The sequence below is a fragment of the Solanum stenotomum genome, chromosome 10, assembly GCF_019186545.1.
Source record: "Solanum stenotomum isolate F172 chromosome 10, ASM1918654v1, whole genome shotgun sequence".
NCBI lineage: Eukaryota > Viridiplantae > Streptophyta > Magnoliopsida > Solanales > Solanaceae > Solanum > Solanum stenotomum.
The window spans coordinates 43991276-44063011 of record NC_064291.1 but is presented as its reverse complement, the minus strand read 5'-3'; the positions used below and the strand labels follow the sequence as shown (position 1 = coordinate 44063011).

Sequence of the window (71736 nt, the reverse complement as noted above, 5' to 3'; positions counted from 1 at the left end):
GTGAATGACTCGAACCAACTTGGAGGTGGAGGATGTTTATCATCTGAGCAATCTTCGATCTCTTGTTTTTATATACTTCTATCACAAATTGAATCAATATTATTTTTTTTATAGGAACCACGTTCAAAGGAGGAATTGATAACCTTGATGTTGTTATTGAGACACTTAAAGAGTGTGGTTACTCTCAAGATAAGTTCTACATCCATTGTGATGCAGCATTATGTGGACTTATAATACCTTTCCTAAAAAATGTAAGAGCTTCACCATATATATTTCTATTGTCATCATTATTGGTTCATCAAGTACCACTTAGCAGTAATAATTGAGTTAATGTTACTATATCTAAAGTAGTTAAAGTCCTTTAATGATATAAAGTGTTGATTATAAATATTCATATTTATTATTGTCACGCAATTATAGTACTATTACTAAATAATTTGGCACAAAATCTTTTATTTATTATAGTATAATTTTATTTTACATTTCTTATATGCTTTAAAGATATTAAAAACAAAATGTTGATGATTATATATAGGCACCTAAAATTACCTTCAAGAAGCCAATTGGAAGTGTAAGCGTCTCCGGCCACAAATTCTTGGGATGTCCAATGCCTTGTGGCATACAAATAGCAAGAAAAAAGCACGTTGACATACTCTCAAGAAATATTGAGTATATTGCTTCAATAGATGCCACAATTTCTGGTAGTCGAGGTGGTCATGCACCAATTTTCTTATGGTATAGTTTGAGCAAAAAATGTCATACTACACTTCAAGACGATGCTAAAAGGTGCATAAGAAATGCTCATTATTTGAAAGATAGCCTTCGAAGTTCAGGAATAAGTGCGATGCTGAATGAACATAGTATCACTGTTGTTTTCGAGAGACCATTGGAACTAGAGTTTATTCATAAATGGCAACTCTCATGTGAAAGAGACATGACACATGTGGTTGTTATGCCTGGTGTTACTACTCAAATGCTTGACAATTTTGTAAGTGAATTTGCTAAGAAAAGGTTGATTTGGTACCAAGATGGAAATAAGGTTCAACCACCTTGTCTTGCAAATGACATAGGCATACATAATTGTGTTTGTCCTCATCACAAAAATTGATGACTTCCTTTTAATTTATTGCAAAATTTGTGGTTACGTTTTAATTTGTTGGTGCAATTTGGTATTTACACAAAAAAATGTAATTTAATTATGAGACAAGAATAAAGTTCAATAGCAGTTTCACAATAAATTTGTATCAAAAAGTGTTTTACTCGAATGTTAGGTACATTATTAGGTTTGGATGTCGAATCGATCTCAATCAAGTTTGTAACGGTACTAAATTGAGTCAAGTTTTGAATCAAGATCAACCAAGTTTACTATGGTACCCATCTCGACCAAACTCTATCATAAATATCAAAATTACAATGAAAGAATACTGTGCATGCCTCAAGAGGAGGCTAGTGAAGCCTTTGCTTTAGACATCTAAAAATTTAAGGTCTCAATTTTCAAATTTTATTGTTATTTAATAATTTAGTTTTCGATTAGATGATATTTTAGGTTGTAGAAAAAAAAAGTAAAAAATATTGCATATTGTTATAATAAAAATATATAAGAATAACTATCACATTTTCATATTAGTAAATAAAATTTTATACAACAAATCAAGCAAATTGTATCGCAAATACATGGTTAACATCTTATTAACTTGAATCAATAGCAATAATATTAACATGTGAAATTCAAATTGTGAATTTTTTTAAAGGATAATATTAGGGGTGTACATGACTGGGTTGGTTCGGGTTTTTCAAATATCAAACCAAATCATTTGTGTAAAAGTTTTAAATTTATAAATCAAACCAAACTAATAAAATTTGGATTTTTTCGGGTTTTCCAACCTTGGGTTGGTTTGGGTTTTTCAAATACCAAACCAAACCATTGTGTCGAATTTATAAATCAAACCAAACTAATAAACCTCGGATTTTTTCAGATTTTTGGATTTTTTCGGTAAAGTTTGCATACAAACATATAATTAACTTGTGCTCCAAATATTTCTTTAGTCCAACCAAAAAACAATTATCTAAGGTGTTTCTTAAGAAAATAACACAAAATATGAGATGAGTACTGATGACACTAAAATATTCAATAAAAATAAATAATGAAATCATCATATAAAATAAATATCGCAAAGTCATAATGAAAATGATCATAATTTAAAAGTATTAAATCATGCTAAAATAAGTTTAATAAGTATAACATCACTAAATATTTAAGGAAAATTAAAATTAGATTATGTATTTTAATTGTCTAAACCAATGTAAAACTAAAGAACAAATATTCAATATTATTGTCATTCTTAGTGTTGAATTGATTTTCTTTTTGCATTAGTATTTATTTGATTTTGATTTAATTTTTATTATAATTATCAACATCTATGAACTATAATCTTTATTGGACCATTCCGAATTCTAAGTTTTAAACTTGAAATAATATATTAAAAGATAAAAACTATGAAATAGTATAAGAAATATTTTAAAATTATATCAAAGTAAATATTTTTATGTATAAAATAAAATTTTAAAATTACATATATAATGTCGGGTTAATTTGGTCTCGAGTTGATTTTTTTTAGTTAAAACCAAACCAACCCAAATATAGTCGGGTTTTCTTTTCCAATAAAACCAAGTCAAACCAAACCACTAGATTTGACTCGATTTACAGTTTGGTTCGGTTTTCAGTTCGATTTTGTACACCCCTAGATAATATGTTATAAACAAGTACGAAAAACAAATTGATATAAGTTTTTTATTAGAATTTGACTTTAAGTCACTAATTTTACCGAGAATATAGTAAATAAGGGCAAAGCTAGAAAATACTTACATACTAAGTCAGACCTAATCAGTTTATTCTAAATCATACATTTGTGTTATGAAATTCACCAAGTTTATTCTAAATCATACATTTGTGTTATGAAATTCACCAAATAATTAACTCAGTGATTACAAAAATAGAAACAACTATAATGCAATGTAGATCACGTTACTAAATTGTTGAGGAATTGACAACTTGCATAGCAGTGCATTGAAGATAGTTACTGTTACATTGCCTTTTATATTGTTTGTTAATTAGTTACTTAACAGAATCAGTTAGTTAGCTAAACAGCGTGAACTCATAGTTTGTTTGCTTTGATTATTTGTGTATAAATATCCCAGTGTACAGATGTAAACAATCAATCGAAAATATCTGAGATAGCCATCTAGAATCTTCTCTGTAATTCTTCATATTTCTTCATCTCTTCAAACAGTTTTCTACAGATTTCATGATAGATCTCAATTTTTAACATGGTATCAGAGCATTAAGGAGTAAATCTAGGGATTTCCTTCGCGGATTGATTGGAGATCAAGAAATTTCTCTTTGTTGTTTGTATAATTGCTTGATTTTGCTCCAAATCCGCTGTCACGATGGATGTTGATGGAGTTGCCATTGATGCTCAAATTCGAACTCCTGTCCTTGATTCTCTTCGATCCAAGGATGCATTTGGAATTGACTATCATCACCCTCTGTTTTTGCACGCATCTGATGCTCCTAGTTCAATGTCTATTGGTATGCCTCTGCTTGGCATGGAGAATTACTCACTCTGGCGTGAAGCTATGCATCTGTCTCTACTCACTCGAAATAAATTTGGATTTGTGGATGGATCTATTACATATAATACTTTTGGTAAGGACTATGAGTTGCTTTGGGATCGTTGTAATGTCGTAGTCAAATCGTGGATCATGCACAATGTAAGCCGCGATCTAATCAATGGAGTACTGTTTCGATTGAGTTCTCATGAGATTTGGGAGGATTTACGAGAGAGGTTTGACAAGGTTATAATATCTCGTATGTTCTCATTGCATAGGTCAATTTTTACATTAGGACAAGAAACTCTCTCGGTTTCTGCATACTACTCCAAGCTGAATGACCTATGGGATGAGTATGACTCATTAATGCCCCCTCCGTGTTGTGATTGTGTTAAATGTAAGGATTATGTTGCACATCTCCAATACCAAAGGCTTTTACAGTTTCTTATGGGATTAACGATGGCTATGCTCATGCTAGGAGCCAGATTTTGATAAAATCTCATATTCCCAATGTCAACCAAGCTTATGCTATGGTGCTGCAGGATGAAACTCAGAAAATATTTGCTGGAAATGGCGGAATGGATCCTACTGCCTTGTTCACAGCTAGAGGTTCAGGTTTTAAGCCTAAGAAATCTGGTTTGGAATGTGAGTTTTGTCACGCGAAAGGACATAACAAAACTCAGTGTTTCAAACTGATGAAATGCAGTCATTGTCAACTAGCTGGCCACCTGAAAGAGAATTGTTACAGGTTGATAGGGTACCCTGCTGACTTCAAGTCCAAACGCAGAGACACTACTGCTACTAGCAACATGGTGCATGCAGATGGGAATCCAACACCTGATCTAACACCACCATTGAATCCCCATACTGCTCCTGTGACTGTTCCTGTGTTCACCCCTGAACAATATGCTCAGATTTTAGGGATGTTGAACAAGGAAATGGCTGGTCATCAGGCTAGTGCTCACATGGCAGGTACATCTCTTCTTGCTTCTAATGCTAATCCTAGTTGGATTGTTGACACAGGGGCCACTAATTATATGGTTGGAGATTCACATTTATTGATTGACCATACTAAAGTAGGCAACAAAGGGAAAGTACAGCTGCCTAATGGAGAATCTACTAAGATTACACATGTAGGAAACAATCATCTCGCAGGAGGTGATGTTCTCAAAGATGTGTTGTGTGTTCCCACTTTTAAATTCAACCTTCTCTCTGTGTCTAAGGCTACAAAACAGCTGAATTGTTGTGCTTCGTTTTATCCTAACTTCTGCACATTTCAGGACCTCTCCGATGAGAGGGTAAAAATGATTGATAGAGAACATGGAGGACTCTACTGGTTGAGGGAACACCATAGCAATGGTCATTCACTTACAGGTCACTCTCTAATGGCAAAAGAGGTACCAGATTCAAAACTTTGGCATAAGAGGATGGGGCATGTACCTCTACCAGTTTTGAAGAAAATTCCTACTCTTATCAATAATTGTAGTAATGTTTTAGGCCATTGTGATATCTGCCTTATGGCCAGGCAATCAAGACTTCCTTTTAAGCATAGTACTACTAGATCTACTATTTGTTTTGAATTGATTCATTTAGATGTTTGGGGACCTTACAAGGTCACTACATGCAATGGCATGAACTACTTCCTCACTTTAGTAGATGATTACTCTAGATGGACCTGGATTTTTTTACTAAGAGTGAAATCTGATGTTTCAAGTGTTCTTAAAACATTCATTCCTATGGTTCTAAATCACTTTGAACAGCATATCAAAGTTTTTCGATCTGACAATGGATCAGAATTTTTCAATACTGCTTGTAGTGATTTGTTCAAAAGTCATGGAATTTTGCACCAAAGTTCCTGTCCATACACTTCACAACAAAATGGAGTGGTGGAAAGGAGGCACAAGCACATCCTAGAAACAGCCAGGGCCATCAAGTTTCAGGGAAATTTACCATCCAAGTTTTGGGGTTGTTGTGTTGAGGCTGCTGCATACATCATCAATAGAGTACCATCTACTGTTCTTTAAGATAGATCACCCTTTGAATTATTGTATGGTAGAGAACCTTCCTTGCATCACTTGAGAGTTATTGGTTGCTTGTGTTATGTTTCAGTATTACCCAGGCAAGATAAGTTCAGTTCCAGGGCTGCTAAATGTGTTCTGGTTGGTTATGGTTTGTATCAAAAGGGTTATAAGGTGTCTGATCTTGATAAGAGGCAAGTTTTTGTCAGCAGAGATGTGGTTTTTCATGAGACTATTTTTCCCTTAATACAGTCCCTATGTCACAAATTATTGATCCCTTCTTAGACCTTGAATCCCCAACTTCAGTGATAGTCCATAAAACCAATCTTTCTGCACCTGTCACAACTCAACTGTCTACCATTCCCATTCCAAGCTCTCCTGATTTTCTTTCTACTTCAATATCTTCTGACTGCTCACTTGAGCATAACATACACGTTGCTGAAAATTCATCATCTGACCCTTTTCCTACAGCACCCACAAAATCCACTAGACAAACTAAACCCCCAATCTGGCTAAAAGATTTTGTTATGCCTCATAAGGGCACTCATTTTTCTAATCCTGCCTGCTTATATTCTATAGGTGATGTGGTGAACTATAACTCCTTGTCCAATTCATATCAAAGTTTTGTTGTTAAGTTTTCTGCTGACATAGAACCTAAATCATGTGCCCAAGCTGCCAAAGATCCACGATGGGTTGAAGCAATGGAATCCGAAATCAAGGCATTAGAGGATAATCATACATGGGATGTTGTAGCTTTGCCTCATGGGAAGAAGGCAATTGGTTGTAAGTGGGTTTATAAAATCAAGTATCAAGTTAATGGTGAGGTTGAAAGGTTTAAAGCAAGGTTAGTTGCAAAGGGATATAGCCAACAAGATGGAATTGATTATCAAGAGACTTTTTCTCCGTTAGTAAAAATGATCACTGTAAGGGCAGTAATATCATTGGCAGCCACTAAGCACTGGCACATTCATCAAATGGATGTGTATAATGCGTTCTTACAAGGTGATTTAGAGGAAGAAGTGTATATGACTATGCCTCCAGGTTTCTTTACTCATAATCAGTCCACTCATGCCTGCAAATTACTTAAGTCTCTATATGGTCTCAAGCAAGCCTCCAGGCAGTGAAACTTGAAGTTAACCACCGCTTTGCTCTTTTTTGACTTTTCACAGAGCCATTTCGATTACTTTTTATTCACTAAGAAGTATCAAAGAAAGATTATCATTTTTCTTGTCTATGTTGATGATTTGTTGATCACTGGGGATGATTTTGGATATGATTCAGGATACTAAGTCTTGCTTACAAGCTAATTTCAAGATCAAAGATCTTGGCGAACTTCGATTCTTTCTAGGGATTGAGTTTGCTAGGAGCAAGCCAGGAATAGTTATGCACAAGCGTAAGTATGCTTTTGACCTCATTGTTGATTTGGGGTTAGCTGGTGCCAAACCTACAGGTATTCCTCTTGAATTACACTTGAAGCTCACTTCTGTCGAACTAGACAACCTTACTGATTCTTCTGATGATCCCCCACTTACGGATGTGAGTGCTTATCAAAGGCTTATTGGTAGATTACTGTATCTAACTCATACCAGACCTGATATTTCTTTCGCCATTCAAACATTGAGTCAGTTCATGCACGCACCCAAGTTATTCCACATGGTTGCTGTCACTAGAGTGGTTCGTTATATCAAACATTCTCCAGGACTTGGTGTGCTCCTTTTTTCAGATAGTGATCTCACTTTGTCTGCATTTTGTGATGCTGATTGGGCGTCATGTCCCAACACTCGTCGCTCTGTCACTGGTTACTTGGTTAAATTTGGTTCATCTCCTATTTCTTGGAAGTCAAAAAAACAGTCCACAGTCTCACGTAGCTTAGCCGAGGCAGAATATCGCAGCTTGGCCTCCACTGTGGCTGAACTCGTTTGGTTAATTGGTATGTTTACTGAGATTAATGTGGATATTTCTCTTTCTGTGCCCCTACATTGTGATAGTAAGTTAGCCATTCAAATTGCCTCTAATCCGGTGTTCCATGAGCGCACCAAACACATCGACATTGACTGTCATTTTATCTGCGAGAAAGTGCAAGCTGGGTTGATTTCTCTTATTCATTTGGGTACTTCGGAGCAACAGGCTGATATACTCACCAAGGGTCTTACTCACTGCCAGCATTCCTATCTTTTATCCAAGCTAGGGATGAAAAACATTTTCATTGCCCCTAGCTTGAGGAGGGTGTTGAGGGATTGACAACTTGCATAGCAGTGCATTGAAGATAGTTACTGTTACATTGCCTTTTATATTGTTTGTTAATTAGTTACTTAACAGAATCAGTTAGTTAGCTAAACAGTGTGAACTCATAGTTTGTTTGCTTTGATTATTTGTGTATAAATATCCCAGTGTACAGATGTAAACAATCAATCGAAAATATCTGAGATAGCCATCTAGAATCTTCTCTGTAATTCTTCATATTTCTTCATCTCTTCAAACAGTTTTCTATAGATTTCATGGTAGATCTCAATTTTTAACATAAATAAAAGCACAAGCACAAATTCTAAAATAAGATATGATTTAGCATTATCATTCAAATAAGAATTTGGTGGCGCTTTATCCAATATATTCTTTCTTATCCCATGAAGGTTTTTAACTAAGTCTCCTTACTTTACTTTAAAGTTATTGTAAAATAATCGATAGTTCCAATCTGAGTATTATAGCCCCTTGAGTAAATAAGAATAGCTCAGATTTCTCATTGTTGCGGAGAGGCAAATCAAGTAGCGGGTTTTATGTCGAAACAAGCATCAAAGATGGCTTCCAAGTTCTTCTATCAGTCTTTCTATAACCTGCAAGTTAAAGAATTTTTCAATTGGACTCTCAAATTTTAGATAAAAATACGACATACCTAACTTCTATGTTAGTTTATTACTTCTATATTTTTGTATAGGCCAGAGGTTGAGAGAAATAAATTCAACATCTTTTTGCTCTCGTTATAACAAATTAAGCCATACAATCTGTTTTCGTATCGTAGAGGTAAGGTTTGACCATAGAACCTCTTTTTGCTCTCGTTATAACAAATTAATCTGTTTTTGTATACTGCCCTCAGGTTCTCTCACCTGTAGTTTTGCTGCCAAAAAAAAAAAAACAACATAGTCCTAAACAATGAGACTAACATGAATATAAATTATCTTATGCTCTGGATTCATCTATTTGTAAGTAAAACAATTCTCAATTAGAAAATGTATTTTTTTTACTTTGTTTGTACTATATTTGTCTCTCTCTCTCTATATATATATTTAGTCAAACATTAATTCTAATTAGTATTTTCTCGAAGTATGTGTAAATAAAAAACACCACAAGTATATTGAAATAGAGGGAGTATAATTTTTTTTTTCATTTTCGTTAAAAAATAGATATGCAGTTGAGACACATTCCTAACAAAACAACATAACCCTGATTTGTGTCACTAGATTTTTCCCTAGAAGTCAATCATGTAACATCACTATAATATTTCCAATAAACACAATACAAATTAAGATCGTAGAAACATGAGCTAATTAAGTACATACGAAATACAAGGCACGGTGTGCTTAAAAACCTACATCAATAACAATAACAATAACATAGACAATGTCATTCCATCTAAGAGGATAATAAGCATGCAAATCTTATCCCTATATTTTGTGATGGTAGAAAAACTATTTTCAATATACCCTCGACTCATCAATCAGATTTCCTACCAAATGCTTGAAGTTGATCACCATACAATTTACAAAGCCTATATTCAGGAATATAATGAGCTCCCATTTTCTCATAGAAATTAATAGTTTCTTCATTCCAATCAGCCACAAGCCAATCAACCATCCCCATTCCCATTTTCTCAGCTTGCATTGCAACAACAGAAAACAACAATTTCCCAAACTTCATCCCTCTATAACACTTCCTCACAAACATTTGGTCTAAAAATAATCCAGGTTTCTCAAAAAAACCATTATAGCTAGGATAAACAAGTACATGCCCCGCTACATAAACGTTACAATTATTACTATTATCATGACCATGACCATTAAATTTGGACCTATAGGTCTCGAGTTCGTGGTCCAGGATTTCTAAATTATCAAAATTGTAATTGTTCTTGATAATAGGGACAAAATTCGTAGTAGTAGTATGGTTTGTTTGAGGGAAAGGGTTGGGAGAAATTTCTAAGATGAGGGCTGTTGGAGAATGAAAAGGTGGATTTGGTGATTTGAATAAATTGTTGTAAAGTGATGTTTCTGTGGTAGTGAATATTTGTGATAGGCCATGGTATTCTGCCATTTGTGTTACAAGTTTGTGAAGATTAGGTATGTCTAGTTCTGTGGCTACACGGATTCTGGCTGAGATTTGGTGGTTGAATAATGTTGTGTGTTTTTCTTTGGGTTGAAATGAGTTGATGAGACTACTTGTTGAGTATTCCATGAAGAATGAATATGATTTTGGTGTTGAATTCTCAAAGATGAGCCAAAAAGTTGGTTTGTGATGATAATAGTGGCTAGTTAGAAAGGGTATTTATAGGAGTAAGAACTCTTTATCACTTTAAAAGAAAATTTCATTTGTCTTATCTTATGATATCATATTATTTTTTCCCCATTTTATTTTAAGTACAAGTCCAAAAAGGGTTATCCACTTTTTATTGGGAAAATTGTTTAAAAAATACTCTAATTTTGACCGAAATTGCTGTTACAATATCAAACTTTATGAATGACCTTTTACCCCTGCACTATTTAATAGTGTATTTTAAAGGTTTATATGTGCCCACGTGGACACATTACTATTTATAATAATGCTATATTTATGATGTCCACGTGGACACATATATACCTTTAAAATACACTATTAAATAGTGCAGAGGTAAAAAGTCCTTTCCAAAGTTCGGTGCAAGTACTCTTTTATTACTTACATAAGATAATTTCATTTGTCTTCTTATGATAATGTATTGTTCTTCCGTGACATACTTTACTTTTTAGTATGTATATTCGAGAAAAAATAATATTGTTTTTCTATTTTAGTGACGATCTACAATAACAATTCAGTGTAATCTCACAAGGAAAGTCTGAAAAAATTAATGTGTATGCAGACCTTTTACCCCTACCTTAAAGAGATACAAAAGTTATTTCCGATAACCTTTAATTAATTTGGTTCAAGTAAAAGTGTTACAAAACAGGAAAAAAAAAATGAAAGTAAAGAAGTCTAAGAAAAATATTAATGGAAGTATAATAGATCATATACTAAATATATATATATATATATATATATATATAACTATAAGAAAATAATACGATTCTCAAAGTAAAAAAAAATTAAATAGTGACACGATATTCAAATTACAAGAGTAATAGTACTACGACTACTAGTATAAAAAAATAACCAACAAATTTAGCTTTAAAATTTTCATTTTACTTTTAATGAGTATCATTTATAGCCATAGATCCAATACTTATTTAGACCACATGCTTTAAAAAATTTCATTACGTACTTAAGGAGGATCGTTTTGATTGCTCGTTAGCTAGGAAGTCATAAATTATTTATGTATTTAAATTAGCATAATTAATATTTCAGTTGCTATGTATAAAATTTAGCATATGCTTATTAATTTATCATCCCACGTATAATTAAAACATGTTTAAATTATGAGTTTATACAGAGTAACAAATAGAATAATTAAACCTTATCTAGTTAATTCCTACATTATTAATACTTACATAACTTTAATTAATCCCCAAACGATCCATAAAGCTTTTAAAAAAGCCACTGAAGTACATTTCATGATCCTTAGCTAAGCCACTGAAGCCATTTTTTTCATGTTCAATTGATCAAAAGAAATTTGCAAAACATTTTCTTTAAGAAAAAACAAGTTTCTTAATAATAATGAAACTGACTTCTTAGGTAGAAATAGAAAAAACAAGTTCTGTGAATTGCATTTTTCATTTATTGTATCTATCCCCACCCTCTAATGCACCTCATTTCACTTCACCTCATGTATACCGCGGCCGCCCCCATCCCCACCATCCCGTTTTCACTTTTTATAGTATTTTTCTAGATCGAAAGTGTTAACGATTAACTTTATAGTTTAATTTAACAGGTGTCTATCTCTTGGCTATTGTACTGTATACACCCATGCAGGGATTAGAAAGTGTTAGGTGAAAAATCTGTAATTGGCTAACAAAGTCAAACTAAAAATTGATTCAAATGAGCGTTAACCGACCTTTTCTTGACAATGCATTGAAATGGCTCAACTCTTTTCCTAACAAACGATTTAATTTCTTAAAACTTGCACAATAACAATAGGTGGCAAAAACAACACATTCTATAATAAGTAATTTATTTCAAGATCTTAAAAGTAGGTATAGAGTTGACTAACAATTCCTACTTTGTTGACCATTTTGCCACCCATAATGAGAAAGTTCAAAAAAAGGGTCCCCTTACACTCATGGATCATTGTTACCCATTGTTTCATAATATATTGTATTGTATTATACTCTATTGAACTGTACTGTAGGTTAGATACAATATTTGACTAGACTGTGTTATTTATTGTTGTTTAATAATATTTTAATTGTTTGGTTTGATTGTATCGTACTGTATTATAATTTATAAATTTACTAAAATATCCTTAATTATTCTAGGGTAGGAGGTTTGTCTAGAATTAAATAATATAAGGTAAAGGGTAAAATAGTATTTTGAAATATTATGTAAAGATATAATTGAAAAAAGAAATTAAGTAACAATGAGAACACACCAAATATGTTGTTCCATAAAATAAGGGTTTTCATTGTTACGTAACAACGAAATTTAACAATACAATACAATACATTTTAAGTAACAATCAAAACAAACATTGTAGGTATAGTAACGATACAATACAATACAATGGGTAACAATGATTCAAACAGAGTGTTAGACAATTATAAAAGTAAGTATTCTCTTTGGTTTATTTAGGGAATTTCTCTCATCAACTGTTTGATATACTATTTGTTAGAACATCACAATATTTGTCTTTTAGGGTTAAATATCTAAATGATGAATCGATTCTTCAATATCATTTTCCTTCTACCATGGAATGGAAGAAAAGTAATGAAACTTGAAATGGCTACTAAGTAACCTTTAATTAAGCCTTTAACCTTTGTATTCATATGTCAAGTCTTGTTTAGTTACATCCAAACTCGATTTTGTTTGAATCTTTGGGAAAGAAGAAGAACCAATTCACCATCTTCAAAATTTATAGATCCCACTAAATCATTATATTTGGTGGTCGCTCTTTGACCAGTGATTCACTATCCGGCAGATCGATTCGATACCACAAGACTTTACAATTAATACAGATAATACCACAATGAAAGTAAAACAACATCAAACTATTTGGATGATTATTAATTGATTGAATTCATAATTGTTGAGGCTTAACTGTTTGTCTCCAAATTAATTATTCAAATTACTTATACGTAAGACATGCTTTAGATAAGTCTTTCTTTTTTTTAGTCTCTCTTTCTTCCTTGGTAAATTTAGTCGGTCTATGTTTCTTTCTCTATGTGTTCTTAAGGTTTATTTGTATTTAATTTAGGATTTTTTTAGTAACAATAACCTATTATAGAGTTACTAAACTTTAATAATTTTAAAAATCAATTATATATGTTTAAAATGATCCCCCCCTTAAACGGATTATTTGTGTACTTTCGCTAGAAATTGAGGAAAAATTACTTATATACACCCTTTTTTTCCCCATAATTTCCATTATTCCCTACCATTTCTAAAAAATTTCAAATCCCTTATTTTTGAGTGTAACACAAAACTACCGGATAATAACTTCCACTCCCTCCCACTCCCCAAACCCATGTTTATCACTTTCTGATTCCACTCCATAAATCTCTCCCATCCTTTTCTTCTTCTCCAACTTTTGATTCCCACGATTTTTTGCTCCCCTTTTCACGCCACAAATTTTTTTCACAATTACCCCATTAATTCATTTTTGAATTTCAAATCTATTTTCTAATGATTTTTAGTTATTCAAGAGGTAGATCTCTTTCCACAACTTTAGTTTTCATTTTTTTTTTTTAGTTTTTCATCTTAAAAAATTGCTGTACATATGGATAAAAGTCTATATTTCAAAATTGGGCTTACTCAATTACTTGAAGAAGGAAGCATCTTCAACTTCTAAATCGACGGTGGAAAAAAGGCTCAAAAAGCGAAAAAAGTCGATCTATTGGTGGGCTTTGGTAAGAACTTCGGATCGAGATCCATGGGTGACGTCATTATTAACAGTGAAAAAAGGATACAAGAGAGAATATTGAGAAGAAGAAGGGGAAGAAGGATGTACATTCGTCTTTTAAAGTGAATGTAGAAAAAAGTGGATGTACATTCGTCTTCTAAAGTGAATGTTGAGAAGGAGAAGTCGAAACAGATCAGATTGTTGATTTTTTTTCCCGATTTTTTCTTGTTCATCTTTTTTTGATATATATGGGTTCAATTTTTTAATGTATCCAGTTGTTTTTGTTTCTTAAATTAATGTATAACGCTTTCATTTCAACATTATGATACATTACAATTTCATCATGTACAATGCATCATTTTCAAATTACTAAATTATCTTCCGACTATAATTTGGGATACATTAACTAGATTTTTATTGTATTAAGTTAATTTTGTTTCTTAATTAATGTATAATGTCTTTGTTTCAACAGTAAGATACATTACAATTTTATCATGCACAATATATTATCATGTTCAAATATTAGTTTTGATACATAACTTTAATTAGTTTTGATACTTGACACAAAACTTCTACCAAATGTATCATTTATCATGTATCTAGGTGTGACTATGTATCTTCTACCTTATTCAAATTTAGAAGGATGTGTATCCGTACACACTACCAAATCATATGCGTGATACATAAACCTTCCTATTTTCATAGCTAAATATGTGTGGTAAAAAAATTTGTATATGAATCCGTTGATACTGTCTTTTTCTATTATAGATAGACATCTAATAAAGTGATTAACAAATTGATACATAACAGTGTGTCATGACTACATAATAGCGATCTTGACACACAATAATGCATATGATACTTATTAACTTGTATATATATGATACATTAAAGTGCCACACAAGTATGTATCGAATTCATAAATAGTGATACAAAAATGTTATTATCAAAAGTTTGTTGCAACTATATATCTGATACAATAAATATGAAGCACATTAATACATATATTAAATCTGTCTAATTGATAGTAAAAAGAAACGTAAGCGTAGTTTATGAGATTTAATTAGATTTTCAGATTTATTTCCTGTTTTAGCGCAACAGATTGACACTTATTGTAGGGCAACATTAATGTATCCGGACAATCAATAATGTATCCGTACAACCAATTATGTATCCGGATGATTGATATTTTAGGGGATTTTTATAAAATAGAAAAAAATAGAGATATAATGCAATTTAAGTCTTAGAACTTTATGTAAGTTATACAGAAATTTAAGTGTTTGGGCTTGGTAAAGTCTTGTACTTGCTCAAAAAATTTCATCAAGTGTGTCTTCTAATTTTAAGTCATCATTTATATTTGTTCCTTTTTAAGTTTGCAATTATAACTTCTCGCTTCATGCAAGCAAGCAAGCTTCATTCAAGTTCACTAGAAATTCTAGATATGATGGTTAAAGGGGTAGAGAAACTACAAAAAAATTATTGTCAAACTTTAGAATACTTTGTATAAATTGACAAGAAAAATTATGATCAAACTTCACGATACTTTGTCTAAATTATCGAACAACTATAAAAGTTTTATGAACAAACTTTATACTATTTGGTCTAAAGTACTTATATAAAATGTTTCACTCAAATTTGGAAGAAGTTTAGAAGTACTTTAGATCTTAGTAAAAATGTAACGAGAAAAATCTTAGATTACTTAATTTAAAATTATCTGAAAATGATAGAATAAATGTTTCGTTTTTTGTGACGCTATAGCGAATGAGTTATATTTAATTATTTTTTTCCTTAAAGAGACAAAATATAAATAGTAATCTCGAAAGGGACATGTTGTGCACTTCACCTTGCACTAGAGTAACCCACCTATAGGAACTAAGCAAACCTAAAGAGGTGGAGCGTATGTAATTTGTTATTTTTTGGCCAAATTTCAAATATTTTGAAAATTCTGAATACGTTTTAAAATAATCCCTAAAGCGGTCTGGTAACATATACCTGCTCTGGCCTAACATATAGTTGAAAAATATTTATAATTTATGATCAAACGTCTAAGTTCACATTAACATTTTTTTCATATATGAATAAAACCATTCATACTAAAAAAAAGAGAGTAATTTACAATTTCCACCCTAAATGTATGCATACTTTTATCATTTACACTGTATTTTATTTTTTAAAAGAAATAATTTGATGTCTGATTTCCTTAATTTCCTGCAAAACGATTAAAATACCCTTTTCTCATTTATCTACAAGACTTTTTTTTTTTTTTAAAAAAAACTATAGAATGAAAGAAAAATGATTTAAATAAGAGAGCTGAAGGTAAAAAGAATTACCAGAGGTTCATCAATAATTATCATTTGGGTTTGAGAATGAAAAAATTCTCTAAATAGATTTTTTTTTTCTTTCATATTTGTTAAGTATGTGTTATTATTCAATTTTCTTATATTTAATATTTATAATAATATTATTTTGTGAAGTAAAAACATGAATATTTAAGAATTTGCAAGTTAAAATCAAAATGATTGTGCTAGAGTGTCGAGTTTTGAATTTGAGTTTCTTAGATAAATAGTCGAATTTGTTAGAGGATTTTATCCTTAATATGAAACTTCTCAGCCTAAATTGAATTTCAAAATAAATACCGAATACAATTTAAAAAAGAAGAAGATAAAGGTGAAAATTCAGACCACGACAGGCGTGTAAATGGAGGAGATATGAAAAACCGATAAGCTGCCTCTTACATTCTTGATTTTCCGGTGATGAAACAGCTTCAGCTTCAGTATCAGTATCAGCACCATCTGGGCCTTAAACACAATGTTTTCATGCCCATGGCGATGCCGCTATCTACACCTCCATTAATCCCTCTTCCAACCCTTCCCCTTAAACTCAAAACTTCACCTATTGTTCCAATCTCCTCAACTCGTCTTCTCTGTAAATTCAATGATTCCGGTAACACCTCTATCTTCCTTTTTTGTATCATTTATTAAGTTAATGATTAGTGGGAGAATCTCAAACCCCACTCAGTAAAAAATGGGTTTATTTATCTGTCGAATTATACTGATTGTTAGTCAACTTAAGACAGGAATTGCAATTATCTCTCGATTTTTGTGGACACTTGCTGTCTTTTGAAACCTAAAATAAAGAAAAAATTGCATCTTTTTTACTGGGTATGTTTGTTGTTGTTGTTGTTGTGTATCTTTTTCCTACATTCCCCTTAAGAGTTTTGAAAGAAGTGGCTAATGATTCCAGGTCCTGTAAAAAATACAAGGGGCTATTAGATATAAACAACAATGAGGGATTTTGGATTTGGCGAGGTGGGGGTGAAAATGAGGTGTGTTGGAAGGTGGAGAGGACACCATCAATGTGGAATGTCACTTGTGTAACTTGTTTTCCATCTATTAGGGAAGTCATTTTCGTAGAGAAAATGTTTTCCAAAATTTTTTACTAACCGAACATGAAAAAATAGCAAAACATTTTCTCCATGCCGAACACACCCATAGTCACAACTTCGAGCTTTAAGAGATTTTTGGGGCACAAAGAGAGTACTGGTGTCGGTTGAATGGATAAGTAAAGCTTGAATTCTTTGGGCGTCTTTTGTGCCTCCACATCTATGTATGAACCAATTAAGATATTTGGAGTGGAGAGAAGAGGTTTGTGGAGTTACAAAGGCAATTAAGATATTTTCCTCTACAGTTCAAACATGAATCTATTTCCTTCTGTGTCATATGTGGCATGAGTTTATCTAGGATTGGTTGCTCGTGCATTCTCCGTGTTCAATTGAGTTGCTATTTTTAATTTAACATGTCTGATGAATATGGCTAAGGTAACATATTAAGCTGTTAAATGACACCTTTATTAGATATGACCTCACAGCTGGAGATTCTGAAGCCTGAAAGGAAGAAGCCAGACAAGCGTGTCAATGGGATTTTCTGGATTCTACTTCTTAACCTGGGAATATATGTAGCAGATCATGTCTTCCAGGTTTGGAAATTGCTTTTCCCCCTTTATTGCAGCTTTCGTTGAATATATTTAATTCGATGGTGTTAAGAAAACTTGCACAACGAATATTTATGATTCGTTTTATTCAGTTTGCTATTGAACATGCACCCAACCCTGGTAAGTTGGACCAGGGCTGGTGAGTTCCATTGAACATGATGGGTGGCATGATGAGAGATCAGCAATTGAACATGTATAGTGGCACTCAGCCTTCTGAAGGGTGTTATCCACCTGGATTCTGTGAAGATAATGTTACTCTTGTCTGCTGGAATAAAAGGATCTAATAGAAAAAGTGATTATATCAGGTTCGGGCAGTAAGAGCATTATACTTATACCACAATCGGCCTGCTTGGTACCAGTTTGTGACTGCAACATTCTGTCATTTTAACTGGTGAGAATGTAGAGTTTTTAAATTGTTCTTACAAATACTAGAAATGGAAAAGTAAAATAACCATAGTCCAGCAGAATTATCAGTTGCTTTCTCTCTTGTTTTGTTTATTACTTCTGTCTAATTGTTTTGTTTTTCATCTGCATTTTACTAAACAGGAACCACCTCTCAAGCAACCTTTTCTTTTTGTATATTTTTGGTAAGACTTCTGTTTCTTGTTATACTTTAGGATAAATTGTCTACTTGATAGCAGATGATAATCATAGACGTTAACCTACTTTAAGCTTCCAGGAAAACTCGTTGAAGAGGAGGAAGGAAACTTTGGATTGTGGCTTTCTTATATATTAACTGGGGCTGGAGCTAACCTTGTCTCATGGTTAATTCTTCCAAGAAATGCTGTTTCTGTTGGTGCATCTGGTGCAGTGTTTGGACTCTTTGCTATTAGTGTACTTGTGAAGGTGATTTCTGCATCTCTTGTTTATTGCATTTGTTAATGTGCCTCCGTTTAATATCAATGTCTGTGTGTGTAGATTGACGTAGGTCGACAGTATACTGTTGCGCTTGATTGGTAAACCAGTCTAACCATCTTGGTTTTAACTGCAGATGTCTTGGGACTGGAGAAAGATTCTTGAAGTACTTGTATTGGGACAGTTTGTTATAGAAAGGGTATCCTCTCCGCTCTTTCCCGCTAATTGAAACCTAATCAATCATACGTGACATTGTTACATTCAAGTCAGTTAGATTCATGTCAAATTTCTGTCATGACATAGCTTAATTGTTGGACAAATCAGGCTACTAGGGTTACTACATATATTTACAAGGGTTATAGCACAAAACATTAAATTGTTTCCCAAATTTAATGGGTTATAGGCACATTTACACTTCAATGCAAAGTTCTAGGTCAATTGCTTTCACAAGGCTGTGACGATATGACTGTTTCTTTCTTATAGTTTAGTAACAATTATAAAAATGTTTATTGAAAAGGCTCTAACTATCTGTAATCAAGTATTTGAGAACCATGAGCTCTCAGGTTCAAATCCCAGCAGAGATAAAATTACTACGTGGATTGTTATCTAAAAAAGCTAGTTCTCTTCCATTTTAGTCATAATCGATCTTTAAGGCATCCAAAACTTGATAATTCACTCTCCTACATTAAATGTGTTAGTTTTCAAATGAAACTCCTCATCTGAATGATAGATTATGAACTACTGTAGATTTCTGTGATTTCCCAACTATCATATCATATCATATCATATTTGGTCAATGACATCTCTCGAAGTATAAATTCAGTATTTACTAGTTATCCCACCTCATTTCATAATCCTAGAAGATGAAGTTGCATTGTTAGTGCTAAAATTATTGCTTAAACTTGAATTTCTAATATCGGAGTAATAGAAATGAGGGAGGGGGAAGCTAGTGGAGATACCAAATTCAGTTTTAGTTACTTCTCTTCACTTGGTATAAGGTGGAACTTAGAGAAGAAAAATGCCAAAGCTCTCTGTGTTTGGCAAACTACCTACTCCTAGTAATGAAACATAAATTCAATGAATGCTTCTTATTCTTCCCTAGTTTCTATTCAACTCTTTTATCGTATGGAAGGAACTTGACCTCTGTTTGTGCTGGCACTGAATATAACCAGGTGATGGAAGCAGCCCAAGCTTCAACAGGATTAGCAGGAGGTATTCATGGAGGTTCTGCCTTACAAAGTGTTAATCACATTGCACATCTCTCTGGCGCCCTAATTGGCGTTGCTTTGATATGGATGCTGAGTGGAATTTCTAGTGAACCGGATGCACAGAACAATAAAAAGTGACTCCTGTTGAGATCAAGAGAAGTTTTCTTTTTTTACAAACATGTACTATTACATTGCTTATTGAGTAAAGCAAATCAGCTCAATGACAGAAAGGCATTTTAGTAGACTGAATTTTACAAGTACAGTTTTGTTAATATTTGTGTGGATAGGATGTATCAATTTAACACCAGATTTTACATGTTGAATAGATTTTGTTAACCATTCAGTATCATGTATTGGTAATTGTTTTGTTCAGTTAGCCAACACATTTGGATGAGCATAATGATATTTCTATCATGAATTGATTAGTTAATATGGCTTGCAAGCCTATCACAAACTTCGCCATTTAGAGCTATATATCTTTTATTAAAACAACATTGTACATATATGCAGGGGCGGAGCTACATTGTCCAGAGGGTGTCCAATTGGACACTCTTCGCCGGAAAATTATACCGTATATATAAGTAAAATACTAGTGGTAACGGTTAAAGTCAATAGATTGGACATCCTGAACATATCAAGATGCTATGGTCCAATGGTGTGAGGCTCTCCCGCCTTACTTTGAAGGCGAGGGTTTGAATCCCCACAAGTGCATTTTATAATCATTTTAAATAGAAACTCTCTTATTTTATTATTCATTAACTTATTTCTTTAATTGTCTATGCTAATTAAATTACATTCTTAATTAGAAATCTAGGTTTAGTAGCTAATTGAATTTTCAATGAATTTGACTTTTTATTACTTTTCATTAAAATTTGAAATAAAATTTAAATGTAATTATTTAATTTAAAGTTAATAAACAAATTCTAAACTTCTTCTATAAAGCTGCTAAAAGCAAACAAAAGAACACCTCATTTGATTCTGCTTTCATTATTTATGTCTCGTTATTGTTGTCATCACCATAGATTAGTGAAAGCTTGAATGCCTCCCCCGCCCCTCCTTTTTTTTTCCTTTGTACGTTCACTTTATATTGAATTAAATACAAACATTAAAGTTAAATATCATGCAGTTTGATTTTTAAAATTTTGAAACATTTATTCGTAAAAAAAAAGAAGTAATATTAATGATGTAGTTCATTTAATTTTTTCAATGCATCCATTCATCAAAAGAAAAAATTACTTATGTATTATTTGGACACCCTTCATAAAAATCCTAGCTACGCCACTACATATATGGTGATATATATCTTTGTTGTCTAACGAATAATGCATATTTATCCCTTTTCGTTAACATATTGAATTAAAACGGAAAAGGGTCAAAATTGCCCCCGAACTATATGAAATAGACCATTTATATCCTTCGTTACATTTTGGGATCAAAAATGCCCCTGCTGTTATCCTAAGAGACCACAAATACCCTCAAGAGTTAACACCCCAAATTTTTGTAGACGTGGCAAGCCACGTGGGACTAATTCTTCCACCTAAGCATTGCCAACTAGGATTCACTACAAAAGAACTAGACCTTTAACGGCAACAACAATCGCCACAAAAGCCCAAAAAATCGTCACTAAAAGTTTTAAACATTAAATTCTAATTTTGTGTTTTTTTCTTCATTGTTTTTAAAAAACCAAATATGATATCGATTAAGTAGGAGTTTGAAGACACTATATGTTTTATTTTTATGTCATATGTAAATGTATAAAATGTACAATGATGCATTATATATATATAATAGGAGATTTGAATCGAGAAGTAATTTTGATTATTTTTCGTAATAATATTGGATGTTTTTAATATGGATATTGCAAGTTATTTATTTTAGAAAATTAGGTCGCAATCGAAAATTAATTATCATATTTTTTTGTTGAAAAAATAGGTTTTACTAGCGAATGGTTGTTGGAGCCTTAGTCGCCACTAAAAATCAGTCATAACCTTTAGTGGCAATATTTTGGGATTTTGTGGCGACTTTGTCGCCACTAAAAGTCAAGTTCTTTTGTAGTGAATCTTAGTTGGCAATGCTTAGGTGGAGGGATTAGTCCCATGTGGCTTGCCACGTCACTAAAAAATTGGGGTGTCAACTCTTGAGGGTATTTGTGGTCTCCTGGGATAACTGCGGGGGTATTTTTGATCCCAAAATGTAATGGAGGGTATAAGTGGTCTATTTCGCATAGTTCAGGGGCAATTTTGACCCTTTTCCGAAATTAAAATAATAATAGTCTAAAACTGGTTTTTAATTTCAAAAACACCACACGACTTTAAAAGTTACCTCATCTTTTTCTTTTATTACTCTAAACCTAAAAATCCATCTTATAACTGAGCAGAAGAGAGATTATGTTTTTTTTTCTTTCATTGGGGTGAGGTAATTTTTTTAACACCACCCAACATTTTTGAAATTAAAAAATCAGTTTAAAAGCCTTTTAATTTAGAAAATATAGATTTGTCAACTAAAAGAATAAATATATCCAATTTGTTAAAAGCAAGTATATATATATATATATATATATATATTATTTTCTTTAATGATGATATATCTGCTTAGATCAAGGATTATATTTAGCCAATTTTACTTCCTACAATCTTACACGATCTTGATCTTTTTGAGGCAGATAATGCAAACAAGCTAATACCGGCAAAATTCAAAAATTTAAAGTTTATCCTAAAATAAAATGCCACAACAAAATTTCAAGTTACTTTTTTTCCAATTGTGGACGATTTAAATTAGTTTTAAATTAAATTTTAGATGATATTTATGTGTTTTAACTTTGGATGCATATAAATAAATATTTAAATTTGTATAAAATTGAACAAGATTTCAAGTTACTTTTTTTTTTTCCAATTGTAGACGATTTAAACGAGTTTTAAATTTAATTTCAGGTGATATTTATGTGTTTTAATCTTGGATACATATACATAAATATTTAAATTTGTATAAAGTTGAACAAGATTTCAAATTACTTTTTTTCCAATTGTGGACGATTTAAAAGAGTTTTAAATTTAATTTCAGATAATATTTATGTGTTTTAATTTTGGATGGATATAAATAAATATTTAAATTTGTATAAAGTTAAACAAGGTCATATATGACATAATATACGTAGAACCTAGAATGAGAGTATATAGGATACCACATACTATTCAAATTGCCAGATAGGATACGTGTGTTTTCAATAATTCAACTCTGTTAAGAATCTACTAAGTAAAAAAAATTAAAATGAAGGAATATACACGTTTATTATATGCCTATAAAAAAAACGAATAAAAAAGAAGAAAAAAAAATAAAAAAATAAATAAATAAAACGAATAGAGTAATTAACGTGATACTATGGTCATAGTAATTAGTAGTGTACTTACTGGGGGTTTCTACTTTCTCAAGTCCACTACTTAAGCAGTTGTATTAGGAACTAATTATAAATATTAATTAATTACCTCATAATCACCTTCTTCTTCATGCATTTCTCACTTCACTCCATAACTCCTATGCATCCACACTCACCGTCCCCATTGCCGTCGCCGTCGTCGGAAGCCAAAAATGGTATCACTTCAAGAGCCATTCCTAAACCGCCGCCAACAGTCATTAATTTTACACATTCACCACTGCCGCCTTCGCCGTCATCACCGAACGCGTCGTTAAAGCCAATAATTAAACCTATTGATGATAAAGTCGCTTTACATCCACCGCCACGGCGGCCGATATATACTCATCCGTTACCAAAGCCTCTTCCGAAACTTACGTTACCACCGCCTCCGGTAACGGCGTTAATGTATCCTATGAATGGTTCTTCTGCACCAGTTTCTAGAGATGAAACTTCGTCGATTAAAGTTCAATCGCCGTTGTCAAGTACATCAATCGGATCTGTAATTGGAATTTCTGTAGGCGTTACTGGAGCATTCTTCATTGTTGCAATTATACTCTTCGTTTGTTGCAGGAATAAGCTTAAATGTGGAAAATTACGTGATCGTGAATCTCCACTGCCAAAAGGTAAAGCTTTTTCAGTTTGATACAGTAGTTGAATCAGTAATATATACAGTAACAACTAAAGCTGCTTTTTCCAGGGGAAATGTGTTTCACTTAACCAGAAAATATTTTTCTTTGCTCATGAAGCTTTCAATGTTCCGTTTATTTTCAGTAATTGATTACCTTGCTAGCTTGATATTTTGCAAAGAAATGAAGTTTCAGGGTTAAGTACTTCACTTCGCCTGAATTTTATTTCGCCAAAGATGATTTAGATACAAACGTACCCAGTATAATATCCCACAAGTGGGGTTTAGGGAATGCGATGTATATGCAGCCTTACCTTGCTTGTGAAGATAAAGAGACTTTTTCCGCTAGATACTCGGTTGAGTAAGCATTTCAAATATCAAGTATTTAAGCAAATATAGTAAAAAATTAGATGCCATGTTGAAAAACAATTAAGAAGAGACTCTTCGGGGTGACCCAGTGGTTTGTACTTGGAACTTCCATGGTTGAGGTCTCAAGTTTGAAATCCCTTGCAAGCAAAAACAAGGGGTTTGTCGCACCGGGGTTGCTTAATGCAGGTTACCTCTCTTGTGTGGTTTGCGAGCTATTGCATAGGAGTAGGAGTTTTACCCTGTGAGCGCTCAAAGGGTAGCTGCTGTGAATTTCTCTTGCCTTTAAAAAAAACAATTAAGAAGAGAACAAGTAGCTACATCAAATAACACAATAATTGAAGCAAAGGAAATAATAGGTACTGCTAAAGTCGAAGAAAAAAATTAGTTAGAGGGTAGTAATATAACAATACTAATAAGAGAATTAGACAACGCTCAACTACTACTAACCTTCTAACTTAATCATCGATCTTCATATCTTTCTATCTAAGATTATGTCCGCGATAAGTTGTAGGGGAGCCATGCCTTCTCAAATCACCTCTCCCAAAGACTTCTTCGGCCTGCCCACCTCTACGGCTCTACCTATGCTTATACCCACTACAACCAACCTCTCACACCCAGTGAGGTACGCAAGATTTTTTGTAAGGCATGTCGGTATTTAAAAATAAATAATTGATATAACAACATTATATTAATATCTTGTACAGGAGCAGACCCCTTCATTTGCTGTAATTTTTTGCCTTGCATCTTCTTGATGCCTTCTAATGAAATCTCCTTACTTCATAAAAAAAATATTAATAAAAATTATTTAAAGCATACTAATAAAAATAAATCAAGTAAACTACTACAACTTATTATTGTGTCCTATTCTATTTTGGACAACTAATCAAATTTCTATAATAGGATATAAATTGTATTTTAGTTCAATTGGTTTATCTTATCCTGATGTTGAATAGGATTTGAAGGTTGGAGGTTCAAATCCCTATAACACTTCCTTTTATCTAAAAAGGCCCCAAAATATAACTCAAATTTGGGCTTGTTGAGGGTCGAACTCGGCCACACTTTAGAGAATGACTACACCATTTGCACGCAGTAAACCAATAAGCCAAGGAAGCTCACTTGTTCAAGTAGTGTCATTAATATTTTTTCTACTTATATTTGAGTTTTCAGATTTTTAGATATAATTATTTAATACTAAAAATTTTCATCGAAGCAGTGTCGGTTGACACCCCTTGACATAGGGTGGGTCTGCCCTTGCTCGCACCTCATCGCTGCGGCGTACGTTTTCTTGAATTATTGACCCTAGATACTTGAAACTTTCTTTCTTGGGGGTGACTGGTGTATTAATCCTTACTTCCACATCTTCCATGTGGATATGTCACGAACTTAAACTCTAAGTATTCAGTCTTGGTCCTACTCATTCCGAACCCCTTAGACTCCTGGGTCTGTCTCCAAACCTTTAATATATTGTTGACTCTGTTTTATGTCTCGTTAATCAAAACTATGTCCTCTGCAAATAGTATACACCATGGCACCTCTCCTTGGATATGCCGGGTCAGTTGATCCATCACCAAAGCAAAAAGAAATAGGTTAAGAGTTTATCCTGATGCAACCTCATCATGATTGGGAAGAGACCTGAGTTTCCTCCTATTGTCCTGACTCGTGCTTGGTACTATCATACATGTCCTTACTTTCCCTAATAAAAGCCTCAGGTACACCTTTAGCCTCCAAACATCACCAAAGAACCCTCTAATGACGTTGTTGTAAGCTTTTTCTACGTCAATGAACGTCATATGTAAGTCCTCTTTCTCTCCCTAAACTGCTCGATCAATCGCCTAACGAGATGTATGGCTTCTGTAGTTGAAAGCCCTACGATAAGTCCAAATTAGTTCTCACTGATAGATACACCCCTCCTCAACCTCATCTCCACCACTCTCTCCCAAACTTTCATAGTGTGGGTCAACTAACAACTTGATATCCCTATAACTGGTACAATCCTGAATATCACCCTTGTTCTTGTACAACAAGATCAAAGATGATTTAATTACTATCTAAATTTATCATTATTTTGTTTTATGATTTAGTAGGGATTATTAATCCTTTTTACTGATTAAGTGGTGACTTTATCTCTAAATTCAACTATTGAAAATTAGTGATCCAAATTGCTATTTTTTCCTCATTCAATTTAATAGTAACTTCTTTAAAAATTTACTAGTAATGAAAATAGTGACTTATGTTTCTAAATTCATTGTGACAGACAATTATCATATCTTAAATTTTATACTTCTTATGTTCATTTTATATGATTGTGTTTGAATGTGTATGGACTACGGAGTTTTAAGAAGAAAAAGGGACTTTTTGAGGCATAATCGAGTATATGTCACATACCAAAAGTATCTATAGGATCTTATGCTTTTAAACATGCCATGCCATTCTGGAAATGTGACAGTTTGGACATTAATCTCTTAAACGTGAAACTTTCTCCGTCTGACTAGATATAATGCTTAAATCTTGTTTTAAGAGGCTCCTTGTTCAGAGCTTGTTTTCATTGATTGCAATTTGCATTTAGAATGGGGTCCAAATTGTTGATATTATGAAATTTAGCAGTTTAATCTATCAACATAAGTTCAAAAAAGCTGTTTGTTTACTAACCAGTATGAGTTCAACTTGGTATATTCATTTGCTAATTGTTTCGGTCGATTCATCAGATGACTTGTACCATGTTCTGCGTCAAAGTTTTAGACAGCAGAATGTAGCAAATGGTTCTCCTGTTTCCCCAAAGCAAGTGACACCATTCCGCCCACTTCACTGCTTTGACAACAATGCTCATTCCAATTCCCTTAATTCAGAAGCTGGCAGTCATTTTTCACCAAAAGACCACATAGTGGATTTAGCTATTTCGGGTGGCAATTTCACATATGAAGAGCTGTGGTTAGCAACTAGTGGATTCTCTACATCCAACCTTCTAGGTGAAGGTGGATTTGGGTATGTACACAAAGGAGTCCTCCCTACTGGAAGAGAAATTGCAGTTAAACAGTTGAAGGTTGGTAGCCATCAAGGGGAGCGTGAATTTCAAGCAGAAGTAGAGACTATTAGCCGAGTGCATCATAAACATCTTGTGTCTTTGGTTGGATACTGCATGAATGGAACAAAGAGATTGCTTGTTTACGAATTTGTTTCCAACAGGACCTTAGAGTATCATTTACATGGTATGTTCTTTCTCTTTTTCCTTAATTCTTTGGTCGAATCCTGTATCAATAAGATTTGTGACCAGCTTAAGTCATTTTTTGAATTATGCTAATATTTGTACAGCAGAGAGTTGATAATTAAGGTTAAAATAAATCTACCTTAACGGGGGCTTCCTTAATGCAGCTTAGTTTCACTGAATTGATTTTGAAAAGCATGTAAAATACACCTCACGAGTTATGAGTTCCATGTTAAATGGACAATCTTTAAGGGGGTACTTAACCAAGCCTTTTAAGTAAGATTCCTCGTGGTATATGCCTATACCACAAAAAGGTGGCCTAGAATTTCATCAAACCATGGTTTTTAACATGAGAAGGTAAAAGAAGAGCTTGCAAATACATGCTACTTCTGTAACCCAAGCCCTTTAATCTTGCATGGTAAAGCACTGCTATTTCTATGCTTTTGGAAAGACCAGCATTTAATATCTTCTGACTTCTGCTGTCCCAGGCACTTCATTTGCAATTTTCCACATACTCTTCTATACCCTTATGGTGTATTATTTTAACACACTTCATGTGAGGTACATTTGATGGAAGATCTTTCATAAGTGCCACATTTTAGATGTGTGATTTGTTTCATCATCAGTTTTAAGGTTTGTATAAAGAATGTTCCTATCCACCCTGATGCATGTTTTCTTTTGAACTTTTGTTTTACAGAAATGCTCTTGTATCAGTTTTACTTCTCTGATCGCTTCTAAATATCCGATTGAATAGAGTTTCCATAAGTTCCTCTGATATAAAGGTCTTTCTACCAAGATGCTATTTAGAACAGATTGTATGATATGCAGGGGAGGCACAATCCACGATGAAATGGGCATCTAGAATGAAAATTGCTATAGGGTCAGCCAAAGGATTGGCTTATCTGCATGAAGACTGTGAGTGCGCTTCATCTCTGTCTTGGCTTTCTATGTTTGTTCTTAATTTGCATGTTCGTCCATTAGTTGACTAGAGGTGTCCAAAGGAGTAAATTGAATATTAAGTGGCCTGGATGCTTTTTAACAATGTTGAACATGTTTCCAAAGGGAACTCTTGTTAGTGTGTTTGTAGATTGTGACAAGTTGGGTAGCATAATGGTTTTCATCACATATCTATCTTCACTTTTTCTCCTGAAAAGGATGTAAATCTAATTTTCTCCCTCCCAATAGATACCATTGATCCTCACTTCTATAATACCATTTCTGAATCTCCTCGAGATTTGAGAGCTGAATACCTCGGTTCTAGGGTCTGCTAATGGATAGCAGAAGGCCATAATATTTCCTAAATTATGAAAGATATAACATGAATATGCATCAGGCAAACTGTACTTTCCCCATATAATTTTATATGCCATGTTCTTTCCTGTCAAATATGAAATCAAATAGTTTTAGTATATTTTCTTCCACTACTACCAATTTAATATAGATGTCAACGTATTTTTGCGCTCTGTAGGACAATTTAATTGTGGTTCCTTGAATTAGCTTGAATAGAATAAATATCACTTCTTTTGATGTAGCAACCACAGGTAATCGTTCTCTGAAGATACTAACTTGTGGCTGCAGGTAACCCCACTATCATTCATCGTGATATCAAGGCAGCTAATATTCTTCTTGATTCTAACTTTGAAGCTAAGGTAACTTTGTGTTTCGCTTTTTGGTATTGCCACTATATTTTCTGTTCTTTTTTTTGAGAACTGTTTTTATTTTTTTTTGAGAACTATTTTCTGTTCTATCTTTACTATCAAAGAAAGGTCGGGCTGTTTTCTATTATCGACAACTGGCTTCTGAGTACACCTAGAATCCGCTGTTGATGTAAATAGCTTTTTGTTCTTAACATTAAAATCCATATGATGAGATTAATTTGAACCCAAATGAGCATCTACTCAGGTGCAAATGTTAACTGCATTATTGATTCTGTTTTTTGTTTCTTTAATTTTCATGTGACAACTAAGAACATATTTCCTCATAAGTTATTTAACATGAATGGGAACTTTGATTTGTATCCAGGTTGCGGACTTTGGACTTGCCAAGTTCTTATCTGATTCAAACCATCATGTCAGTCATATCTCCACTAGAGTGGTGGGAACTTTTGGGTGAGTTTAATTGACCCTGTCTCTGCTACCATGAATTAGATATCAGAAGGAAAAAAATTGACTAGATCAAGCAAAATTACTATATACAGGTCACCATACTGAGTGGACCAGTCTCTTCTACTTTTATCAAGTAAAAAGTGGTGCTTCCCTTGTTCTAGCGTTACTAATATTCATTTTTTTGGGCTAACCTCATGCATAGCATAGGCTATGCCCTTCCCATGTTAACTTTGTTTCATCCAACTTGCAAACTGATATCTATATCAGATACCTATAGAAAATCGTGCTAGAATGGGACTCTCAAATCTGGGGATTTTAGAGACACTGATGACTTGCATGACCTCGATTTTAGGTCAATCTGCTCATGATGCAGTGATTCCTCTCAGCATTATAACCGAAGTTTTCCTGCTAGTCGGAGGATGAGAAGAACGCATGGGATGTTACTGCTGTTTTCCCGTGTCTGATAATGTTGGGCTTCTTAGTCCTTGATTTTCCCTTACCAACACTGATTGGGGAAAGAGGGGGTTTGAGGGGTTAAGGAGAGGGGCTTGGATTTTGGAAACTGTAGAACTTAAGCTACTTCATGATTAGTAATGATTTCTGGATTACACAGCTTCAGGTAGATGGACCACGTAAAAACTAACAGGGTAAAACCTACATTTCCTGATCACAATTTCTTCATGTATTTGATAAAACTGACGTCTTGCAGGTATCTGGCCCCAGAGTATGCACAGAGTGGAAAGACCTCAGATAAGTCCGACATCTTTTCTTTTGGAGTCATGCTCCTGGAGTTAATTACAGGGCGTCCACCTATAATCTCAACTGAATCCTCCGCATGCAGCAGTTTGGTCATATGGGTATGTTATCTGTTCCACTTTCTTGACCGCTATTCAGCATTCTTAAGTGCCTAAAACTAATGTTCAACTAGATGCATGAGTAAAACGTTTGTGTGCAACCTTTATAACTGGTTAAATAGCATAATGCTTAAATTTACTTTCTGTCCAACTACACTAATCAAATCCTCAATATGGAATAACATTCATCTTACTATAGTCTTATCCTTAATTAGCTATGTATGCACTGTATTTAATCTGAGGCAGAACATGCAAGCACAGCTTATGCAATTCTCTGAGGTGGCCTTTCTATTTATAAGAGATCTTGATCCTCCGGAAGGTTTATCATTTGTCGTTTTAGAAGTACTGGGTGGTTTTATCCTTTATTGTTTTTCTTTTTTGCGAGTGATAAATGGTTGAGAAATTTTATCACGGCAGTAATCAATATCACGGAAACAACCTTTCTACCTCCACGAGGTAGTGGTAAAGTCTGCGTATACTCTACCCTCCTCAGACCCCACTTGTGGGACCTCACTGGGTATGTTGTTGTTGTTGTTTGTAGTAATCAATCACTTAAAAAAAGAACCATGGAAAAGCATTGGCTTAAAATCAGAATTTGGCAGACCACCGTCCTTGTACAAAAGAAATGTGCAAATCAAAAGGATCTGGTGTTCTTGAAAAGTTCATCTCTGTCAAGCCAAAGGCATAAAAATTCACGTCCATCTTACAAATTTTTAAAAGAAATTTGTCATCCTTGTACCAAATGATTTGGCTTTTGGACACCCGTTTTGATGATGGAACATATCTCAAGTTTTCTGTTGCATCTTTTACAACTATTAGTTTGTCCAAAGTTTCAGTCTTAAAGCATGGAGTTCACCATGAATTTGATATCATAATCTATCAAATTTTCCCAAAATAAGGCTCCCTTTTTAGGAAATCTTGGAGATACGGGTTCCTGGAATCATTTTGTTGTTCTCAAAGATTATTACTGTTGGTTCTACTTAAGTCCCACAATTGATCAGAATTAATTACATAAGTTAATTCGAAATTGAGATCAGAAAGACGGATTTCAGAGTTAGCAGCTTCTTGCATGCGGCCTACTCACAGACAGAATTAGTTATGTCACTTTAGTTAATCAGAATTAACTTTACACCTCTTCCGGGGCGTTTTTTTTATAACCTCGTCATCAAATACAATATTTTGTACTAGGAATCATTACCGTAGTTTCTGGTTTTCATATTCTTGGTTTTTGATTAAGTACTTTTTGAGTGTCGTTTATTAACTGGATGTACACAAATTTCTTGATCAACATATTGGTTTCTTGTAGCAAAATAACAAAATATTTTGGGAACTAGAAGCATCTCTAGGCCGATGCTTAAATGCATTTTCAAAGATATGGATATCATTGTTGTCAACCCTCTTCTTATAGTATACCACTTGTACATAGCATAAGAAGACTCTTTCTGATACACAGGCAAGGCCTTTGCTTAGAAGTGCATTGGATGATGGAAAATTAGACGCCCTAGTAGATCCATGTTTGGGACAAAATTATAACAGTGAAGAGATGGCTAACATGATTGCTTGTGCTGCTGCTTGTGTGCGTCATTCATCACGGAGAAGACCGCGGATGAGTCAAGTAATAGCATCTTCTCTTAATTCTATTTCTGTTAGTGCTGGCGGATTTCTTTAAAGGGGTTTATAAACCAAAACCTTGCTTCTTATTTCTTCCTTCTTATTGTTCAGGTAGTTCGTGCTTTAGAAGGCGATGCCTTTATCCTGGACCTTGATGAGGAAAATAGACCAGGACAGAGTACCATTTGTGACTTTGATTCTGATGGAAGCAACTATTTTGAGAAGTTCAAGAAAATCCAGCGGAGCACTCTGAAATCAAAAGAAGAATGGTAATACCACCGTACACCGGGGGCTGTCATGGAAGTACACCAACTGAAGATGGAGTGAGATGAACGAAGCTCTTCTCCCCTTTTTATCTTTCTTTTCACTGATGTAGATGATAAATCGAGGGTGAAATATATGATCGCAACCATCAAAGTTGTCTCACTTAGTGAGAGGATTGATAGTTTGTTGTTACATGAAAGTGCAAAAAGAGAAGAAACAGGAATTGGCATGAGATATTCAGTATATCACCAAGTAAAAATCTGTGTATAAAGATGCATGTTCAGATGTACATATAGATTTCTTCCCCTCTCTCATTTCTTATTCCTTTTTGCAGTATGAATGCGAATTCTTGCATAGTAGCAATACTTGAAAATGTATACCACCCTCACATAAAAGGGTACTCTAAGCTATTACACATTCATCTTTTGATGAAACAGAACAGGTATTAAGCAAACTCGAGTCATCCTACTCATTTTTGCCAACCTTGTCGTCGTCTGTAATGAAGGGGAGTGGGAGTGACTTGAATGCTCGGTACTCCCCAACGTTGTTCAAGTGTTCATTCTCCAATCTGAGAGAGAAGTCATAACTTATAACGTATCCATTTTCTTTCCTCTGTTATGTTCCAATGAAGAACAGTAAAATTACCTAAAGAAGTTCCAAATGCCTCGACGAAGAATTTCTAAGCTTGCAAATGTGCTTGTTATGACTTTACCACGTAGTGGGCGCATGTCAAAACTCAATACTACTTGCAGCCATACAAATCTCAGGAGAACCTCAAGAATCTACCATCAAATGTGTAGGAAAAATATTAGATTTTAGCAAATAAGAGACAGGGTTATCTGTGCTTTCATTAACTTGGAAACTTTACCATAGCTATATAATATGCAGTTTTATGGTGTAGTAAGAGCTTATCTCTCAGAAGAAAATTTCTTGACTTCATTTGAAGAAGACCCCAGTCCATCCTGATATCCCAAGATATGTTTGCCAGAGCTGCAACGCCTGAGCTAACCAATGCCCACACTTTCCAAGTCGTTTTTTTCCGGAGTCTGAATGTAGACTGAAAGACAACTGACAGTAGCATCGAGAAATAGGTGAAACCGTTGAATCCATGCTTCATCTCTTTCTCTTCTATTAATCGTCGCATACACTGCACATTAATTTGGTCAACCGTCAACCAAGTAAACGCAGATATGCAAATGTAGAGATCATGATGAATGTTTTAAGTACCTGGAAGAAGCGAATCCAATAAGGAATTGCAGCTGAAATGTAATAGAAAACGATATACACATCACTAACGTGGCACATTTTTCGTCCAGTAGAGGATTTTCCCCAACTATAATAACAAATGTAGTATACGAAACTTCTTATCGCTTGTGTCTGAGGTCAAGAAGATGTAGAAGAAAGGTCAGAAATCTAAATTAAGAAAAATAAGAACCATATCACCTATTAATGGCCCAATAAAGTAAGAAACCTGGCTGGTTAGCTGGTCTGATAGAAAAAAATCAATCATATTGACCTGCAGAAGAAAACTATCAACTCGTAAATTCAACCAAAAGTCGTATACTCTACGTGTATAGAATTCTAGCATAGTAGAATCAACTACCTTGTATAAAGGAGCACAAATGCTACGAAATAGACTCTGAATAAGGAAGAAACGGCTTGAACGATAGATGATGTTAAAAGGACAGAGACATATGAGAACTAAGCCCTGCATTCGAATCAGAGGATTGATCAAACAAAATGTAAATGATAGTGTGTTCAACCAGCATTTAACTTTATATATAAAATCTTACAATGAGTAAGCCCAAAGGAACCAGTTCAACAAATGCCTCATGCTCTTGGATCCTCGAGTCCATCCTGATATGCAGCTGTACCAGGCAAGCAGTGAGTACAAGAACTGCAAGACCAGAGGCTAAAAGAAAAACTTCCTTGTGATCTAACTCGGTTCCTGGCTTGAATTCAAGTATAAACGAGTAGTTGATTCTACAGCATCGCCACAAGTATATATTTGCAGCACCAATAAGCGTATGTAAGATGATGTAACCGTAGAAACTGCAAGAGAACTTTAAGGTATCAGGAAAAAACTGAGAAGGTCATAAGTCATGATGCTCGGACTTTTCAAACAATGCTGTCGGGAGCGTGTGTCATATCCTCCAAAAGTAGTGCATTTTTCAAGGATCCAACAGAGGCACAGCAACATAGGTCATAAGTAGGTGAATCTAGCTGTGTTCTTTCATTTTAAACGCGGATTATTTGAAGATCCGAAAAAAAAATTAACCTGTAAAGAGGGAAGATGCTATCCAAATACACTGTAGCCTCCTCCTTGTCCAATAACTTTCTTGTTTGTATGATTAACACAATAGCCATAATTAGAGCAACTGAGAATCCACAGAAGAATCCTACACATTGAAAGGATCGATATATTAGAAACCATGATAACCTCATCTTCTTCCTCAACAAGTCTTATGAATCTATAAGTTAAAGAGATGTCGAAAACTATGAAGTAAAATCTTCAACAAAGGAGAAGTTCTCAACCTGAAAGAAACCAAATGCTGTGTTTCTCTCTTTTCCTTTCAGGCCTTACTAATTTGATGTCGTCCCCCCGTTCAGAATTAAAGTGCTTGACAATTGTTACTTCTACCTTGTTCAGAAGACTAGTAACCTAAAACATGGAAAATAAACTAAAGACTGAGAAGTGAATATATAATGGTGCATATAACGAATCTCGGAGACAAGGCACACAAGTTTAAGGTAGTACTTATTAAGGGTACTACAAGTTCCATCTTATAATAGTTTTCGTCTTTGTAAGAACATACTTCTCAATGTTAAATATTAAGAGGATTTTTAACATTTTTCAACATATACCCTCAAGTAATGTCCTTTTTCACATTCATTTGCAGCACACTAGAAATAGAATGTATTTTAAGATAGAATATGGAGTACTTTTTGAACCGGTAAAATAGTGTTAACTTAAAAAACTTAAATGGAAGAGTAAGCTATTTGGTCCATAGAATAGCTTTTTCTTATCAACATGTATGCTCTTTTTCTTTAACATACTTCCTTTTACCTAAGGAACTGTAAAAAATCCAAATCCCTTGATTGGATTCAGTGGATTTGAACATACCTCATCAGAACTTCCAATATAGGTGTTATCCACGATTTTCATGTACGATCTCATCACTTTCCTTGAAGTAATCTGCAGTCAGCCAGTCATGCAAATTATGGTCAATTAGTGATAACTAAAGAAGTACTACTACAACTGTGAATTCTCACAGAATGCAATTTTCTATGCCTACTTCACGAATAGAAGTCTGACCTTTTCATATTTTTCCAGGATCACAGAAAATGCTGAGAGGTTCATAAAACTGGTTCATCATTGAAACAAGAGTCAGAATAAATGTCGAAGAGGAATTGGAAGCACCAAAATATCTGATATTTAAGAAGTTCAAGTTAGATGCTTTTCTTAGAACCTGTACTGATTTAGGTGGCGAAGTTTCTGGTAGAACTCAACAAAGGCCTTTTTCAACTTTTCTTCAATTTCCTTTAGCTCTTCTTGACTGAATCTACATTCTTTCTCTGTGGTACCAAGTAATAGTCTTTCTACCGATGATTTTGGATTGTCGGATGTATTTTGAATTTTGACACATTCAAGAACGTCTGAGGGAGTGCGTCCATGTTCACCTAACGAAGGATCTCTATTTTCTCTTGGAGAAGAAGCTGGTTTTATGATGTTCTCACCAAACTTGTCCACTTCTTCTTTGAAGTCTAGTTGGTCTTGCTCTGCATTTGGACATCTAGTTAGAGACAGAAAATCTCATGAAATAGAAGGTTACAATCAGAATGTCCATGACATTTTCACTACTAGCCCATGAACCCTGGTGGTTCACATATAATGCTTGTCCAGTCCCGATCTTTGCTGCTGTTGAGCTCGAGTTAGATTCCCCACATCGGTTGGAAATGGACTAAGTGGTCTCCTTATATTGGCTTAGGCAAACGTCCCCTCGTGAGATAACTTTAGGTTTGAGTTAGGCCCAAGTGTCATATCTTACGGCAACATTAAATGCCATCACAATGAAAATACGAAACTACAGGATTCTAAACTCATTCAGTGGAGGCTAAGTTTTGTCAATCTGCTTATATATATGGCTGAACAGAATAGAGTAAGCTATGAACATTTGTGTACTGTAATATCAATAGTTGAACTATTTTAAAATGTTCTTAGTTAGCCTATACATAGCAATTTAATATATCATGTCAACGAATCCTTATAATCATTGCTTGATTTGTCCTAGTACATAGAGAACTGTGCATATTTTCAATAGGATTAGGGTACAATTTTCTATTAAGGCTCTCATTTCTATTTGTATTCACCATCACTCATGATCAACAAGCCTTTTAAGTGTACGTTTGATGGAACATGCGCATACTAGTTATGTTGCTCAGATCCTCCAAAAATGCAAACCATATTTCAAGCATCTATCAATGACATTTCGAGTAGTAACAACTAAAGCATGAAAATTTAAGTTAACTAGAAATAAAAACTTAAGTCATAACTAACACTAATGACTGATAAGGTGATAGCAGTACATACCAGCTTCACTCGACGCCCTGCTTGGAGAAGTAACCTTTGAGGATGCTGCTTTGTCTCCCTTGGTATCTTTTTCTTTTACTTTTTTTCGGAGAGCAATCAAAGCCTCCATTTGTTTGGCTAATTCATCTGCTTCTCCCTTTGCCTCTTCCACTATGTCCTTGTAAAATCTATTAACTTTCTCAAGTTCATTATCCAATTTTTCGAAAAATGACTTCTCATTTTGTCCCATTTCAGATGGTATAAACAACTTTCCATTCGATAACTTCATCGAATTTTTATGTTGGATTTTCCCAATTTCACTTTCTTGATTCTCAATATCTACTTTTCTATGAGTATTGAAGTGGTTTATATCTTTCAGAAGGTGTTTAAGCCCACCATAGTCCATATAAGCCTCACTCCACTCAGGCACCATTTCATCCTTAAATTTTTTCCCAAATTTCATTCTTTTTTTCTTATGTACTCAGCAGCTCAGGTTTTATCAATATTTAGAAGCAAAGATCACCTAAGAACTTGTGTTACAAACTAATATGATAGCAGTGTCGGAGCCAGCTTGCGCGCACCTGAGTTGTTATAAATACTATAGCCATAAATACACATGGTACATATGGATGAAAGAGCCAATCCAACAATGGAAATGAATTTATACCAAGAAAAACACTTACCTCTAAACAATCACTACAACAAAATTAGCTTTTAGCGGTAATAAATAGACACAGTTTTTACCGCATTAGTTAATTGATATTAAATCCAATACCGACGTAGGCTTTAAAGACATTTACAAAGAGTGTTAATTACCTCTAAAAATACATATTTAGCGACAATTAAGCACATGAAGTTAAGTAATTGCAAGTACATATTGATTAGTGAAATCAATACCATGACATTAAAGAAACTACATATATGTGAGGGGAAAGATTACCTTGAAAATGAATGAAATATTGGAGATTAGAAACAAGTTAATTAGCTTTGGAGTCAGCTGCCGTCTTATAGTAACTTCACAAGTAGTACTATCAAGTGTGTATACATACATATATTATCAAGATTACTAATAATACTAAAGAAGTGAACATATATATAATGAAGTTCCCACTTGGACTTGGAGAAGGAAGAGAAAATAAAGAGGCGGTGTCAAACTATGAAAATTCTCATTTCATTTCCCCTTCTTACTCACTTTGTATCATTATTACTCCCTTCGTTTTTATTTATATGTCATCATTTTAGATTTCACGTTTTATATAAATATATCATTGTATTCTTATTTAGTATTCTCTTTAAATTAATTTAATAAGTGAACATATAGCCACTCAAAAATAGCTTAATTACGCTCCATAGCTATAGTTTGTTAATTACGATTCGTAGCTACATGTTATAGGGAGGAGAGTGGCAAGCGAGATTGGAAAAGGAAGGAGAGAGGCGAGCAAGAGAGGGCAAAGAGTGGAGAGAGGTGAATTGTTATGTATATTTGTCAAAATATTGTATATATGTAACAGCTGTGATATACATATGTATTTGTATATCTGCAAGCGAGATTGGGAGAGGGAGGAGAGAGGGGAGCGAGAGGGGCTTGTATAATTCACATCTCGTTTGTATAATTTCCGGGTATGTTTGTATAATTCGCGTGTTTTTGTCTAATTGAGTAATACAAAGTCTGAAATTATACAAATATGATAAAACTCAAAATAACGAATTGATACAAACATAAACATATGACCTTAAAACAGTTATACAAATTATATTATACAAATCACATAATATAAATTATATTATACAAAATCCGAAAACTACATGTTTATAAAAACTTTAATAAATTATTCAAAAAAAGATTGAGTGTATATGGTGATAAAACTAAAAAATCAAAGGAAATCATCATCATATACAAATACAAACCACCGTATATAAATACAAATCAAACGAAGAATTGTTAGTTGCGAATTATACAAATGTGGCGAATTATACAAACATGGCTAATTATACAAACTCGAAGTCAACCCACGTAATTAATGGTTACTGTTAGTCGCGAGTGGTAATTATAGCAAACTATAGCTATGATGACTAATTAAGTAGTATAAAAGTTTACTTAACCGCGTAATTTTCCCTTAATTAATTGACTATTGAACATAAATTAATGGGAAAAGAGTTCGAAATATATGCGAACTTTGACCGAAATTACTGTAAAAATCTTAAACTTTGAATAGGACCTATTACCCCTGCACTATCAAATAATGTATTTTAAAGGTATATATGTGCCACGTGGACAAGTTGTTATTTATAATGATGCAATATTTATGATGTTCACGTGGGTACATATATACCTTTAAAATACACTATTAAATAGTGCAGGGATAAAAGGTCCTTCCCAAAGTGTGGGATAGTTATAACAATTTCGGTTAAGTTTGGATATATTTCAGATTTTTTCCCTAAATTAATCACTTAGTTTTCCTATTTTGGTCAAATTCATACTTTCAAGGTTATAAAATAGGAAGAATAGTATTATTTATGTATTAATTTTGTGAAATGACAAATATTAAAGACCATCTATTTTTAGTGAAGACGACATATAAATAGAAACAAAGAAGATATTTATTATTTATTACTCTCGATATCTCATTTCATTTTAATTTTATGTAGTATTATTTGATTTGACATAGTGCTTGAAAAAAAGACTCTTTTGAAATTTATAATTTAAAAATAATTTTTAAATATTTGTATCGTATAAATCATTTAATTTTAAAATTAATAAGATGATATACTTTTGGAATGGATTTTTTTTTTTCAAAAAAAAAGTGTCACGTAACATAAAATAGAAGCAATATAATTTATCATTTTAATTTTACTTCTTTTCCCTCTACAATATGGCACGTGGCAGCAAGATACCCAGCGGCACAACCATCTGTAACCTTTGGAGTTTGACGATTCTTTACGTCATAGGCACAAATCCCTCTGCTCTCTTCGTTGAAATTTGAGTCGATTCTTCATCAATAAGATAAAGTGGTGCATAAAAAATAATTGATGCGTCGAAAGTTTAGTTTATTGATGAATTTGATAGTATATTGATATTTAAGATCATGCAAAGTTTTAATGAAGATAAATGGTATATAAATGATATTTCATATGTCGAAAAATGAAATATAAGTATCAAAAATAAAATCCTCACGTCTTTCAAAGAAGTGAATGTACTAGTAACACTGCTGGAGAAACTCATCAGAAATATCTACTTCCTAAAAAAATCAAGAGGAATTTTAATAGTGAATTTCATTATTTTAGGTTTACTTGAAACTTGAAAGGATATTGAATTTTATAAAAAAAAAATACAAAATATATATAATGAAGGAAAGAAAGAAGAATGGTCTATTTTTCTTATTAGAAATATTCTAGAATTTTGAATTAAATTACTGAAATCTTCATATTAATGAACAAAGTTTTTAATAACATTTAAGGTAATGCATTTCAAATAAATGGCTAACATCTTATTAACTATAACTAACCTTTACTTTTATAAATAATAATATTGCTATGTAATTAAATGCTTAATGTCTTTTTAGAATATTTTACTGTAGGTAAAAAAAAAAAGACAACTCTGTGCATGTGTATATTTTTAAGGTCTTTTATTATAATTTGAATTTAGACCATTAATTTTATTGAGAATACTTACATCAATCTTATGATTGAGATTGGTTCACCCAAAAACTTAAATTAGATGCTGTCAAATTTTGAGAAGAATGATGATATTGACGGTGAAAAGAGCTTTCGAAGGGTAGTTTTGTAAAGGGTTATGTATGGTGTTGTGTAAAATGAAAATCAAAGTATCTATTTGATCATATGTTGTTTTGAATAATATGTATACATATTAGGAGGGTCATGACCTGTGCTAAGCACATATCCAATATCTGCAAAAAGATTTTCCTCACATGGATAAACAATTACTCCTCATAAATTGGCATCTAAAGAATTTTTGTTATAAATGTAGCTCTATTAATAAAATTAGGTAAATTATCTGCGCGAAGCGCGGGAGTAATCTACCCCAATTAGGCCATATTTTATTGATTTTGTACTGTAGTTGTTACCCCGATATGATTTAAGATTTGCTTTCACTTTTCCCCATTTTTCCCTCATTATGAGTGTCGTTGATTTAATGTTCTGAATAATACATTGAATAAATTATTCTTAATTTTAATTTGTCATATTAACATATTATTGACCAAGCATAGTCTGAGACATCTAATATATACAAAACATTGTCAAACTGTGTACATATAGTCCCTCTTGAACGGTAAATGAATAATTTTATATTACATTCAACTGATATTCTAATAATAGGAATAATAAACCATTGTTATCTTTTTAGATGGATTCTATAGTAAGTTCAGACATTTTCCCATAAGAATGGAAAACCACATAGTTTTTCACATATAATGAAAGTAAGTATTACAAAACTAAACTTGAAGGATGGTTTGTGTAGTTATCTCTTTTATCCTTTGGTTATAATGATTTTCTAGAAAAATACCTTAAGTTGAGTTATTTTATAAAAGAAAATTCATAAGTTGAGTGACTTTATTGATATAAAATCAAGTTGAGACTTTCTCAAATAATTCCACATACTTTAGTGACCTTTTGAGATATTTACTCGTCAATAATTGCATCCATAAACTCATTTAAATGTTAGTGTAAACATGGTTAACGATATATTTACTCCTTGCAAAATTGTCCGTGCATCCTAACAACTTGTATTTATGATCCAATTTTTAAGTAAATAACCGTTACTTAATATATCATAATATTGATCCAAAAAGAACATAGTCAACATTAGCATATAGCTCATTAATACAATCGAGTATCACACGCTGGAGCAACTCCAAATGTGTACTATGTCGTCCCAATATGCATCTGTATGACATACCTTCTTCTTCTCCGACATTAAATATTCGTGTATTTTGTTTTTTTTAGTGGTTCACTGATATCATTGTTTTTGTATCAATATACTGGTGAATAGAATTGCGTTTCTCAATACTGCGATTGGAATAGAAGTGTAATTTCAAATTGAACTACATCATTCTGGTATATTGATTTTGAAAAACACCCAAATAAACTGAATAGTTTTGTGTAATATTTTTCCCTTTCAAGTATATATAATAAGTTGAATAGTTGTCCAATATGATACATTCTCCCTTTAATTTTCCATTTTAATAATTACTTATGATACATTTAAAGGAGAACTTTAAAATGATATATGTAAAACAAAAGGTAGGGCTGAACTTTCTACACGTTAGAATTAAAATAGTTATTCACTTTTTCAACCTTTTAAAGTTTATTTATCCCTTCACCAATCATTATTTATTCATTAGAAAAATTAATATCTCGGGTTGATGTTCATTTGATTCCCCAAAAATATGAAATAATAACACCTCCGGTAAGCAAAAGGATAAATTATAAAATCAAATTAAAGTGATTGATTGAAGGATAAATGATACGATGTTATAATTATCATTTTCCTTTACATTATCAATGTTCGTTACTACGTAATCTTTCATGTTAGATAATATAATGTTTTAGTTTTAATGACTAATATGTTTAAAGTATTATTTTATAAATTATGTGATACTAAATTTTCGCACGAGGCGCGGGTAATTTTACTACTTTTATAATAAAATAATTGATTTAAATAAGGAAAACATTTAAAAAGGGAGAACAAAAATAAATATGAATGTAGGCCATAAAGATGTGTCACATCACCTTGTCTATATTTTTCCTTTATATAAATATAGATTTTGTAACTCGTGAAATATAATTAGATGTCTATTATCGCACAATGATCATCTACTAGCCATCTTAAGGAAGACATAGATTGATCAAATTTCTATATAGCTTTTACAAAACACTACTCTCGTTTGACAATAACTTCTTAATAGTATGCAAATGTGAAAAGGTGAAGACTACAAAGGACAAAAAGAATATGAAAAACTTAAGATAAGAAATATTTTGAAATCACACTCGACATTTAAATTATGAGTTATGACATATTAAACAAAAGTAACTTTTATCAAATTGAATACTTGATATATTATAATAAGAATTGCATAATTAAAGTTATTGGTTTGAGCTTGTATATTTCTCTTCAATTTTTGTGCAACTCATCACACACTTTTTATAACATTTTCAAAGTTCTTGTACTTAATTAGCATGAGATACACAAACAACATACATGTTTAAGTATATATAAACATCGTTATAACAATTCCACACAACGTAGCATGGAACACACGTGCAATGCATGTGCCCAGCACTAGTAATATTATATTTGGCAAAATTGTTACACAAACATAAAAAGAAAGGGGTTTTTCTTGTGAAAAAAAATACAATGTAGCAAACTAAAAAAGAAAAAGAGGATTTCATTCAAATTGTCTCTTTCAAAATTTCCAACCTCCCTTGTCTCCAATCTCCATTCCTTATCTTTTGGAAGTTGGAGGGACTATATTCTTATGCAATCCATTTATACTTATTTGTGGATAAGATTTTTTTTTTCAATAACAATTGGTGAACTCATTTTCTTTCATATAATAAGTGTAATAGTAGCTCATGCAAATTAAGGTGTCCCTCTCTGAATTCTCTTCATCCAATCCCATAACTCCAACGAAGGTACTAAAAAGACTTCACCTTTACCTTTCTATTCCTTTTTCAAGAACTCAGCGATGCTAAATTTGGTTTTTGCTCATTGATTCTTGAATGTATTTTAAGGTTTGTATTGGGATCATCTTGTTTCTGAGTTCTTTGTGGTTTTCTTGGTCAGATTGTTTTGGGGCGAATTGGGTTTTCTGTAGAGTGAGTAATGCTTGTTTTGTTGATTGCAGAAATGGGTTTATTTGGGATTTCATTAGAATTTCTTTTGTTCAAATTTTTGCTGTGTATTCTGAATTTTTTGGGTCATTTTGTGTTTCTATAGTTCTCTTATGCATGTGTTTTTATGTTCCCTTCTTCAACCCTTGGATTGGTTGTGGCATTTTAAAATTTTTTTTTGATAACTGTGTGTCCTGGTCAGCTTTGGTGCTCCTAGACTAGTTCCATGTGATATTTGCCGCCTCCCACCATCAACATGGGTAACTTTGTCCACCGAGGCTTGGATAAGGCTAGTACAGATAGAAAGATATCACCTTCTGTTTTTTTGTCTGTGCTGGAATTTGTGAGACCTCTCGATTCTCAAATCACTTGGCAAATTCAAATGTTAAGAAAAGCATGTTGATATGCACTTTAATAAATAGTTCTGATTCTTTGGGGGAGGGATTGTGGTTGGGGTTAAGGAGAAAGGGAAGGAGGAGAGCAGGGTAGGTTCAGACCTTGCACCTATGGATGTCTGAGACTCACATGATGAGTTCCATCAAGTGAGTCCAACGATACAACAAACACCTCGATTCCAAACTAGTTGGAGTTGGCTAAACGAATCCTCTATATACATTGCACTCTATTTGCAGCCATTTTATTTTCGTTACTAAATAATTAGCCTTCAAGAAACTAATCTTGATCTTTACTGATTGATCTCAGATTCTCAATCCTTTTTTATTTTGAGTAAATTTTCTGTAGACAATGGATGTCTTGATGTCGATTCACTGTGTATACCTCTACTGTTTTAGCAAACAAGCTCCTCCTTAAACCTGCAACTTACTTTCGATTAATTGCATAGGCTATAGAGGTAGTATCAGCACCATTTAAGCTTTGATATTTCCCTGCAGTCTGTCAGCTTCACAATTTTGTTACTTTGTCCCTGAACATCTGATACAGTTTTATAACTCTTTGCGAAAGAGTTCAACCAAACACACTGATATAGGAGGAATAAATTGCATGAAAAAGTCGTAGATCTTAATAGTTATGCCTTCTGTTCTTTAGTGTTTTGCACCAAAGCCAGACCTTGATCTATATATTGTACTTCCAAATTTGCTAAGTTAACACTACCCTTTCTAGTTAATTTGTTTGTTGGATTTGAGGAGCTTCAACGGTAAGCCTGTTTACATATTTTCTAAAGCCAATCAAATATACCAATATTCAGTTAGCTAGCCTTTTCATGTTTTCAGGAAATTACATGGATGATTTTAGAAAAGAAAGGTCCAACTGTGAAAAATCTCGCAGGAAGTCAGGAATGAAGACCCTTATCAGAAAAGAGTTGTTGCATCCATTCTCAATCAAGGTATAGTTAATGTGATAACATGTTACTCAATCTTTTCCAATTTATGACACCCTTCACAGTTTGGAACGTTTCAAAATGTTTGACATCATTCTATTTTTATACAACTTGCAACTTTCAAGAATATAAATCCATAAAACTATTTGACTTAAAACTTTGATGAGATGTTTTCTCTATCGACTAACGTAGTAACCATTAAGTTAGTATTTCTCCTTCATTATCATGTATACAGAATATAAGTATATTAACATCTTCAACTCTGGCCTGTTGGGAAAATCACATTATGTTGTAGATTCTCTACTTTTCAGTATACTGCTTGTATATGGGAGTTTTTCTCACTGTTAATTAAATTATTTCCCTTTAAAAAGGGAATCTGAAAGACTTCTGTCTACCATAGGGCTATCCCTTCGTTTTGAATGTTTTTTTTTTAAAAGTTTACAATTGGTATTGCACCTGTTGTGGCATCTGTCCTATGCATGTTTCCGAGTATCAGTGATTGTTGTTAAAATTTGAAAGCTTTCATGATTGCAGGAAAAAGATTTAGATGATAAGATGCCACTGCGCCCAACACCACAATCTAGCCTCTGTGCCTTCTGTGTGAATGGTAATAGCTGTAGAACTGTTCGAGCAAGAACAAAACTGATGAACACTGTTTTAGAAAGAGGGAGGCCAGAGGAAGCCCGGCAAACTTTTGATAGCTTGATTAAAGGAGGACATAAACCATCTCTAATTACATACACTACCCTCCTAGCAGCTTTGACAGTCCAGAAGCGTTTTAATTATATCCATTCCATTATGTCTGAAGTGCAAGAAAGTGGTATGAAGCCTGATCCAGTTTTCTTCAATGCCGTTGTTAATGCATTTTCTGAATCTGGGAACATGGAGGAAGCAATGAAAACTTTCTTGCAAATGAAGGAGAGTGGGATAAAGCCTGCAATCAGCACTTTTAACACTTTGATCAAAGGGTATGGAATTGCTGGAAAACCTGAAGAATCTATAAAGATAATGGAGTTAATGTCGCGGGAAGTTAATGTGAAACCCAATTTGAGGACATACAATGTACTTGTTAAAGCATGGTGTAGCAAAAAGAATTTTACTGATGCATGGAATACTGTGGATAAAATGATAGCTTCTGGCTTACAACCAGATGTTATCACTTACAATACAATAGCAGCAGCTTATTGTCAAAATCATCAAACTGAAAAAGCTGAAGGAGTGATTTTAGAAATGCAAAGGAACAATGTGCACCCTAATGAAAGGACTTGTAGCATCATTATAGCTGGATACTGTAAAGAAGGTGAATTAAAGGATGCATTGAGGTTTGTATACACGATGAAGGATCTTGGAATGCATCCTAACCTTGTTATTTTCAATTCGCTGATCAAAGGCTTCCTTGACATGTCAGACAGCGACAGTGTTGATGAGGTTAGTATTGATATGGCTTTTGATTGATAAGTATTAACCTTCTATTAAATGTCAGAAAACAATCTAGCGATTGGTTGCAGATTATAATTTAGATGCCACTGTTCTTCACTTTCAAATAAAAGAATAAATAAGGGGCGGAGGGGGGTTAACCTATGTAACTTCTTCTTTCTTTGATGTTCAACATAGAGGTTTAAGCTATCAGAGTGAAAGACTGATATTGTATGACTTTGAGGGAAAGAAAGGTAGGGACCTTGTATGCTTAAATGTTGGAGATGTCAAAGTAAACTTAAATAACTCAAGTTGTAGCGACTTTCAACTTCTTCCCCTTTATATGTTTTTGGGGTGAAGTAATGAACGTAAAAGCAAATCTATGATTTGGCAGACTGCAAATCAGATGAAATAATATCTAATCTAACACAATGAGAAGACACCTGGTTTAGCAAAAGTAGATACAACAAGCTTACCCCACTTTTAGGGAAATTAGTACCAATGACCTCAAGGATCCTTGCACCTCAGCCATACCACTTTGGCAAGTCCTCATAGGCAAAATATTGTTACCCCCATATTGAGCCCAATTTTAACTAGACTGTCTAAACAGAATATCTGAAAATCAGGCTATGGACCGTTTCCTCTTGAATGATGGAAACTTTTTGACTAGCTAGAATGAAAAGCCAACTTTCAAATTGAAATCACGGGGTAGGGGTTGCAGAAGAGGCACTTTACTTCTCTTACTCCCATTTCTGTCTCTTCTTATTTCACAATTTGATAGAAAGCAAAAACGTGTCTGTAGGCTGGTAACCCGGAAAGAAAAAAAAGAAAGAGAAAAATAAGGGTAGAAAAGCATAAAGAAAGGGAAGTCAAAGATTCAAAACAGAGTTTGAACGACTAAAGCATTCTATGCAGTCAAGAGAATTAAAAAGCAGAGAGAATAAAGGTCAAAGATTCAAACAGAGTTTGAACAACTGAAGCCCTCTCTCTATGCAGCCTCTAGTAGCTTGGAGTGAAAGTTAAAATCACATTTCTTAAGTTGCTTATTGATTGATAATATCAATGCTTTTACCTAATAGAAGAAAATTGAAAGAACAAGCAACATGTCAACTTACTGAAAAATGTTTATATAAGGCTGTCAAATGATGGCAACACAAGTATTATTCATGTTGTACAAGGCAGACAATCTTCATTCCCCAAATGAAATCTTTATTAATCTTACTTAATAATGCTGTTTGGAGTCTTCTTATCCAATTAATAACCTATGATATGTCGAAATAAACTTCCCAAGTACATTTGCATGTGGAAATGTTAGCATAAAATCAGTACAATCTACGAGATATGATACTATTTCAAGCGAAATTTGAGGATGTATGTTTGCATGTACACGTGATTTTAAGTTTGCCTGCGTTATTCATTCACTAGCTTTTTCCTTCTTAAGTTCCAGTCCTAGTGCATTTGCAGGTTAATGCTTGCACTGAATGGTTGAATTTTGCAGTTATATGCTTCTCTAGAATTGTAGAACTTTTGCAGCTTTTTTGATTACTCTTCACATGCTTGCCAATTTGCTTAATATTTTACTCATGATGTCTAGTAAGAGGTTTACTCCATCCATTTGATCAGGTTCTTACATTAATGGAAGAGTTTGGTGCCAAACCTGATGTAATTACTTTCAGCACCATCATGAACGCCTGGGGCGCTGCAGGATATATGGCTAAGTGCAGGGAGGTCTTTGATGACATGGTCAATGCTGGCATTCCACCTGATGTCCATGCGTATAGCATTTTGGCAAAGGGTTATGTCCGTGCATTGGAACCAGAAAAAGCAGAAGAGGTCCTGAATGACATGATTAAATCTGGTAATCGTCCAAATGTTGTGATTTTCACCACTGTAATTAGTGGATGGTGCACTGCTGGTAGAATGGATTATGCCATGAGGATCTTCGAGAAGATGTGTGACTCAGGAATATCTCCTAATCTGAAAGCTTTCGAAACTCTGATATGGGGTTATGCAGAAAATAAAAATCCTCGGAAAGCAGAAGAGGTAATCCAAATCATGGAAGCATTCAATGTTCAACCTGAGAAAAGCACCCGTCTGCTTGTTGCAGAAGCCTGGCATGGTGTTGGATTAGCTGAGGCAGCCAATGGAGTGTCCAACTCAGGTGAAAAGCAAAGGTCAACTAGCAAACTCGATATGGAAGATGAAACAGAAGTGAAGAACTTAGAAAAGGTCTACCAGAAGGATGCTGTCCATCACTGTTATCCCAAATGTTTGCAGATACCCAATGAACTAATTAATGAACCAAAGGGGGCAGTAACTGCACTTAAAAGAAGCCGTATGGTGCTAAGAGAAACTGAATTTTCGTGTGATACTTTGTCTGCTGCAACAAGGTCATTGCATATTAGCTGTAGATTTGGAATGCGGGCTCCTGTTATTTGCCAGAGACAATTCCAAGTGCAGCTTTGTGCATCTGGTCAGGTTGGACACTCAAGTACAGCTGTGTTCTTGAACTGAAGAAAGAAGGGGCAGTAATTTGTGCACCTAAATGCAGCTGGATGTGAAAGTAATGTGCTAAGAGTCTTGTACATATAAAGAGTGACTTCAAATTGCTGATCTCTCCGTACATGGTTTTGTAAAGTTTTACTGATCTTTTAACTCAAATTTCTTCCATTTTATCTGTATACTGTGCAGCTGTGTAAATCATATTTGGATATATGCAAAGTCCAGTTGTAAATGCACTGTTCGATCCTCAGTATTCTTACCTCCATGAATAACTTTATGTAGTTTGAATGTTCACTGAGAAGTATGTCTTTAACTAGTTTATATTGGGACTCTTACCAACACTCATTTAGAATGAAAAGACATGTGGAACTAATTTTAAAGTAAACACAAGGAGAATCCAATGTATCAAGGCATGATTTTACTGCAAGACCATATAAAGAATGATTGTTAAAATGAAAAAGGAAAATGCTATATTTTCATTTTATATTACTGTTTAAACACAGGTGTTATGAGAGAAAATTGACTATTGATAATAATTAGCTCAAGATATCAGTATCCCTGCAGATTAATTAATATATACTAACTAGCAACTCTCTAAGGCATATAAGCCATTACGGTAAGAGACTGATAACTTCCTTTCTATAGGCTTAATGGCAATAAGAATAATTTACCATTATCAAATTGGCAAGCCATATGAGGCTTCCAACCTCGATATTTTCTAAACTTCACAAAAACTGCCTCGACTAAACAATGAGCTCTTGCCAGATTACTAAACACTGTTTGTGCTCTCATCACATGTCCTAAAGAAACTTGGCAAAGTTAGCACAAGTTTCCACATATGGGTCGCATCAAACTGCATCACGTAGACACAATGTTTCAGCAAGTATATGATACTCAGACTGGAAAGCCCAAAAGTTCACAAGCACATCCATATAAAGATTCACCACCACAATATTTTATCAAAAATAGCGGCAGAACATCCATTCATTGACTAATCTTCAAATGTTTTCTTTAAATCAAGTGACCTAAAAGATACAAAAACGAGACAGCCTTTATAGTGGCTTAACACTTGTTAGATCCATGCTCCACGAATCACTCAACAGTCGACAAATCAGAAAAACTTAAGTAGCTGTCTTTGACTCGGAAGCTGTAGTGCTTGAGTAGACTGGGTGAAGCATATGACCATCCTTGGGCTCAACATGCACCCATTTGCGCCCACTCAGCTTGTGGTGCTCAAATTTAACACAGCCTTCTTTCAAAGCATAAAGTGTGTGATCTCTCCCAATTCCAACATAGTTTCCAGGATGAAATCGGGTTCCCCTTTGACGAACAATGATATTTCCTGGAATCACTCTCTGCATGTAAAAAACTGTGTATCAGCAAGAATTGGTTTCAAGAAAGTTCTATATGCAACATTGGAACAAAAAAGTCTCTTTGTGAAATGGCTGAATAGAAAAATTTCTCTGAACCGATTAAAATGCTTCATCCATTTTGTTCCAGAAGAGGAGATTTTCTTACCTCCCCCCCAAATTTCTTCACTCCTAGATTCTTTGGTTTTGAATCACGACCATTCTTTGTAGACCCTGCTGTCTTTTTGGTAGCCCACCGCCTAAACATCAAGCTCAATCCATCTCCAGAAACATCTTAAATTTGCAGAATGGAAACATATGTCAAGAGTCTCTAAACATTTCATCTATTACCAAAGCATATGGTTCAGGAAAGAATGGAATACATACCACTAGCGGTATTGTAAGCAGGTGTGCTTGTTACCAGCTCTCTTATATTTAACCTCCTAAACAACGATGTTGCAGCATTCATCATGTAATTCACCAAAACCACGCTGGGGGCTGAAGAAATGGATTAGAAGGTAGGTTAACTACAAGATTAGTTCATGTGTGCACCGGCATGAGCATTTGCAGCTACTCAACTATTTGATTAGTCCCCCATATAGAGAAAAATTTTCAGAACAGATGCCCCGTAACACGATACTTACTTTAAACGCTTCCAACCACCAATTTCATTCCCTAATACCCCATCCCATAATGAAGAGGATTTTCTCCGGTCAGAGTGGAAGAGACAAGGAAGATTTTTTTGTTTTGCATTTCACATTCTACTAACGAATAGTCCAGGTTAGTCGATTCCTCTCTCTAATAATCAATAATCACACTGTAAATTTTTAATTATGAATTCTCCAGCATATTAACGTAACTCAATTGGTTTAGATGAACAAATTTAATTTTAAGGATATTTTAATTTAATCAAGGGTCATTTTGATAGAAGCATTCCTAATTTCTCAAAGTGTAATAATATATATAAGAAAAATACAAAATTTGAGTTCATAATACAAACTCAAATCCCAGGTCTGATTTCAATTCATAAAAAGTCTGAATCAATTCATTTAAAATTTAGATGTTTGCATGATCCAAAGGGTAAATGTAATAACTTTGATATTACTTATCTTTTAAACAGAAGCAACAACTTTGGACTCATTAGTCAAGGTGGCAACAGAAGAAGACAACTGATTACAGGGAGGAATAATACTAACAAAGTACAAGGGCGGCTCAACCCTAAAGTCAGGCACTAAAGCAGTAAATCACTGTAGCTCCAAAAGAACCAAAAAGCCCTAAATTCAGTTCAAACACACAATGATATAGAAAAAGGGAAGCTCAAATACATCTGAAAACGTACAAAAAAGAAATAAATTCGACCCATAGGCAAGATCAAACGAAGAAACATATCAAATCCAAAAGCAGAGACGGTAAACCCAAAATATGAAAGAGATACAACATACATACCTGGGAAGGGAAGAGATAAAAAGCAGAGTATCAGTTTGAACAAATTAAAATGTTAATGGCTTTCTATGTCACAACACACAAAATGAAAATAAATAATTATGTACTTATCGTTAGTACTTGAAATTTTCTTAATGTAAGGAATTGAATTTTATTTCTTCTTCTTTTTCTAATAAAAAAATAAAATAAAGATAGTCAAAAGAATTTATTTTCGTAAACTCTTATATATTATTAAAAAAATTATTTTCAATAGCCTATTCTTCAAAGTACTACTTGCAATGCAATTTTATATATCTAAGTTCATATTTCACGAATAATTTTATTGCATTAACCATCAATCTTCTGTCAATGAGTCCTTTTAAGTACATTGAATTTGTAGAAGCAAAAGTAGTAAATCCGGCAGAAGAACAAGTTTAACATCAACAACTTGTGCTTCCGACGTTAAGAATTCTTCCAATAATTCCGAGTCCGAGTCGTTGTAGCACTGCTATTTAACATGACACAACTTGGAAAAGATCTAACATGAAAGTTGATATATTACAACCAGCACGGTTGTTCCTATTTCATTTTCTTTCTTCTTACAAGCCCTTCATAGATAGAAAAAATACAAATAACAGATGGAATTTGGAAAAGATCACTTAAAAATTGGCCACAAAGGTTCACCACCACGCCCCAGTGGGGCTTTTCTATTCAATTCACAAGGTACAAAAAAGTGATCTTTTGCCGGAGAATTACAGGGTAGGAAAGCATGAAACACTCATCTTGGCTCATGTTGTACACCACATTGTGACTCTTATTGAACTTGCTACAAAATGAAATTACAAAAGGGAATGTGAATCCTCCACTAATACTTCTAAGGAGTGTTACAACAAGAGGGTCGTCCGAGTGACTATGAAAACCCAAATTTGGACAAGGCTGACTGGAACAACTCTGAGAAGGCCTGAGATGTACTCTGATCATCAGCTTTGATCTTTAACTGTACTTTACACGATGATGAATTAACTACACACTCTACAAGATAGGTAGACGGTTCCTCTGCTTTTTGTGCATAGAAGAAGAACTTGAAGTTCGGGGCTTGACCACCAGAAGCTATGCAATGGATTGAATGGCCTTGCATATGATGGATAAGTGTTTGAGGAGATGTCATAATAGCCACTCCTTGTGGATTAATGGAAGTTTCCTGGTAAAGGAAAAGAGAAAAGTAGTATCAAGATGAAGGCGATTCAACAACAATAAGGGAGGTCATAATAGTAAAAGTTACCATATTCATATCAAGGACACAGATAGTGTACAAGTATCCAAAAGTTACAAGGCTACAATCACCGACTCACATTAATACAACACACTTTTTTCCCGAATTGTTGCAAATAGATGGCATTTTTCCTATAAAAGTGAACACAGAAAAAAATTGGACATCATGCAACAGTGCAATCGTATCAGAGGGAAGAATTTATCCAATGAAGCTTATTTGACCAGCAATTACTGCTTGATACTTCCAAGTTCCAATAAGTTTTGAAGTTCTAATTTACGAGTAATAACACAAATTAGTGAAATGATTTTTTTTTGAAAGAGGTAACAGAAAATTCCTGACATGATTCAAACATTATTTTCTTGTGAATAGAATTTTTAGAGCGGACAACTAAAGGCAAAGTATCAGACTGTGCAAGATTTTCTGGCAATAACTGCCTCCTCAGTAACACCTGATATAAGCGAAGATTCAAATGTTTCCTCTTATACCTCTAATAGAAACTATTCAGTATATCCCTGAATGTAATGGAAAGAGCACAGCCACACTCTAATTAAGCTGAAGCTGTAAGTAGTTCAACAGAATCCTACAAAATGCTCTCTCCAGGCAGTGGAGGTATTTCCTAGGTCTGCCTCTAGTGAACAAAAGAAATGATCAAGAGATCACATACTAAAAGTAAATGTGCACCTGTGATATTGATATTGGAAGTTGACGCCATTTCTGCTGGAAAGCGTTTGGTTCTAGAGCAGCTTTAGTGTTGAGCTTCAAAACAGGAGGTGGAGGAGGGGGGCTGGCTGCAGCAGGCAAACCAAGACCAAGTAGATCATCAATTGCAAAAGTAGCTGATGGCACATTTGGAGTAGGTTTGTAATCCAAGGAAACAAGATCAGTTTGAGATGGTGCAGCCAAAGAACCATCATATCCAGGAGCACTGTATGCAGAACTATTGTGGATAGAACCTTTACTTTCTTCTTTATCGGAAGTACTCAAAAGTAAATCCTTATCATTAGCCTCGATTCTCTGTGCTGGGACTACATTATCAGTCGATTCTTCCCCAAGAGATAAATTTCCAATTTCCTCGGAGAAGGCAAATGGCCCTCTATGTTCCTTGTCAGTGAACATGTAAGAAGGCTGCAAAAATGGTTACACTTGAGAAATAGGTAAAGTAGATTACTAGGGTCTTAGCAAAGATAAAAATGAGAAACATGTTTTATCCTTGAATATATGTAGTAACACTGAAATTACACTTCTGATTATATTCCTCAAATTACACAATTGATGAGAGCGAAGAACATCTGGGATACCTTTTGATAAACAACAGAGAGGCTGTTAAACTCATCGAAGATACGATCTTTAATTTCATTACTTTGTGTATCAGCAAAGACAGAAACAGCTTGCTTTGGAGGATTCACCACACGCTCTGCTATGGAGACATTGTACTGCAGAAGTCTATAGTATAATAATGCCCTGTCATGGACATCCTGCAACAATTCTTGGCATCATTTAGAGGCACACAAACACTTCATACTCATATCTGTTAATCAACTGCCTCAATTTCAATCAAGTTGGGTTAGGTGAAAGAATATGTTGCAACCATTCTGTTCTATTTGGGCCTACTCAATAATTTGTCTCTTATATCAGTCATTATCTAGAAAAATAAAACAAACAGATGGGATACCTGATGAAAATCATTAACACCAGCAGCCAATGCAGCTCCCAAGGCTTTCTGAGTCTCTGGCGGTCTTCTAAAAAAGCACTTAACTACTGCTGTAAGAAGATGTAAACGAACCTGCACAACACATTGAAGCCAAGTCAAATAAAACCCCATAGACATTTTATACCTCATAAATGAAAAGGATAGAAGAACTATAATTATGCTGTTTAAGCTAACATGTCAAACACTACGAATATGAGCAGTTCAGTAACACAAGTTGGAGAATCGACAGCACACAGAGAAATAACAGAGATTAAAATACAGGTAACATCTGCAGCCGGTCACACACAGTAAGGCAGTGCATCTAAAAGATCAAAAATTGTACAAGAGGCTTTGCTTTGCTTTTAAATTTTAGGATCACAATTGCAAAATTTAAATACAAGAAGGTGTTAGAATCCCCACTTGAAGAACAGGTTCTTCCATTTCCTTTCCAGATAAAGCCAATTCTGAACAAGACCTCACCTGGAAAGCCCAAGAAAAAGAAAACAGCATGCGTACCAAAATCAAGACAACAAGGTTGTTATCTTGTACAAGCATTAAAGACAACGAAGGTGTGGTTCTGTGAAGGGAAAAGATAGGCACGAATCATTCTGTTATAGCTTTACACTTTATAACAATAGTCAACACTTTATACTTTTTAACGTGGCATTATATGTATGCAGTACAAAATAGCGGACTTAATAAAGCACTCTTGGAGCTTTTGTTGCAAGAGCATGTGAATGGTCTGACCTGAGTCAACATCTTATGTATCTTATTTTATTATATGTATAACACTTTTTCCTCTATGAAAACTACATTTTCAAATGCCTTTTAACACACGCCAACCTTCATTCTGTTAGAGGATCCCAAACAAGAAATTCACATTTTTATTTCATTAATTTTCATTGCCACACAAAAGCTTTTCTTGTATCACTTCAAAAGGGAAACTAATGACCACGGATGATATGAATGATGTGGATGGCTTCAAAGTTCAAACTATAGAACCAAGAGATCCTAGATTGAAACAATCAGGAAGGAGGCAACTGAACATGGGGACCACCTTTTGCAATTTTGCCGTCATCACCTTTGTACTAAGCAAGTCATTCACTAACTTGCATCAACAAACTACAAGGTTACTGACAAAAGTTAGGGAGAATCAATGCTTACTCCAAACAACAAATCATTTTCAAGACTTAGGGCCTTCCAAATGAGACTGATCAGATTAGAAAGATCAACAGCAGGGCACGAAGGAGTACAAAAATACTTGCATACGAAGAAAAGCCAAAAACATAAAAAAGAAATATGCAGCCTGATTACTTCTGCAGAGTGCTCCTCGTCCCAATTCTCAATAAGACTCTCCAATACGTAAGGAGCATCTTGCATGTCTTGAGCATATTCCCCCAACATCCAGATAAGAGCTGCCTTGGCTTTGGGTTCCTGGACATTTTTGCTACTAATATTCCCTACAACTGCTATACAATCATGGCTCCATTGAGGATATTTCCTAAGGAGATCTTTCACAAGTACCTACATGAGAAAAGCTTAAATGGTCAGACCAAACAAGAACAGAAAGACATGAGGTCTCGCGTAATTTCACATGTTTAATGCACTATTCCTCTAAAGCAATATCATTAGAGGCTATTGAGATGCAACCCCCACCCACCCACCCCATCCACCCTAAAAAAATGAAGAAAAAACACAAAAAATAAGGGAAATGAGTGACAACATACCAGAGTTTCCGCAGTCACATGGTCCTTCTCCATTTCCAAAAACTGGAGAAGCCTATCTACAATTGCATTAACATCATATTGTTGTAATGCTATTTTGCCGACAGCCCTGATCGATTCTCTCGCCATGGGAATGTCAACATTTGCAGCATATTCACATAGTTCCGTCACTGAAGCCAATCCGCAAAGAAATCAACATCAGACTGGCTAGTCAAAAATGCAAACTAGTCGGGAGGCAATAACTTGAAGTTTTATAAAATTTGGATATTAAATCCCTTGACAGTACTCAGATGACCTAAACATCACCACACAAAAAGAGATTTATCGATTTAGTCATCTCCTTCGTTCAGTCTTATTCTCTATCTTAAGCATGGTGCACATCCAGTCTGACTCTAACACTTATCCTATGTTATTGAATTTGGTGTCAGCTCTTTTGTGCATTCATCAACTAGGCATATTGTACAACACAGTGACTAATATAAGGGGAAAAGTCAATCAAGTTCCGGAATTCTTCAAACTCCCTGTCTTGCAAACTTCTCCTAAAACTCAAATCCCAATGCACTCCTTCCTCATTTATACTCTATAACCGTTGAATCGACATCCTTTTATGACAAGATATTCAATACATGTTAGGAAGTGATTCTCAAGATGTTGTTTCCGCATCACCTATGTTCCAAAAACTCACCCTACTCCCATCACCCACTCTCCCACTCTGAAATATACATTTTCATTGAACTCTTCCCACCCCTTTTTTGATGCAAGCCAAGTTCCATCAAAACCTTGCACACAAAGCCAAGTTAAGGAGTTGGTAGACTTTTCATCAAGACGCTACTTTGGAGACTTGGGGGTTCGGGGGTGCGCTTGAAAGGAAAAGGCATGAAGCTCAAGAACATGTTTCTCACACCCCAAGCAAGCTCAAATACACATCTTCAAGCTATACTCTCTTTAATCATGAAGACGGAGCACTTGAAGGTCATCGAAGGTTGACACATGATGGCCTTCAAGATTTGGAAGATAGTTTGGATGAGAGAAGAAGATGCAGCCTTATATGTAATAGCTAGTCTAGACATAGGGGAGAATAGCTCAGTTAAACCTAGATTTTTTTTTGATGTGTTGAATTCTCATGAATTGAGTATACTCTTGAGGGAGTTTGAGGCTAAGACCTTTGTTTCTTGACAATGTTTGATGAGATTGCTTGCTTGAGGATCATTCCTCTTGAGTGTGTCTATAGTATAGGTGCTTGTTTGGTGTTCTTAATAGGAGGTTTTGGTTTTGATATAGCCATTGTTGCATGTTAGCTCATTTTTGTGTCTTGTTCTATAGAATTGGTGCTTATTGGAATATTGCTAATTGGGGGTATTGTTGTCATATAACCATTGTTCTCAATTCTTATTCAACTTGTCTCAACCATTATTCTAACATTTTTCTTTCACCATCACTAATGTAGTATATAAGTCAACATCTCAAAATCCATATCCAGTCAAATCTATAGAATAAAAGTGAAAGAACAAAATATTCACATATATGGATGAGCAATATAGGCAGGGTCTTTACAGGACATGAAGAAGCACATTTTCCAGGAATTTCCTTCCACCAGATAAATTTGTGTTAGCTAAGGAATGAGTGCATGCACATATAGTATTTTTCTTATAAGCACGCCTATATAGTTTTTAGCAAGAAAGTTTCATTTAAGAATTTGATTGGAATAACACTTCATTTAAATTTACTGATCACTTTTTTTTCAGCATAAAACTACTACTAGTTCTACTGATTTACCACTTAGTTCAACTGATTATTGTACAAACTCACTCTTTCTTACCCTTACCCCCCCTCTTAAATTTACACAACNTTAAATTTACACAGCTTTACAACTAATTTTACTAATTATTGTGCAAAAACACTCTTTTCTTACCCTTATCCCACCTTAATTTTTTTTTTCAGATTTGTGGCTGGGCAACACCAATAATCTCTTTGATCAGGATCTGACACCAGGAAATAAGGTATACACAAAGACCTTGAGGTAGAAAACTTTCATTTAGTTGACTGATATTGATACTCACCNCCCCCTCTTAAATTTACACAACTTTACAACTAATTTTACTAATTATTGTGCAACACTCTTTTCTTACCCTTATCCCACATTAATTTTTTTTTCAGATTTGTGGCTGGGCAACACCAATAATCTCTTTGATCAGGATCTGACACCAGGAAATAAGGTATACACAAAGACCTTGAGGTAGAAAACTTTCATTTAGTTGACTGATATTGATACTCACCAATTTCGTATGTATTGCTCTCATTTGCCACGGCAGTCAGCATCTCAAGCTTTAGCTTTTTGACATAAAATGGCTCATTGTATTGGCAGTAGAAGTGCTTGTAGTCAGCTGAAAAAATATAGGGTGCACGCATCACCAGCAAATGTAGATGGCTTAGCACAGCATAGGATTGCTCTGGACCTCCTGAGCTAACTAATGTAAGTAGAGGTGCTTTTATACGCTCATATACCTAAACAGAAGAATGAATAAATGAAAATTAAAATTCAGCCATAGTTAAAAATTAAGATGCCTCAAGAAGAAAATTACAGAAGATTTTGCGCAGACTATATTTTGAGTAACAGCATTTTGCACTTTATGCAGCTGTTAGGTAACAAAGGTTGTCAGACCATTAATTACAGCATAGTTTAGGCGGTTACATAGCTAAGTGTGAGCAGTCATAGTTTTACATGTCCTCCATAGGGTAAATATAGTCATGAACACTGTAAAGTGTTTTCCTCAACATGAAAATTCTAATGTGTGCCTATAGAATGAATAATATTTCAAACATTAGCTTTTGTGCATTTTCTCACTATCTCCACCTTGTTTCTCTATAAGCTCACAGAGACTAAATTTGGTGAAACATTTAAAACCAATAGAGCATGGGAACCCCATTTGTCTATAAACTATACCAAAGGTTTGTTCCAAGGTTTTGCGTGATTGACAGCTAGGGGACCAATACTGACAACCAAAAATTTGAGGACGAAGAGGATCATCATATGTGTAAGCTAGTTCTATATGTGAATGAGAGAAGATGTGGATCACCTCATGTTGCAATATCAATACAATTGTGGTGGGTGGTTTTGAATTGATTCTGAATACAATGGATGATGCCGAGACAAAATCCAAGATTTTTTTTGGACTGATCTTCAGAATATTTTTTTTTGAAAAGGTAACACTTTTATATGTATCCAAAAATTAGACCTGACACAAACAGTTACAGGTCACCATAGTTACTAAGGAGTATCAAGAAGATCTTCAATCCTACAACAAAAGCTTATATAGAACCTAAGACATCCATAAATGATTCTAGATCTTCTATATACTCCTATTTACACCAAAAATAGAAGGCATAATGCATAAACATGACCCTTAACTTGACATCAGTTGACAACTATGACTTTAACTTTGGGTGTGTACAAGTAGGCCTTAAGCTTGTATAAAATTGAGCAAATGGACACATTCGTCCTACATGGCACCCTACATGACAATTTTGTGTCCTACATGGCGTCCTACGTGTATTGTGCCATGTAGGACACTTGTGTCTACTTGTTCAATTTTATACAAGTTTAAGTGTCTACTTGTGCACATTCAAAGTTGGAGGGCATAGTTGTTCGCTGAAGCCAAGTTAAGGGTCATGTTTATGTATTATGCCAAAATAGAATAAAGCATGGCAGACATTTTGGGTGTGAAGTTGAAAACTTCCCTACAATATATCTTGAACCGACACATTTAGGGAGCATGACAAGCTACAGGATGACGCGGTGAGATGAACAAATGTGAGAGGAGATTGGCCACATGGAAAAAGCATACAACCATTTTTAGTATTGGATGAAATTCCATATTTACCAGTGCACTCAATGATCCCTTCAAACATTGTTAAGCAACTAGAGAAAATAAGGAGAGACTTCCAACGGGAAGGCAACTCTGAAAGAAGAAGTATCCATCTAGTAAGGTGGCCCGCAGAAACAACTCGAAAAAGGTGGAGTACTTTGAGGGTTAAAAACCTGAAACTCCAAAACAAAGGCCTACTCTATAAGTGGTTATGAGATTTGGGATATGAGCAAGTACACCCCTGCAAGAAAATTATTTTAAGAAAAAAAAGGTATGTGGGGGTGTGGGTGTGGAAGAGTTCTGGTTCACCAAATCAGCAACCGGTTACAGTGGAGGCGCCCTCTGGAACAGATAAGGATATGATGGGGGGATTCCACCAGCTGGCTCAGCTCATGGGAGATGGAAGAAAAACCAGAATGTGGGATGTCGCAAAGTTTCAGACCTTTAACCAATGGTTGTGAATCAGGAAGAAAAATTAACCATACGAAGTTGTAGATGATTGTAAACTGAAATTGAGGGTAAGCTCCACAATTGTTACACAACAAATATGTACTAGAGTTCTGGAGTGTTTTCCTCAACATATTTGAAGGGTGATAAGTCATGAAAGGCAGCAATAACAAGTTGACAAGAACAATGCATTATAGAACTTCCCCTAAGTGCATGGAAGACAGTAAAATCCACCATCTTTTGAGCAGTTTGAAAGGAGAGAAATAGCAAATGTTTTGAAGAACTATTTTTTTACATTAAATATAAATGTCTGTAGATGTTAATTTCTTGCATAACATGATTTTTGTAGATGATACTAATTCTTTAGTGCACTTGATAAATTTCCTGTAGTGTAGAAGAGACTTCTGAGTCAAAAACTACGCTTCAGCCCCGAAGAAGTTAGGGTCCGGTAAATGAATCCTCACTGACCATGTTTCTGTAATAAAATATTGATCCCAAGCCGGATATCAAAAATAAAATATTCATCTCAGGCCAGTATTTGACAAAATAAAATCAAAAACAAAAGTACTAGAAGTTTTGTATATATTTTACTGGCATACAATACAAAATCGTACTAGGGCTAAAAGACTCCTCTAGAAAGCATAGGATAGTAAGTAAACATACTAAAATGACTAAATCATATCCTCTAGTAAATGATGTCAAACATATAGGGTTTTTTTCTTTCAATCTTTTGCTAAGTTCCATGAATTCCAAGAAATTGTAGGATAAAAAAAGAGAGGACCTCTTAGTCCCTTATATGTACATAACATGCATTCTGTTGGTGCAATTTAGTAGAGACGTTTAAATTACTTCAAGAGAGAGAGAGGGTTGTCATAGGTTGATGGCTAGCACGAAATAGTCAATGATACATGCAATTATTTGATACAAAGGATTCATATGGCCAGCTCCAACTAATTTGGAATTAAGGTGATGATGTTAATTGATAATACATGTAACAACATCGAAAAGGATAAAGTTAAGGCTAAGGAATTGCTGAGTTACTGCCTTACAGGAGGAAATAACCCATCAGAAATAACCAACTCATTGGATATTTACATTTTATGTGTAATGTACAGAGGATTAAGATTTTAAAATTGGGTCATTTGACAATTCAAGCTGCAGGAAACATTAGTTCAAGCTGTCTGTTTTCCCTGTATAACCATATGGGATCTCAACTGACTACAACTTAAACAGCAGTTATCATAAACATACTGAATTTCACATGCCCCCTCTTACACAAGGCAATTTGGACCAAGAAGATAATAAATAAAAGTTAAAAGGAAACGAGCTGTCAGGAAGCATAGTCAGAAGGCTAGTGGAAAATAAAGACAACAAAGTTAGTTGACTTCTTGGACAGTAAACAATTTAGCTGAATTATTTTTTTTGTGTTGACAAGGGAACCCGCAGACGCTATCCTTCGAGTGCGTACAGAGCAAGCCTTGTTCCAGTGTAATGGCCCGCAAACCACGCAAGAGAGGTAAACTGCACTAGGCACGCCCCGTGCAACAAGCTCGACCGAGAAAGTATGCAGGGAGTTTGAGCCTAAGACCCCCATTTGGGAGATCACCCACTCAACCAACTTGGCCACCCTTGCGGGTACTTTAGCTGGATTATTAGTAAAAAGAGATGGTCGAGCAACCATAGACAATACCATCTACTAAGGAAACATTTCAGATGAACACTAAAATGGGAACCTGTTGATGAATGTCAGCCATGGAGAGTGTCAGTTGCAGAAATAACTTGATTGTTGCCAAGACAACAGCACCATTAGCATGTTGAAGCCTATCTTCAAGAAGATTCATCATGTCAAATATCTCACTACTGTCAGAAGGCACATACTTAGAAACCAGATCAAGAACAGCGCATTGAGCCCATTCGCTGAATTCCTTGAACCTGCACAATCATATTTGAAAGATGAGGCAATCTCTCGCGAGAAAGTCCAAACACCACAATGCAGAGTAAGGGAGCTAGAGAGGTCTACTAATTTTTTCATGGGATTTGACAAAAAAAAGATAGTAAAGTCAACATTGACACAGAAATTTTATCATCCGTGTAGTATAACTGTTTTAGCAGATTACAGAAAGAGCCTCCCATGCAAAAGAGTCTTACATTACTGCAAGATCATAAACGGCAAGAGAAAATATTAAACATGTAACAAAATGACAAAATATAGAGAGGAGAGTGGGAAATTTAACTATTCAAAGAGATATCCTCACCGAGCACTTTGAGCTAGTTTACAACCTGCCTCTTCCCCAAGTACGCTAGGCTTTTAGAAAACAAAACTTTGTTTCTTTGATAGAATAGTCCAAGAATTTTTTTGATGACCAGAATACATAGTGCAATAATAAAAAGAAGATAAAACTAATTGCAGTCCATCTTTCAGCGGAAGGATCGGGACTGTAAAGGGCATTGAAACATTACATTCCCTCCAGAGTATTACTGTTAAATTGTCTACTTCAAATTACAACCGAAGGCAACTTTTTGATACATCATTGGTCAAAAGCAGAAAAAAGCTTACTAAGAGTTCCGCAATCCTGAAAACTTTTCTCCAGAAACCATTGGTCAAAAGCAGAAAATAGCTTTAAAAGTATTTCAGTCATTTTAACAGAGAAGTGTTTCTCACCACTTATTTATCAAACACCCCAACGGTTTATTACTTCCTCCATCCCAATATATGTCACATTCTTTCCTTTGTAACTAGTCCCGAAAAGAATGACATTTTTCCACATCTAGTAACAGTTCCACTTCAAACTTACAATATCCTTGATGAAATAATTTTAGCCACAGAAATTTCTATGGCTTATTTTAGACCACAAATTTCAAAAGTCTTCTTTTTTCCGTTAAACTCTATTGCCTAGTCAAACATCATCACATAAATTGGGATGGAGGGAGTATTAGTTTGCACTTCTATTCACACGTAACTACTTTTTTGTAAAATCAGTTTAAACACTTTTTTTTTTTTGAGACAAAAATCAGTTTAAACACTTGAAAGGTACTTTTCAACTAGTGATGTTATCAGCTTCTTTCAATTAGCTAAGCTAAATAGACTCTTACTTAAAAAGAGAAAACAATATAAGTCACATGTCTAAGACAAATAAGGAGAGAGAAAGAATACGAAAAGGAAAGATGAATAATTTACTGTAGCACTGTATGCATGACAAGTTGATTAGCAACATCAAGATGCAGCAAGGTATAGCTTTACATCTTTTTCATCTTTTACAAGTTAACTTCATAAATGAGTTTAACAAAAAGGTTAACTTTGGAAATTTTCTCCTAATGAGAAAAAAAAATTAGAAGAAATATACGGACACACAGGAGGAGGAAATGTTCCAAAAAAATAAAATAGAAGATATAAAACAAGAAGTCAAACCATTCCCTTTGGAGATCAGTATAATATACAACTATGCTTGATAAAAGAATTAAGTTAACATTCACCTCTCTAAACAAGCACTCAAACCATTCCTTTTGGATATTGGTTTAACTCCAGAAATGAGAAAACCATCCATCTGAATACCTGTTAATTATCCCTTAAGTATCCATAATATGTAAGCTAGCTATTGAGGTTGAGTTAGACCTACAATCCATTTTTCTTATATGGTGTCAGAGCTAGACACATCCTAATTCTAGGTTTATCCAAATGTCCAGGCTTGACATGTAGGGAGGAAGGGAGGCTAGTTAAGTGTCCTACATGGATCGAGGAAATGAGTTGTGTCTCCTTGTATGTCTTTAGGAAATTCTCATCTCATAAGCTTGTCCTTGGGGTTAAGTTAAGCAAAAAGTCCTTTTTATTTACATGGGTATTACAAACAAACCTATCCATGTTATTTTCTTTCCCTATCGTTGGATTCTTATATTATATTATTCACACTCTAATTGTTCAAGCCTGGACATGCGAGGAGGTATTAGTATGTCCCATATTGGTTAAGAAAATAGATTGATATCTTCTTATATGGTCTTGGGCAATTATCAGCTTATGAACTAGCATATTTAAGCTAGATATATCCCAAATCAAAACTAGATGCATAATTTTGTTTTTGAACATTGTAGTATCGTGCTCCATCTGAATACAAACTGCAAGCATAGTACTTTCATAACGAATTACCTTTCTACAACAATTACTACACCCCAATCCCAAGTAAATTGTGGTCGGCCATATGAATCTTCATTAACCATGTCACTCCATTTAAACTCATCTCCGGCCAATGTAATACAGAAAAAAAATATTAAAAAGTACTAGAAATTCCCAATAGCTTCTACAGACCTATAAATCTCTGACAGGACTGAAAGACTACAAGAAAGTATATGACCTAGAGTAAACATACTGACGTGACTAAAACATATTACTAAGTGTTGCATGTATGGATCTTTTTCTTCATTTGTCACCTACTTTTTCTCTAAGTTTGCATCAACTCCAAGAGATTGAAGATAATCAAATGTAAAGAAATTCACTAAAACCATCAGTGCTAACATCCTTCTCCTATGACAGCAAACTATCCTATAGCGTATTCCCTCCAGGAAAGACGATGCATAAACAAGTGCATGTAACCCATACTTTTTCACAATCAACAAGATTCGATGATTTTGTTTTTATCCCAAAAAATTTACATTATCATTGAGTCCCTGAAGACGACAAAAGATTTTACATGTTACTGGCCATTCTAATCTGAAGAAACTATTAAAATTCTCTGCAATGTGCCACTAAACTAAAAGCATATTAGCCTTTAGGAAAGCATATTAGCCTTTAGGAAAGCATGTTAGCCTTTAGGAATGCAGATTTACTAGCAACACTTATGTTCTATAGCATTCAAGCAAGCTAAACTACTTGAAATCCTCAAAGTCTCACAAATACAAGACCTTCCTAATGTTTAAAACCAATAAGGTATGTAAGGAAGAAAAAAAAACAGTATCGCACCAAGTAAGACATAAAGTACATATCAACTTAATTCAGAAATTAGTGCAGAAAATTACACCACAAACAGGTTTTTTTTTTCTTTTTGATTAGTACACAGTTGATTTACTCCATACAGTACACAGACATGATCACAAAAAAGTAAGAAAGTAGATTGGAGATTATATGCAATCAAGTAGTTATGACAACAGTCTACCTATTCAAAAGGTAATAAATAAGTGGCTTGCTTAGCAGGGTTTCTCTTTCTGTTGATGCTTCCTCAGATTTGGTTGCTTCCAAACCCCAGATTTCCTGTAGAGCGCACAAACAGTTGGCTACAACCTGAAGAAAGAAGAAAGATGGATATGATGAGTAAATGATAAAGCTAAAGATCATGATAGTACTGCTTCTTTTGCACATGAAATTAGAGTTGCTAAATGTTTTCTGGTGATAAATAAAGAGCTTTGAGATTCTTTGAAAGGCATTCTATGTTGATGCATGTACATGGAAATAAACCATGATTGGAGAATCTTAAACATATTGGGAACTGGATCAATACTTAATAATTGTCTGAAGCAAAAGATGAAGACTAAGGAAAGATATGTCAATTTTTCTTAGAGTAGCGCCATTCCATATACAAACAATACAAACTAAGTGACATCTGAAGACTATTACTTGAAAGTAGCACGTACTCTGGGATGGTATAAACAAGAACTTCAATGCCATCTATTTTTAACTGAACAAAAAGAACCACACAGAGAAACTTCCATCAACCTGAATTTTCTCTTCTCTCAAAAGTAAACTAGCTTCCAAACCATAGTCTAAGTTCTCTATTGCTTTTCACACGAGGAACCAATCAAGCTTCTAGAAAATTGATCTATTTCTCTCAAATTTATCAGAAAACATTGTAAAATTATGCCAATGTCTGCTCCAAGTATTGAAATGATTATCTGTTATGACATGCATGGAATCCTCACCATCTATGCTGAAATGCTACCCAATGGAATAGAGAGAGAAGGAAAAACTGAAACCACAAAAGAGGGAAATCTATGGGTACATCAAAAAAGTGTGTCCAACTACTTTGTTGTCATTGAAAGTCATGTAGCAACCAAATAGTAGGCGATAATTGCTTTGAAAACTCAAGCACAAGAAACAGATGAAAAGAAGAAAGATGTCATGCAGATTACAATGCCAGACCTGAGCTTCTCGGTCATTCAGCATCAAGTGCTTAAGCGTGGCAGGAAAATCCGCATCCATGCAAGTTGATTCTGAGATATGGTACAACTTCAAAACACCCATGGTTGCAACTGTCCTAACATAACTATTTGAATCCTTCAACCCTGCACCCAAGGGGCCAACCAAGTACTCGACCAAATTTGTCACCCGCAAAGAACACAGGCTCCGTAGAGCCAAACCACGAATCATGGGATCTTCATCTTTGCAATCCCTCTGAAGAAAATTAATGGTCAAAAGCGCGAGATCTGGGTTGTGTTTAGCATAGTTACCAACATAAAGGTAGCACATCTTCTTTAGCACAATGTCTGAGGTTGCTGAGCACATAACCATTTCGCTGAAAACTGAAGAAACGTCGATCCCAATTGTCATACACGAGATCACCTTCTTAAACAACTCCCTCTTTGCATCATCAGTACCCGGAGCTCGACTACCCGCCAACTGCCTAAGCTGCATCTTCAAATCCGAAACTTCCCCTTTTCTGCCCCAATCAAAATTAACATCAGTATAATTTCACACACTGTTTTATACTGCATGTAAAACTCCAACCTTTGCCATTTTGAAATCCCTAATCTTTATTTACAGCAAGCAAAGCTCATTTTCAACCAGAAAATTGCCTTATGCAATTATAATAAAATAAGACACATGATACCAAACAAACATCAGGTTATTAATACAGAATAATTACGCAAAACTAGTGAATTTTGAATTGGTGAAATTTCTTTAGGTCAATGTAGGAAATACCCATGTCATGATCGAAGCTAGAAAGTCCAATTTTGATCGTTTCTTAAGTAGTTCAGTAGTATTTCCCACTTGGATATTTCAAGAATTCAACTAAAGACAATTAATTTCATCCCCTTTTCCAAAAGGGTCAGGAACAAGACAATGAAAAACAGGAAAAAGGTCATACTGGGTGTGGGGGTTTTGAATTCTCCATCCTAAAGGGTATACGAAAGAGAGAGAAAAAACTGCAAGGAAAGAAAGGAAGGAAGAATTGTTACCCGGAAGGTTGAGAAGGTGAAGGTGATCGATTAGTTTGAGCCGGAGGAGCCATTGATGCACACCCACTGGATCTTGATTCTTTGTCTCTACAAGAAATGGATCTCAGTTTTGGTTTATGTAATCCCACAGTGCAAAGGATCAAAGTCAGTATTGGAGAGAGTTTTTGCTTGCTGGTGTTCTGAGGCTTTCTGGCTTTCTCTGGCTAGTGTGACATGGATGTGGAAGTATCAATATTTACTTACATAGCCCTTGAAATTGGTGAATATGATACATTAGCCTCGCAAATTAATAAGTAATGTTGAACACATTAAACTCAATTTCCACATGAATAAAAACTTGCACTGTTTCTAAACCACTTGATTTTTGCCTAGTATTAGGAGTAAGAGATTTTATTAGTAGTTTTTATACAAAAATAAAGGGATAAGGGTCTGAAAAATATCCCAGTTTTGGTCAGATTTGCTGTTGCGATACTAAACTTTCATAAGGACCTATTACCTCCCTAGACTATTCAATACCGTACTTTTTACCTCATGAACTACTTAATAGTGTATTTTAAAGGTATATATGTGTCCACGTGGACACATTACTATTTATAATTTTGCATTATTCTTTATGTCAAGTGGGAAAATATATATGTTTAAAATACGGTATTAAATAATCTAGGGAGGTAATAGGTCCTCATGAAAGTTTAGTATCGCAATAGCAAATCCGACCAAAGTTGGGGTATTTTTCAGACCCTTATCCCAAAAATAAACTATGTCAAATTTGTGAAAGTTAAAAGGAATTGAACCCTTATTATTAAGTAAGGTTGTAATTTAATATATGTATAATAAGTAAGGTTTTGAGCGAGGGTATTATATGAACCTCTTGTTTTAATCTGGCTCCGTCTCGATCTTGTAGGATATATGTTTCTATATTCAATTTCTTTTCACAAGAAAGAGTAACGGAAAATTTCATAAATGTTAGATGTTGAGGATAAAATATTAAGTAGCAGAAATTAACTTTTTCTTATATGAGGAGAGAGCAATGGACATTTTGTAATTCGAAAAAATTGTGGAGTGAAGAGAGAGTATTATGAATAATAGGAGTAATCAAAAGAATCTTATCACCTCGGATAATTATTTCACTATTGTTATAAAGTTATATGAAAATTTACAGAGATTGTGAATTATTTGTGATGTCGTGGAACTATTCAAAGTAAGGAATTCGTTTATTTGAGAGATTAGATGTATAGGTCATATAGTCGGCAAAGTTGCCTTGAGACTCAAGTGTTGTAATTTGAGCGGCATACATGAACAATGTGTTAGAATTTGCCATATAATTGGGATTGGACTCTTTGATGATTGATGAACGTGTTAAAGGAAAAAAAAGTTGAAATCCGGACAAATGGTGGAATTGTGGTTGGTTGAATTGTTCAAATACATTAGTTTGGGAGCATTTCACCTTTAGAGAGAAGCTTATGTGCAAATGGTAATGGATAAAATACAAGCGAGAATGACAGTTAAAGTAACACAAGCATTAATAAAATGTCCTCAAAATTTAAGGGTTCCTCCACACGGTTCATAATCGGATGAGGAGTAAGGGTCTTAGATGTGAATACTAGCCTTTATTGGTCCAAGACACCAAAAAGACTAGCTAGGTTATCTACTTAAGAATGTAAGATATACCTAATTTTTTTTGGATAAGAATGGGTGGAAAAAGTGTCTTAATCCAATGTTCGAATACCACATATTACGCCACTGAAACAAGACATGTCATACTACAAAAAAATTCAACGACTTTAAGCAAGAGGGAACAAGTACCCAAAATTAACAAAAGTGAATACGTAGAGTATATTTAAAGGCACGGGATAACTCTCTAAAGAACTCAATTGTTGATGTAAATACTAGACAATCAAGTAATTAGTCACATCTTCAAATAGCATAATAGAGTGGCAAATTTTCTAGCAAAGGAGGGGCAAGAAAAAAGTATTTTGGCGCACCCAAAAAGTTGATAATGCTTCTAGTATTTACAAATGATATTGTTTGGGCAAACATTTTAAAAACTATGTTTGAAAAAAAAAATCTGTAATACTAATATTATTTGGTAGTTACCACTAAGTTGAAGGTCTATTGGAAATTACATTTTATCCTCTCTAAATCTCACTCTATGAGACTGTGTCGTCGCTAGTATTCAATTTTTTCAAGAAAACACATAAACTTTAGGGGTGGGGTGGGGTTCTATGGCCCCTTTGTTTTTGCTCTAAGTGGTATAAACACAACTTCTATAACCAACACCAATTTTTGAATAATGCAATATATTTTTCGTACCATTCATATTTTGTGATATAAGTTTTCTTTTCTCTTAATATATTATTCGTTTCATAGTCTCAAATTCTTTTTTAATTTCTATTAAAAGGAATTCAGGAATATAACTCAACAATCAACTTTCATTCAAAGAGTCTTACGCATGGATTCTATATATGTCGGTCATTCTTGAAGGCTGAGTTTTCTTTGCTGAAAAGTATTGAAGATCTTTTACGATTTTTTTTTAAAAAAAATTGAATTGAATGTGGATTGAGTATTATTTTTATTATTTTAGTAAAGAGAAAAGACATAAAGACACCATTAAAGTTGTCCCATATTTGTATAAAGACACCTTAACTTTCAAAGTGTACTATCACCCCATAGAACTATTTAATATCTTTGTAAATGGGCCATTTCGACCCATTCCCTCGTCTATGTTGTCGCGTGTGTTTCTCACTCCCTATGATAGAATTCAACCCGACCCGACCCTATTCTTTGAAGAAAAGTCGTCTTCTCCTTTTCTCTTTCTTATTTCTCAACTCTCCTTAAAATCTGAAGAAATAGAAAAGTTTTCTCGTTGTGTTGGTGTTGATAATCTCGTTGTTGATGTGTCTTGGTGAAGATTCTTGGAGGGACAAAATATTGAAGGTCTAACAAGTTAGGGCTCTACATCATATGATAAAGATCTTCTTTTTTTATTATTATTATGATTTTAGGGATTATTATAATGTAAAAGTGTTGGAATCGACCTACTATAGTTGCCATTATTAGGATTTTATAGTTTTTCATTGTGTTATTAAGTAATTGCTACTATTAGGGTTAGGGTGTTATGTTATCGATTTAGTGCGACTGTTAGTGATTAGGGTTCTGTGTTATCGACTTAGTGCGACTATTAGTGATCGTGTTTTAGGTTAGGGTTTGATGTTATCCACTTAGTTCAAATCTTATTATTTGTCTCTTATACATTTGTAGACTTCAATTTTTACATTATCGACTTGTTTACAAGTCTTTTGTTCTGTTAGTGATGGGGCTAAATGTTAGTGCTACTGCTACTATTAGTGTTTTTTCTACTCTTGTTAGTTAGTGTTTCTGCTACTGTTGTTTGTTAGTGATTATGTTTGTCACGACCCGGGAGCACCCCTTAATCGTAACCGGCGTACTTGACCTCGAAGAGGTTCAATACAAGCCTCTTAGCATCCATTCATCGCATAGACACTAAAACCATAAGAAATTAAAAACTTTCTTTACCAAGAAAACATTTCATAAATAATTAAAAAAAAATAGCAAGCGGAAGACTTTCTAGACTTTATACATGATGTCTCAAAACCATCTAATACTTTAGAGTACAAAATTCGGGACTAATCTCATACACAACTTAAACAGTACTAAAAAGACATAAAAGAACATATGGGGTATTGTCCTCGAATATATGAGGACTCACCAAGTCTTCATCTTCAACACTTAGAAACCTATCAAATAGCCATGACATG

The 71736-nt window shown here is 34.2% G+C and overlaps 7 protein-coding genes and 1 pseudogene across 10 annotated transcripts in view; 4 read left to right on the top strand and 4 right to left on the bottom strand.

Moving 5' to 3' along the window:
• Window positions 1-1108, top strand: part of LOC125843018 (serine decarboxylase-like) — a 2740-nt gene extending 1632 nt beyond the window's left edge. Inside the window, exons 5-6 of the mRNA XM_049522271.1 lie at window positions 115-251; window positions 536-1108. Coding sequence (XP_049378228.1) covers window positions 115-251; window positions 536-1108 — 710 coding nt within the window. The remainder of the gene's footprint in view (window positions 1-114; window positions 252-535) is intronic.
• Window positions 1109-9335: 8227 nt separating this feature from the next.
• LOC125843017 (L-ornithine N5-acetyltransferase NATA1-like) lies at window positions 9336-9929 on the bottom strand. The gene has a single exon (XM_049522269.1). The coding sequence runs from the start codon at window positions 9927-9929 to the stop codon at window positions 9336-9338; it is 594 nt and encodes a 197-aa protein (XP_049378226.1).
• A 6602-nt stretch (window positions 9930-16531) lies between these two features.
• Window positions 16532-20270, top strand: LOC125842496 (rhomboid-like protein 11, chloroplastic). The gene is made up of 7 exons (XM_049521796.1): window positions 16532-16800; window positions 17711-17832; window positions 18153-18238; window positions 18394-18434; window positions 18527-18693; window positions 18839-18901; window positions 19875-20270. The coding sequence occupies exons 1-7, from the start codon at window positions 16611-16613 to the stop codon at window positions 20046-20048; spliced, it is 843 nt and encodes a 280-aa protein (XP_049377753.1). The 5' UTR covers window positions 16532-16610; the 3' UTR covers window positions 20049-20270.
• A 3059-nt stretch (window positions 20271-23329) lies between these two features.
• Window positions 23330-32729, top strand: LOC125841788 (proline-rich receptor-like protein kinase PERK1). Its single transcript, XM_049520955.1, has 8 exons — window positions 23330-23945; window positions 27022-27522; window positions 28347-28433; window positions 29097-29167; window positions 29541-29626; window positions 30333-30480; window positions 31931-32092; window positions 32200-32729. The coding sequence occupies exons 1-8, from the start codon at window positions 23414-23416 to the stop codon at window positions 32359-32361; spliced, it is 1749 nt and encodes a 582-aa protein (XP_049376912.1). The 5' UTR covers window positions 23330-23413; the 3' UTR covers window positions 32362-32729.
• Window positions 32730-32813: 84 nt separating this feature from the next.
• On the bottom strand, window positions 32814-37385 carry LOC125843292 (phosphate transporter PHO1 homolog 10-like; annotated as a pseudogene).
• A 6055-nt stretch (window positions 37386-43440) lies between these two features.
• On the top strand, window positions 43441-49300 carry LOC125841274 (pentatricopeptide repeat-containing protein At5g25630). Of its 3 annotated transcripts, none has more exons than XM_049520370.1 (4): window positions 43441-43576; window positions 45004-45116; window positions 45645-46538; window positions 48150-49300. In XM_049520370.1, the coding sequence occupies exons 2-4, from the start codon at window positions 45012-45014 to the stop codon at window positions 49038-49040; spliced, it is 1890 nt and encodes a 629-aa protein (XP_049376327.1). In that variant the 5' UTR covers window positions 43441-43576; window positions 45004-45011; the 3' UTR covers window positions 49041-49300. The 3 variants fall into 3 exon arrangements, with proteins under 3 accessions (XP_049376327.1, XP_049376328.1, XP_049376326.1); XM_049520371.1 differs by having other exon boundaries at window positions 43527-43675; XM_049520369.1 differs by lacking the exon at window positions 43441-43576 and having other exon boundaries at window positions 44979-45116.
• Window positions 49301-49982: 682 nt separating this feature from the next.
• On the bottom strand, window positions 49983-51848 carry LOC125841529 (uncharacterized). 2 transcript variants are annotated; one of them, XM_049520684.1, is made up of 4 exons: window positions 51824-51848; window positions 50765-50875; window positions 50547-50671; window positions 49983-50383 (listed from the first exon to the last, which is right to left on the bottom strand). In XM_049520684.1, the coding sequence occupies exons 2-4, from the start codon at window positions 50847-50849 to the stop codon at window positions 50150-50152; spliced, it is 444 nt and encodes a 147-aa protein (XP_049376641.1). In that variant the 5' UTR covers window positions 50850-50875; window positions 51824-51848; the 3' UTR covers window positions 49983-50149. The 2 variants fall into 2 exon arrangements, with proteins under 2 accessions (XP_049376641.1, XP_049376639.1); XM_049520682.1 differs by lacking the exon at window positions 51824-51848 and adding an exon at window positions 51737-51762.
• A 592-nt stretch (window positions 51849-52440) lies between these two features.
• On the bottom strand, window positions 52441-68182 carry LOC125878437 (beta-adaptin-like protein A). The gene is made up of 11 exons (XM_049559687.1): window positions 67961-68182; window positions 66924-67440; window positions 65944-66068; window positions 62533-62731; window positions 58763-58991; window positions 56490-56656; window positions 56077-56286; window positions 54745-54855; window positions 54371-54547; window positions 53754-54197; window positions 52441-53000 (listed from the first exon to the last, which is right to left on the bottom strand). Exons 1-11 carry the CDS (start codon window positions 68011-68013, stop codon window positions 52710-52712), a joined length of 2523 nt encoding a protein of 840 aa, XP_049415644.1. The 5' UTR covers window positions 68014-68182; the 3' UTR covers window positions 52441-52709.
• Between the last annotated feature and the right edge of the window lie 3554 nt (window positions 68183-71736).

Excerpts from the sequence above, each read along its gene's own strand:
- LOC125843017 (XM_049522269.1), bottom strand. The coding sequence starts at position 9,929 with ATGGCAGAATACCATGGCCTATCACAAATATTCACTACCACAGAAACA.
- LOC125842496 (XM_049521796.1), top strand. The coding sequence starts at position 16,611 with ATGAAACAGCTTCAGCTTCAGTATCAGTATCAGCACCATCTGGGCCTT. Across the intron at positions 16,801-17,710 it reads CTGTAAATTCAATGATTCCG|ATATGACCTCACAGCTGGAG; the intron begins GTAACACCTCTA and ends CACCTTTATTAG. Across the intron at positions 18,239-18,393 it reads ACATTCTGTCATTTTAACTG|GAACCACCTCTCAAGCAACC; the intron begins GTGAGAATGTAG and ends TTTACTAAACAG.
- LOC125841788 (XM_049520955.1), top strand. The coding sequence starts at position 23,414 with ATGCATTTCTCACTTCACTCCATAACTCCTATGCATCCACACTCACCG. Across the intron at positions 29,627-30,332 it reads AGAGTGGTGGGAACTTTTGG|GTATCTGGCCCCAGAGTATG; the intron begins GTGAGTTTAATT and ends GACGTCTTGCAG. Across the intron at positions 30,481-31,930 it reads GCAGCAGTTTGGTCATATGG|GCAAGGCCTTTGCTTAGAAG; the intron begins GTATGTTATCTG and ends TCTGATACACAG.
- LOC125841274 (XM_049520369.1), top strand. The coding sequence starts at position 44,994 with ATGTTTTCAGGAAATTACATGGATGATTTTAGAAAAGAAAGGTCCAAC. Across the intron at positions 45,117-45,644 it reads TGCATCCATTCTCAATCAAG|GAAAAAGATTTAGATGATAA; the intron begins GTATAGTTAATG and ends TCATGATTGCAG. Across the intron at positions 46,539-48,149 it reads ACAGCGACAGTGTTGATGAG|GTTCTTACATTAATGGAAGA; the intron begins GTTAGTATTGAT and ends CCATTTGATCAG.
- LOC125841529 (XM_049520682.1), bottom strand. Across the intron at positions 50,672-50,764 it reads TGCTTACAATACCGCTAGTG|ATGTTTCTGGAGATGGATTG; the intron begins GTATGTATTCCA and ends TGCAAATTTAAG. Across the intron at positions 50,384-50,546 it reads TGAAGAAATTTGGGGGGGAG|AGAGTGATTCCAGGAAATAT; the intron begins GTAAGAAAATCT and ends TTTTACATGCAG.
- LOC125878437 (XM_049559687.1), bottom strand. The coding sequence starts at position 68,013 with ATGGCTCCTCCGGCTCAAACTAATCGATCACCTTCACCTTCTCAACCT. Across the intron at positions 62,732-65,943 it reads ATTTATTACCTTTTGAATAG|GTTCAAGGAATTCAGCGAAT; the intron begins GTAGACTGTTGT and ends ATGATTGTGCAG. Across the intron at positions 54,198-54,370 it reads TCTCTGTTGTTTATCAAAAG|CCTTCTTACATGTTCACTGA; the intron begins GTATCCCAGATG and ends CCATTTTTGCAG.